This window comes from Monodon monoceros, unplaced genomic scaffold, assembly GCF_005190385.1.
Source record: "Monodon monoceros isolate NGI ecotype Baffin Bay Population unplaced genomic scaffold, NGI_Narwhal_1 Super_Scaffold_18, whole genome shotgun sequence".
NCBI classification, from domain to species: domain Eukaryota; kingdom Metazoa; phylum Chordata; class Mammalia; order Artiodactyla; family Monodontidae; genus Monodon; species Monodon monoceros.
In genome coordinates, this window is record NW_021703774.1 from 142,511,449 (window position 1) to 142,582,062 (window position 70,614).

Here is a 70,614-nt window from a genome sequence, read left to right on the forward strand (position 1 = left end):
ACAGGTTCTGATTCTCCCTCAGTTGAGTCAAATGGAGCTCAAGTCATTTCTTTTAAAGTTGAAATAAATCCTATTATGGTAAGTGGCCATGAGGGGAAATTTAATCATAAATATTCTTGAGTAATCATAAGAGTACATAGTATACATGACCCACTTATTAATATAACTGATAATAAAATGATTGCTGAAATTACTTCATATGAAATTGTGCAACTGTTCCTATGTACCAATTTTAGGCATATTTTGAATTTGAAGCCTATCCCGATCTTAGGATGGAGTACACAGCTAACTTGCTCTTGGTATAATAAATCATATCCCTAATTTCATATTAATTAATGGATATGGTATGGGTAAGGGCATTCAATTTGTTAACATTAAGGCAAGCAACAGAAGTGATATAATGATAAATATTAACATAGAGGAAGTTCATGTTTATAATGATTCTTTAATAATTTTACAGCTTTGCTGATTAGTTATAGTAGTCCATAGAAGACAATAATACTACGTCCTTTTTCAAGTTGTTTATACCCTAAAACTTTTTGTACAATTAACATTAGGAATGCTATGGCTAATTAAATAGGAATAGCTTGTAACAAGTGATTAATAATGAACGTATTGTTAAGAAGAAGAGTTGCAGGACTTCCCTGGTGGTACAGTGGTTAAGAATCTGCCTGCTGGGCAGAGTCAAAATGGCGGACTAGGAGGACGTGGAATTCGTGTCTCTGTACAACTAGGACACCTACCAGGCACCAGTAGGGGACCACGGACACCTAAGGGGACCACGGACACCCAAGGGGATGGGAGGAACCCCAGCGACTGGGTAGGACATGAGGTTTTGGGGGTAGTGAGGGGGGAGGAGAAGTGGAGGTGGGACGGGACCCGTGCCCCTTAGGGGTGGGTGGGGGAGGGGAAGGGATCCCACGCCTGGAGGGGGAAAGCAGGGCACCATTGGGAGGGCACAGGATAAAAAGGGAGTGTGGCCAGGGTTTCCCCTGCTCACTTGGCCCCTGGGAGTCTGCTGAGATGCCAGGCCTGATCCTCTGCCCACAGAGGCCCCCTCCAGCTGCATGGGTCCTGAGGGAGTGGGAGGGAGGGCAGGGGGAGGCCAGACCTATGGGACCGGCACCCCTGAGGGGCAGCTGAGGGAGAGGAGGAGTGCCTACACCCAGCAGGACCCTCCCATGGTTAGGGGTCCAGCAGCAATGGGGGAGACCCTCAGGGGAGGCAGAGGAATGGAAGGGAATGTGGCCAGTGCTTTCCCTGCCCACGTGGGCACTGGGGAGCCTGTTGGGCTCCCAGGCATAATCCTCTGCCCTCAGAACATCCCTCTTGCCACAAAGAGCCCAAGGTCCGCACCTACACCCCCACCCAGGGCCCTACCTCTACACTCGGAGACCCCCCTCTGAGACCCCCTCCAACTGCACTGGGCCTAAACCTCACACACATCCCCTCACTGAGGGCCTTACCTCCAAACTCCGGAACTCCACATACCGGAGGCCACCCTGAAGACTTGCTGCCTTTCCCCTTCCGCACAGGCCCTAAGACTAGGCCCCGCCCCATGCTTAAAAGTAACCACCCCCACCATGCCTAGGCCCTGCCTCACCCTAAACCCCACCCCTGCCTAAGTCCCACCCCTGCAGAAGCTCTACCCCTGATAGCCAGGGCCTTTTTTTTTCTTCTTCTTTCTTTTTTCTTCTTCTTTTAGGTTGGGGTTCTGTCTTACCTTGTTGTTGATTCATTTATATTTTTATTTTTCTAATAAATCTTTTATTTTTCTAATTTTATTCTTTGCTTTTTTTCTGCTCCTTTTGGCTTGTCCCCCCACAACCCACTTTTTTTTTCTTTATTCTGTTGTGGTTTTGTTTTACCTTGTTGCAGTTCTTTCAATAATATTTTTATTTTTATTAATGTATTTTTTATCTTTCTAATTTTATTTTATTTTTTATTCTTTGTTATTGTACAGCTCCTTTTGTTTCTTTTTTTGTTTTTTGCTGTACTGCATGCCTTGTGGGATCTTGGTTCCCAGGCTAGAGGTCAGGCCTGAGCTCCTGTGGTGGGAGCGCTGAGTCCAAACCACTGGACTAACAGAGAACCTCAGACCTCAGGGAATATTAATCAGAGTGAGGCCTCCTGGAGGTCCTCATCTCGGCACCAAGACCTGGCTCTAACCAACCACCTGCAAACTCCACTGCTAGACACCTCAAGCCAAACAACCAGTAAGACAGGAATACAACCCCACCCATCAAAAAAAAAAACAATGAAATGACAAAAAATTATGTTACAGATGAAGGAGCAAGGTAAAAACCTACAAGGCCAAATAAATGAAGATGAAATAGGCAACCTACCTGAAAAAGAGTTCAGAGTAATGATACCAAAGATGATCCAAAATTTCAGAAACAGAATGGAGAAAATACAAGAAATGTTTAACAAGGACCTAGAAGAACTGAAGAGCAAACAAACAGTGATGAACAACACAATAAGTGAAATTAAAAATACTCTAGAAGGAATCAATAGCAGAATAACTGAGGCAGAAGAACGGATAAGTGAGCTGGAAGATAAAATGGTGGAAATAACTGCTGCGGAGCAAAATAAAGAAAAAAGAATGAAAAGAATCGAGGACAGTCTCAGAATTCTCTGGGACAACATTAAACGCACCAACATTTGAATTATAGGGGTCCCAGAAGAATAATAGAAAGAGAAAGGGTCTTTCTATTTCTATAATAGAAAATATGTGAAGAGATTATAGCTGAAAACTTCCGTAACATGAGAAAGTCCAGGAAGCACAGAGAGTCCCATACAGGATAAACCCTAGGAGAAACACTCCAAGACACATATGAATCAAACTAACAAAAATTAAATTCAAAGAAAAATATATTAAAAGCAGCAAGGGAAAAGCAAAAAATAACATACAGGGGAATCCCCGTAAGGTTATCAGCTGATTTCTCAGCAGAAACTCTGCAGGCCAGAAGGGAGTGGCAGGACATATTTAAAGTGATGAAAGGGAAAAACCTACAACCAAAATTACTCTACCCAGCAAAGTTTTCATTCAGATTCAATGGAGAGATCAAAAGTTTACAGACAAGCAAAAGCTACGAGAATCCAGCACCACCAAACCAGCCTTACAACAAATGCTAAAGGAACTTCTCTAAGTGGGAAACTCAAGAGAAAAGGACCTACAAAAACAAACCCAAATCAATTAAGAAAATGGTAATAGAAACATACATATTGATAATTACCTTAAATGTAAATGGATTAAATGCTCCAACCAAAAGACACAGACTGGCTGAATGGATACAAAAATAAGACCCACATATATGCTGTCTACAAGAGACCCACTTCAGACCTAGGGACACATACAGACTGAAAATGAGAGGATGGAAAAAGATATTCCATGCAAATGGAAATCTGACGAAAGCTAGAGTAGCAATACTCATATTAGATAGAATAGACTTTAAGATAAAGTCTGTTACAAGAGATAAGGAAGGACACTACATAATGATCAAGGGACCAATCCAAGAAGAAAACATAACAATTGTAAATATTTATGCACCCAACATAGGAGCACCTCAATACATAAGGCAAATGCTAACAGCCATAAAAGGAGAAATCGACAGTAACACAATAATAGTGGGGGACCTTAACATCTCACTTACACCAATGGACAGATCATCCAGACAGAAAATTAATAAGGAAACACAAGCTTTAAATGACACAACAGACCAGATATATTTAATTGATATTTTTAGGACATTGCAGCTGAAAGCAGAAGAATACACTTTCTTCTCAAGTGCACATGGAACATTCACCAGAACAGATCACATCTTGGGTCACAAATCAAGCCTTGGAAAATTTAAGAAAATTAAGATTGTAGCAAGCATCTTTTCCGACCACAATGCTATGAGATTAGAAGGTAATTACAGGAAAAAAACTGTAAAAAACACAAATACATGGAGGCTAAACAGTGCACTGCTAAATAACCAGGAGATCACTGAAGAAATCAAAGAAGAAGGAAAAAAAACACCTAGAAACATGACAATGAAAACACGACAACCCAAAACATATGGGACACAGCAAAAGCAGTTCTAAGAGGAAAGTTTATAGCAATTCAAGCTCACTTCAAGAAACAAGAAAAATGTCAAATAAACAATCTAACCTTACACCTAAAGCAACTAGAAAAAGAAAGAACAAAGAAAACCCTAGTAGAAGGAAAGAAATCATAAAGATCAGAGCAAAAATAAATGAAATAGAAACAAAGAAAACAATAGCAAAGATCAATAAAACTAAAAGTTGGTTCTTTGAGAAGATAAACAAAATTGATAAACCTTTAGCCAGACTCATCAAGAAAAAAGGGAGAGGACTCAAATCAATAAAATTATAAATGAAAATGGAGAGATTACAACTGACACTGCAGAAACACAAAGCATCATAAGGGACTACTATAAGCAACTATATGCCAATAAAATGGACAACCTGGAAGAAATGGACAAATTCCTGGAAAGGTACAACTTTCCAAGATTGAACCAGGAATTAGAAAATATAAACAGACCAATCACAGGTAATGAAATTGAAACTGTACTTAAAAATCTTCCAACAAACAAAAGCCTAGGACCAGATGGCTTCACAGGCGAATTCTATCAAATATTTAGAGAAGAGTTAACAGCTATCCTTCTCAAACTTTTCCAAAAAACTGCAGAGGAGAAATACTCCCAAATTCGTTCTACAAGACCACCATCACCCTGATACCAAAACCAGACAAGCATATCACAAAACAAGAAAATTACAGACCAATATCTTCATAAACATAAACAGATGGAGAAATATACCATGCTCCTGGATTATAGACACAAAAATCCTCAACAAAATAGTAGCAAACAGAAACCAACAACACATTAAAAAGATCATACAACATGATAAAGTGGGCTTTATCCCAGGGATGCAAGGATCCTTCAGTATACGCAAATCAATTAATGTGATACACCATATTAGCAAATTAAAAAATAAAAACCATATGATCACCTCAATAGATGCAGGAAAAGCTTTTGACAGAATTCAACAACCATTTATGATAAAAACTCTCCAGATAGTGGGCATAGAGGGAACCTACCTCAACGTAATAAATATCCATTCTAACAAAGGATAAAAGGGAATTAGTAAAACTACTCCTGCTACGACTGTAGTACTTCAATAAAGTAGGACTGAAACTGGTGGACCCTCTATGGATGATGGAAGCAAGGGATGCAGTCCCAGTTGAGCACATTTTCTGGTTGCAGTTCAAATTAAACTTATTAGTAGGAAAATATCATAATTTAGATTAAAGATAAAACTTAATCTTGAAATTCTCATATATTTGAATGGAGAAATGATTTTGCTATTGATATTGCAAAACCGACCTCTCCAAAGTGATTATAAAAATGTTTTTGAAGGGCTTCTAATTAGCCACGGGCACAGCCAGGAGGTAGGAAGGGGTGGGACGGGGGGAGTGGGAGGGCAGGGAGGGCCAGGGCTCTCAGAGCATGGTCCTGGTCAGCAAGTCCACAGGACAAAGTCTTGTTGTGTAACAAGCACGTGGTTCCTGGGAAAAACCCAGCTTACCTCTCAGGTCTTGGCTCCTCATCCCAGTCCGGGGAGCTCACTCCCTCCCAGGACCCCGTGCTGGTGTCCTCAGGTCTGTCAGACACACCTTCCTTAGGTAGATCTGCAGGCTGTCCTGGCAGCCCTGCACTTTGAGGACAATGGGTCTTCTTACTAAGTCTCCCTGCTCTCCAGGCTGAGCAGCTTCAGCTATTCTCATAAAACAAGCTTCTAGATGCTTCCCTGCACCATCCCTCAATCCCATCCTCTCTGTCTTGCCCTGAGCTTGCCTGGGAGCACAGACATCAGTCTGATGGATGCTGCCCTGTGGGCTCACTGTCCATGGAGATGATAGACAGGAATCTAAGAAGGTGTCAGGTGACAGGAAAAGAGGCCCACCTGCTGGGTGGGGGGTTATGTCAGCCAGAGGGGGGCCAACTGGCCCGGTTTGGTGGAATGCAGGACTCTGACTGGTTAAAACTGTGATATTCCCAGGCAAACTGATCAATCAGGCCTCAAGGATGGCCTCTAGGCAAAGGGTATTGACATTTGACTGTGCCATTAAGTAGGGTCTGTTCATCTCTGGGCTCTCTTCCCTCATACCCCATACTGCGAGCTTCCTGGAGCTGAGATATCATCCCCTTCCTGCATGCCAGTACCCAGCACAGAGCCTGACTTGGAGAGATGCTCTGCCCAGTGTGTGGAGTGAGAGAGGATGGAGAGAAAGGAACAGCTTGCAGGCTGGGGAAGGGCAGTGCCTACCCACTGAGTGACCCAGCACTCAGCCCTGGGGGGATGCAGGGGGTGAGGGCACACAGTGAGAGCCAGTCTTTTCTCAAGAGAAGGAGGCCAAGTGATTATCAGCCGAGTGGAGCTAAGATGGCTCCTATTGGAATCAGCCACAGAGAGTCAGCCAAAGCCCAGTTTGTTCATGAAAATTGTTGTATTCGATTTCCAGATTATTTTGATTTTGAGAAATTCTGGTCTTCTTTTGATGCAGTTGTCACTTTTCTGAGTTAAGAGTTGACCGATGGAACCACTAAAACACCTCCAGTGATGTTTCCATTACACTGATGGCCATCAAAGAATATATAGACTCAATAAGTAGATAATTTCTCTTACGTAAATTATACTACTCATGGTGCTTAATCACCTCTCAATTTCTACTGGCCTAATATAGCAATCACAACCAAATATTTCTAGCTCTTATAATACTGAGATTTCTTTCAACCCCTCTAATATCGGCAAAGTCAGGAATTAGAATGCTATACATAATTGGGTAGAACAAAGGCAGTGCCAATGAAGAAGGATTTGCAGGCAGCTGGCTGGCTTGGGCACCAAGCAATCAGAAAGAAGGCATGCTCCTGTGCGGAAACACGGAACCCAAGTCCTCTGGGCCAACAAGAGGAGATCCAGGAAAACCGGGTAACACAGCTGGGGAGGTAAGAGGCTCCCAGCAGTCAGTCCCTGCACTGCATCAACAGAGCAGGGCAGTCCCAATGATGGACGTGACCTGGGAACACAGAGCAGCCCCCAGAATGAATTCAAGAAGGACACGCCTCAGTTCAGGGCAGGATTGTCAGCCCCGCCCACACCCCCACTAGAACAGGAGCTCCACAATAGCAGGGATCTTGTTGTTCACTGCTGGATCTCTAGCTCCTAGGATGGCAATTGACCCAAAGTAAGTACTCAACACAGAGTTACCAGGTAAACAAATGAGTCCTTCTACCCATTTACTCATTCATGTATTTGACATTCATTTGGATGTCTGCTCTGAGATCTCTTCCCTCGCAAAAGGTGGGCCTTTGAAAGCCCTATTCACCACCAACCACAGTTGATTATAGCAGATGGACGCCTTGGCCATGAGATTAGAATCAGATTCTTGGAATAGGATTCAGCAGTGCCACTCAGCCATGATGGTGGCAGAATGGTAAGGTGCCAACCCCAGAAGGGTAGACGTTCCCTCCTGCATCGCCTGGACCCAGCTGCACAAGGACAGCGACTGTATCTGTTTCTCTGTGACTGTATCTCCAGCTTCTAGTAAAGTGTCTGGTATGAGGTAGAGCCTCCAGAAACATTGCTGAGAGATGAAGGCATGATCGTACAGAGAGAAAGAATGGGAGATGCAGAAAAACACAGATTAAGTCAATAATTAATAAATAGGAAGGTGAAAACAATGACTCTGAAAGGAATCTTGCTTTAAGAATCTTTAAGCCTCAAAAGGTGACTAAAGCAGGAGATCTGAATTAAATTTATTTAAATATTAACTACATAATCCTAAACCTTTTTTAAAACTAAGACTATCATATTTCAGTAGTAGCCATCTTTTACTACATTTCAAATTTGTATTCTCTCATTTCTTAGGAAGGAAGGCACGGGTATTGACACAGACATATCACTGCAAACTTAAGAAAATATTAAGCATCCATACCCTCAGTGTTCATTAACTTACTGGTCAGTTAAAAAAAAAAGTGGGGGAGATGGAATTTTCAGTTGCATGAGATGAATGAAGATGATTCATGTGGTCATGCAGGGTAGTCCACAGCTAGATGATACTACAGACTTAAACTCTGGTTCTGTACAATATTACAGTGTTAAACAAGATATCACAGTGATATGTTATTCAAAGAAGTTTTAAAAAAACATTCATTTTTCTGTTTTATTTCCATTTGTATAAGTTTTTAAAAAAGTAAGCACGTGATAGTTTGCAGGATCCTGCTACAACCCAAACTCCCATTTCTATTTATAAATATTATCGTCTCTTTATATTACTTACATTTTGTAACAGATGTTGGTTTAAATTAAAAAAAAAAAAAAAAAAAGACAACTCGGGAGGCCCAGGTCTGAGCTCTGTCCTCACCTTCACCCTCCCCCAGGTGGGCGGGGCAAGCCTCCCTGACCAGGCTGGGTGCTCAGGGGAGGTCAGCCACTTTCAGGGACAGTCAGCAATCCAGAAGCCACTGCACCATGAGTGTCTCTGTGCTGAGCACCACCAGAACCCTGGGCGGTGTCTCGGGGCTCCTGCAGGTGGCCTCCCTGCTCGGCCTGGTTCTGCTTCTGCTCAAGGCAGCACAGCTCTACCTGCGCAGACAGTGGCTGCTCAAAGCCCTCCAGCAGTTCCCGTCTCCTCCTTCCCACTGGCTCTATGGGCACATGCAGGAGGTAGGATGGAGTGGGACAGGGAAGTGGGAGGGCAGGGAGGGCTGGGGCTCTCAGACCATGGTCCTGGTGAGCAAGCCCATGGGACGAAGCCTTGTTGTGGTACGAGCACGTGGCCTCACAAAAGGACCCAGCTTACCTCTCAGGTCTTGGCTCTTCATCCCAGTCCGGGGAGCTCCCCCCCTCCCAGGACCCCGTGCTGGTGTCCTCGGGTCTGTAAGACACTCCTTCCTTAGGGAGATCTGCAGGCTGTCCTAGCAGCCCTGCACTTTGAGGACAGTGGCTCTTCCTTCCTGAGTCTCCCCCGTCTACAGGCTGAGCAGCTTCAGCTGTTCTCATAGAACAGGCTTCTAGATGCTTCCCTGCCCCATCCCTCAATTGCATCCTCTCTGCCTGGCCCTGAGCTTGCCTGGGAGCACAGACATCAGTCTGATGGATGCTGCCCTGTGGGCTCACTGTCCATGGAGATGACAGACAGGAATCTAGGAAGATGTCAGGTCACAGGAAAAGAGACCCACCTGCTGGGTGGGGGGTTACATCAGCTGTAGGGACAAACTGGCTCAGTTTAAGACTGAGGAATTTTCCAGTCTCCTGATTTCAGTGCTTAAATCCTGACAAGTTGCTGGCACACATGAGCGAGGTTCCCAGGATGGTGCCAGGTAAGGAGAACTGACATTTGAGTTGCACCATCCGCAGGGTGAGGTCACCCGCCTGGTGTCCTCCCTCAGTGGACTATGTGCTCTAGGAACCGAGCGTGAAATCCCCCTCACCCCCAGCACCCTGCACAGAGCCTGCGCAGAGGGCTGCCAGTCCAATGTGTGGAGGGACAGGAAGGAGGGAAGGAGCGGCTTGCAGGCTGGGGAGGGGCAGCGCCTACCCACCCAGCACTGGCAGCACTAGCCTGGTTGGCGGGGGGCTCAGAGCAAAGTCAGGGGCCATGTGGAGAGGGGCTCATCAAGGGTTTGTGGACTGAACAAATGCTGGGAGAAAATCAGGGGTTGCAGAGAGCTGAGGCCTCCCTTTCTCTGCAGCGTGATTAGAGTAGAGTGGGGCTAAAGACGGGAACCGGAAACAGCCCGAGCCCCACGTGGGCTGGCCCAGTACCTCTCTCCCCTCTCCTTCCTAATCTCCTGCACCCCAGGTTACTCACCATCCTCCCCACCTGCCTGGGCATTTTGGCCTCTGGGATTCTGCTCCCATGTGCCCTCTACCTGGAATGATCTTGTCCCTCATATGTCTGTCTACAAAGGCCCAACCCCAAGCCACCTCCTCCAAGATGTCTTTCTGGGTCTCCCAGGAGCGGAGGGGACAACCCTTTTTCCCTTGCCTGTCCTTCTCATAAGGCAGTGCTAACCGGATTCAGCTAGTTTTGTCTGCAGTGTCATAGTTGTGAGCTCCTTCTGGGAGAGCCTGCCTGTGGTTCATCTTTGTAACCTGAGAGCATCTTGGTAAATGATGACTCAACGAATGAGTACATGCATGACAAAGAGCTTTCTAATGTCCAGATCTGAGTTAGGGCCCCTTCCCCAAAGCTTCCCCAGAGGCTTGGTCTTCCCTCCATCACACATTCATGAGCCCCTAGGGCTGTCATGTCCTCAATCTCGCTGTCTCCTCCTGGAGGCTCCAAACAGGCAAACATCTACAGCCGCATCCTAATTCAGTGCCTTAAACCAGTGCCTGGCACATAGTAGATGCTCAGTAAATACGTGCTCAGTGAAGGAACCCATCCCACAGTAGGCAAGTTGCCTCAGAGCTGGTGAGTCCTGATGGTAGAAGGATGCAGGCAGAGATTAGATACCAAAGTGGCAGATGGTTGCTTTGAGTTACACAGAAGCCATTGAATTAAAGACGAGGTGACTGCATGGAACATGCCTAGGACCAAATGTTGACGAGAAATCCAGAGCTGATAAAACGAAGCTGAATCTGCAAGGTTAAGGAGAGGCAGTTGCTCTGTGGCAAAGAGGAGGGGCACACCAGGTAGAGGAAAGAACCTGGGCAGAGGCTTAGAAGTGTGAGCAGGTGGGGCCAGTGCAAGGCGCACAGGCAGCAGCATCTTTGCGGGCAGAGCAATGCGTCCTGTGGACTCACCATCCCGGCAGGAGGCAAGAATAGAGAGGGTAAAGCCAGAAAGCAAGGGCCTTTGTGGTCCACACTGAGGAGTTTCAAGAGACTCCTCTAGGCGGTGGGAAGTGCATAAAAGTTTCTGGACACTGGTAAGTAAAAATTAGATAAAATAATCCACATATCAAAACCTTAGTTCAATACCATTTCCATATATACATCCAGAATCTGTGTACACACTCAGTATGTAAAATAATATGATACAAACACAATTTAGTATATAATTTTTCTCACTTATCCATATATATCCGACACTCTTTCAAATTAACAAACATTTATATGTATGCTGGGGTACTACTGAAAATATATAACAACCAGTATAGCAAAATGAAATTAAAAGATAAATTTAATTTTTATAATATATTTTATTCTCTAAATAAACAAAATTATATGACAAAACTACTTACCAAGTGACACGAATTATCATAAATTGCTCATGCAAATGTACGAATCACTTCCCAAAGTTTTCTACGCCTGGGAGTGAATCTCTGGTGTAAGTTTCTGTAGGCAGTTTGTAGTGGTGGCCCATAAATCTACCCGACAAGGGGACAGAATGTGGTCTTAGGACAAAGGTGGACAGCCAGCAGGTCTGGGGCAGAGCCCAGGTCAGAAGAAATAGTTCCAAACTCCTAATTCTGCTGATTGATCAAGAACGATCTCCCTGTACCCATCCTGCCCTTCACCCCCACTCCAGCACTGGAACTCAGAGAAGGGTTTTATTGATTTATCTTTCCCTTGGGGACAGTTCCAAGAGGAGACTGAGCTGCAACCCCTACTGAAGTGGGTAGAGAAATACCCAAGTGCCTGTGCTCGCTGGCTGTGGGGGACGAAAGCCCTGGTGTTGATCTATGACCCTGACTACATAAAGGTGGTCCTGGGGAGATCAGGTGAGAGGGAAACCCACATCCCAGCAGGAGAAAATCTTCCCTCTTGGGTACATGGCCCTGGATCTGTGAAATTCCAGAAGAAATTGGCACTTCAGCCATCAATACCTGGCTCCCTACCAGCCATCCTTGCAGCCCACAAGCCAGACTAAGGCCAACATTACTCACTTACAGTGAATGCTTAAACACCTGGGTGGGGCTGGCTTCTCTTTTCTGTCTTACTTTCTTTCTTGTTTTAACCCAACTGAGATGATCCCAGGTCTGGAAGACAATTCCCTGTCCACACTGATGATGTAGGTTTGGCACCTCTCACTGTTGCCTGTCCTGGGTCATGAAATGGCCAAACCACCACAAGCTGTAGGAAAACCACAGGCTCCTTTCTTACTCTGTGGCGCTGAGCAGAGCCTATCTTTCTTGCTGATTCACCGTCTTAGCCCTGTGGGTGTTCTGCTGCTGGGACACTGAGTCTGCCTTCCTGGGCCCACAGTGACCATCAGGACACAGAGAGTCAGGGATGGGAGGCAAGAGGGAGGTGGCTTGAGACAGACTGCCGGCTGACCAGCAGCAGGAATGGAAGGTGCCACAGCTGCTCTGGGGGCTGCCTGCCTTGTTCGGTGCCCTCCACTTCCCTTCCTTCCCTTTCAGACCCAAAGTCTCACGATTCCTACAGAATGCTGATCCCCTGGATTGGTAAGTACATTTAAATACAACTGCAGTCCACCCACCAGTTAGCTTTACCAAGAGCTACCTCTTTGGTTAATGGAGAACAACGGGTACCAGGCATCCTGTCACCACCTCATCTCTCAGTCAAGCCTCATTTCTCTCCTTCCAGTAAAACTCTCACCCTTTGTAATGATGCTGAGAGCCCTCCTGAAGCTCAGCCTCTTCTTCATCACTTCTCAGTCCTCTGCGATATTCTCAGCCTGACTATTAACTAATTCCTTCTATCACCTGCCCCCCTACTCTTCTTCAACCTCTGTCTCACAGCTGTCATAATCACATCCTATGGACCAGCCATTTTGGAAATTCACATTCCTGAACTGTACTGGCCTTTCCTACCTTTGCCCATGGTGTGTCTTTTCCTGACACCCTTGGTTCCTCCCAAGTTGTGCCCAGTCGTCCCTCTGATCCAGTCTCCCCGACCCACACACACACCCATCTGTGGCCCAGGGAATGGTTTGCTCGTGTTGGAGGGGCAGACGTGGTTCCAGCACCGGCGGATGCTGACCCCAGCCTTCCACTATGACATCCTGAAGCCCTACGTGGGTCTCATGGCCGACTCTGTCCGAGTGATGCTGGTGAGTCTATCCCTCGTCACCTGGACACACTCATATCCAGCACAGCTGACAAAGTCCACTCTCAAGGGCTTCCCTGGTGGCGCAGTGGTTGAGAGTCCTCCTGCCGATGCAGGGGATATGGGTTCGTGCTCCAGTCCGGAGGATCCCACATGCCGCGGAGCGGCTGGGCCAGTGAGCCATGGCCGCTGAGCCTGCGCGTCCGGAGCCTGTGCTCCGCAATGGAAGAGGCCACAACAGTGAGAGGCCCACGTACCGCAAAAAAAAAAAAAAAAAAAAAAAGTCCACTCTCAAACCGTTGTGTCCCTCAGGCATCCGTCAGACACAGCCCCCAGAATTATGCATTCAGAATGTACTCTGAGACCGTGCTCACCAAAACTGGATGGGACAGAGGGGTATCCCAGCACCAGATTGGATCCAAGGAAAGGGAAGGCAGGGCCATGGTGTATTGAGAGTCCACTCTCCTCTCACCTCCACATCTTCAACACAAAGGAAAGAGTAAGGGTCATTCCCCTGGACAGCAGTGCAAACTGCCCCTGGCTGCCCTGGACAATGGCAGCTTCAGTGGTAGAGTGGGCATCCCAGGATGTCACTCAGATAGACTCTGGCATGGAGTCCAGGGCCTCTGCATGGAATTGAGCCACTCATGGGAGGAAATGAGGCCAGGTTTACACTCAGAGAGCTGGGTCTTCATAAGCATCACCTCTCATCCAGACTGGGCACCACCTGGTCTCAGCTAACATTAAATGAATAAAAGGAATTGAAGTACCTCATGTCCCTTCCTAGGAGCCCAGTAGAGCCCCATAAGCTTCCTTGCCTTGAAATATTTGCATACCAGTGTTGGGCATCACCTGTCCAGTTCCAATCTCAGGACACAGAAGACTCCACATTTGTTCCCTGAGAAATTATGCTTTCTGGCCTCCCACAAGGTGGTTATGATCAACACTTGTTCCTAAACTTTGGAACTAATACAGAATATTATGAGAGACCATGATTAATTATATAATAAAAGATTCTGAGAAAATAGACGTCACATTACACATGTGTGATACAGCCTTAAATTGCTAAAACACATCTGCTTACAAAGTGAGGAAAACTCATCCAAAGATTTAGAGAGACGGAGAGAGAGCCTGGCCTTGTCAGCGCAGGCCTTCTGGGAGAGCAGAGCAGGGTCAATGTCCCCCTCCCACCACAGGACAAGTGGGAGGAGCTCGTCAGCCTGGACTCACATCTGGAGGTCCTTGGACACATCTCCTTGATGACCCTGGACACCATCATGAAGTGCGCCTTCAGCCACCAGGGCAGCATCCAGACAGACAGGTCAGTGACAACCCTTCAACGGCAGGGCAGGGTCCTTGTTCTCACCAGCTGGGGAGGACTTACCTGAGAGGCAGTTAGGGCAGTGTGGACGCTTATCAGCACAGAAAGCAACATTCTGCACAGAGCCATGGACCACAGTCAAATTCCACCCAGACCAACCTTGACTCAGTCACAGGTCCCTGATTCCTGCACAGGGAGAAGCCTGGCTGCTCAGGCCACTTGTAAAGGACTGAGGGTCTCCAGGGCTGTGAGGCAGAAATGACAAAGCCTCAGAGCTGCCTGTCCCCGCTGACTGAGGAATCCCCACCCGGAGCCCCACTCCGTCTCCAGGTCAGAGGCTCCCTGCACTCCAGTCTCCTCTGCATCCTTCCCTTCAGGAACATCCAGTCCTACATCCAGGCCATCAGGGACCTTGGCAATCTGACTTTTTCCCGATTAAGAAATGCTTTCCACCAGAACGACATCATCTACAGGCTGACTCCTGAAGGCCGCTGGAGCCACCGCGCCTGCCAGCTCACCCATCAACACACAGGTTCTGCTCCTCCTTCTGGGCGGCTCCTCCCCTGACCTTGACCCCGCAGGCAGGGCCCAGACTCCTGCTTCCTCTTCAGGGGCTGGCACACACCCACACTGGGTACTTCCCTGGTGCAGGGGTTGGGAACCGAGACGTCAGGGTGTCAGGTGAGGTGCAAGGAGATACATGTGTCACCACGTTGCTGACGGTGGAATGAGACCCCCTCCCAGCATCATTCAGGCAGAGCCTCCATGGGCTGTGCTATTGAGGGGATTCCCGACCTGGATCAGACGATGCTGGAGCTCTCTGCCCTGACATGTGCGCCCATTCCCACCCTCGTCCTCATCCACCTGGTACCCAGATTGGGCCTGAGGGGCAGATAGGGCTACGGTGGGTGCTGCATGTGGTTCCCCAGAGCCCTCAGCTCTGCCTGGGAACCACTGTTCTGGGACAGATGGAGTGATCAAGATGAGGAAGGCTCACCTGCAGAAGGAGGGAGAGCTGGAGAAGGTGAGGAGCAAGAGGCACCTGGATTTCCTGGACATCCTCCTCTTCGCCAGAGTGAGTGTGGGCAGGAGAGGCCTGAGGCTTTGCCCAGAAGCACAGAGGAAGGGCAGACCCTGCACTCTCCCTGCCTCCACAGATGGAGAACGGGAGCAGCTTGTCTGACAGGGAGCTCCGTGCCGAAGTGGATACGTTCATGTTCGAGGGTCACGACACCACAGCCAGTGGCATCTCCTGGACCCTCTACGCTCTGGCCTCCCACCCTGAGCATCAGCAGAGGTGCCGGGAAGAGATCCAGAGCCTCCTGGGGGATGGCGCCTCCATCACCTGGTGAGTGCCCAACAGGTGGGAGAACCTTGCCCCTCAGCAAGTGGAGAACTCCTGGTTGTCTGGCTCTGCCGCTCTCAAATGGGCTTCCTTTCAGGGACCACCTGGAACAGATGCCCTACATCACCATGTGCATCAAGGAGGCACTGCGACTCTATCCACCAGTGCCGTTTATTTTCAGAGATCTGAGCAAGCCCATCACCTTCCCTGATGGACGCTCCTTACCTGCAGGTATGAGCTTCACCCACACCCACTAAACTAAGCACTCTGCAAGACCACGTGGGAGATCAGAAATACACATGTGCTTTCCCAGTTCTGAGATGCTCTGACTCGTTTCCACCTTAAGATAATTAATGTTTACTCTGTAGTTTGGACAAGTTTTGTAAAATGCTTGACATAGAAGTTGAACACAGCAAAAGCTCAGTAAACAAATGCTAGACCCTGAAGGTGGCCTTGTAATAGAGCCTGAAAATTCTAATTCCTTGAGACATCAAGGCTTAAGAGAGAAGCAGGTGGAGATGTGGTTCTTTCCATATGGGGTCTAAGTAAATGAGGGAGCTCAGGGAGTGCACTGTCATGGGTCAGATGGTCCAATCTCTGGGGAGCCCTCAGGTGGATGGCCGAGAGCCGCTGATGACCAGGTCTGACAGCCCTGCTGTGGTTGGAGGCCACCCATTGGCTCACCTCCCAGTGGGTCTGAATCCCAGCCCTGCCACCTCCTCTCTGTGGGATCACAGACACATCCCTCAACCTCTTGGAGGCCCAGGTGCCTCATCTGCACGTGGGGATAGGAGTGCCTTCCCTGAGGGCTGCTGGGAGGATTAGATGAGTTAATGCACAGCCCCGAGGGCTCACGATGGCACCTGATAACTGTGAGCTTTCATGGGAGGCGATCCTCATACTAAGCCTCCAGTTCTTTTCCTTCTCAGTCCTGCCCATGGTGACCTGCTCCTAACCTGTGCTCATGTGCTTTGACACCTCCAGCCCACCTGTCTTGCAAGAGCACCACTTCATTCAGAGTGATGGAGGGTAGCTCTCATGGTGGCTCCTGGGCCTTTTGTGCACATTGCCCCTGTTACCATGGGTACCATCAATCTTCTCTCTCTCCTCCCTGCCCCACAGGAGTCCCGCTCTCCCTCTTCTTTTATGGGCTTCACCACAACCCGAAGGTGTGGCCGAACCCAGAGGTATGATGGAGGAGGGGATGGAATGCTCTCTCCAGACCAGCACCTCCCCTGCTCCACCTCAGGGATTCTTGTCTCCTGGTGGATTGGTGCAAGGAGTTTGACCCCGCCTGCCCTGGCCCCGGTGCTCTCTCTGCAGGTGTTTGACCCATCCCGGTTTGCACCGGGTTCTTCTCAACACAGCCATGCTTTCCTGCCCTTCTCAGGAGGATCCAGGTGAGGCCTTCTGTACCTGGGGCAGCTGGGTGTCACTGGTGCTACCTGATGTGTGTGACTGTCTACATTCATATGTGGTGTGTGCAGTTATGTCCCTGTATGTTGGCGTGTTGAGAAGGAGGCGTGTGTCCCCATGTACAAGAAGGCCTTCAGGGCACACCACGGAGTCCTTGACCTCCTGACTTCCGCAACGATCAGCCACATTGCCATGGCCGTGGCCGCTCCAAAGTATTCCAGGGTTTTCCTCACTTTAGGAGTATGACTTTTCAGCTTTAGAATTTTTCATGAAAGGTAAACTTCAGATGTTTGCTTTCCACAATTATCAGTCATCTTTAAAGATGGTTTTCTTTCTTTACACATTCCTTGTCCAGCCCACTGCCTTTTCTACTTAATTCAACAATCCACCTCTGACTGTATCATCAGTTGTGTTTGCATGGGTTTGGATTTCCAGCTGCCTTTCTTGTCCTGAGGCTTCAAACCATGTATGTGATCACTTACAGTTGCAGGTTGAAGAAAGTTACATAGCCACATGTGTCTTTTCTATTTCTATAGTCAAACCTAACAGTTGTGCCTGCATATTCATATAAACATGACACCATTTCTGGTTGCCAAAATTCTATATATGTAGTGGGGATTATATACCATAGTCCCAGAATCTACAGAGTCTAATTTTGGCAAAAAAGGATGAAATTGAAGGCAATCAAGTGCTTTTGAGAGAAAACTCACTATTTTGTCTTGGACATGTGCATTTGAGAAGTTCCTGCCGTGTAAAATATAAAGCACACATGAAATAGCTGTTAAGCTGGATGATACCCTCCACAATGACTCCTGTGAAAATCTTCAACGGCTACAGATCCCCCCCCGAAATAGTAACTTCCATAACTTTGGAACTACTTAGTAATCCAAGTTTTTTCTGAGCCTATAATTCTGTGAAATTTTCAGTTGGTGAATCAACCTTCACAGAACAGTCTTGACGCAACACGTTCCTGGAATTTGCTCTAGTATTTGGTCTGTGCCAGGGTCCTGTTCTTCCTTGTAGACATTGGCTGCAGGTCATGCGGCTGCCACCAGAGGACAGGGGGTACCTGGCAACTCAATTCCGAGGTCAGAATTAATGTTTAATTTTACTCCATTCCTTTTTTTTATCAATTCAATTAACTTTGTTCAAATAGAAAGCTATTTATTAAGCCTGCCTCTGTGTGCCAAACCATATATTACAAGATGGGAACACAGAGATGAAAGGAACTTTCCTTGCTCCAACAGTTCACAGTCAAGAAACCACTGCCGCTATTCAAGACAGACATGCGACGTTTCCATAGTGTAGCGGTCAGTACGTTTGCCTTACAAGACAGACATCATGCACTCGTCCACTCTTTCACTCGTTCATTCATTCACTGAGCAGATTGTGGACTGTTCCATGTTTCTGGCACTGTCCTGGTCACGGGACGGTGATGTGTCCTTGAGTGAACACTAAAGCTGCTTGGGGATGTGGGAGAAAGAGGCGCAGGCGGCAGAGGCGGGAGGCCAGGCGGTCACTAGACTGAGTCTTGAGCGTGTGGCCAGCAGAGGCGGGGGGAGGGGGCCTCAACAGCAGCGGAGCGAGGAAGAGGGTCCGGACAGGTGCGAGGTGAGTGAGGAGCAGCCCAGAGAGCGCTGTGACTCCAGCTGAGGCCCCGCGACGTGTCCTCCCTGTGATGGAGGGCGCAGCAGGCCCCGAGCCGCCGTGGCTGCAGTAGAGGGAGGGGAGGCAAGGAGGCTGGAAAGGCCAGTGAGGAGCCCACGGGATGGGAGGAGGGGCCTTGCTGGACTAGAATGGGAAGGCTCCAGGGACGGGTTGACTGAGGGGCTGCGGGGAGACAGGAGGCCGGAGCATTAACTGGGAGGCAAGTGGTCCAGCGGGTCGAGGGGCGCTAACCCGTGGCCCCTCCAAGAAGCCTCCCGGTTGCCATCCTGACTTCCTGACACAACTCTGTCCTGTCCTGTCTGGGGACTGGGGCCCCTGCTTATCTTCCATGGGTGGTGAGGGCCCGAGAGTTGCCCACACCCCCCTACAGTGCCCTGGCCTGGCCTGAAACCAGAAGCTGCCTGTGGACGAGTGAACAAAGTACTAATTCACGTTTACTGATTCACGTGACCTGACCCTGTGGCTTAGAGCGCCGACGCTCCCCAGCAGGACTTGCTACTGCTGAGAGCAGAAGTAGGAGTTAGGAGCTAGTCCTGGAGAGAGGTGGCCTTTGTGAAGGTCAGGGCGAGAGGGTGGACCGAGGCTTGGGCGGCACGTTCAGTGTGACCCGAAAGGAAGGGATCGGGGCTGGGCCACGTGGAGGAGAGCCCTGAATGCCCTGTGCCCGACAGGGGTTAGAAGCCTCTGCTCACTTCCTTTTCCCTCCCTGACCCAGGAACTGCATCGGGAAGCAGTTTGCCATGAATGAGATGAAGGTAGCCGTGGCCCTGACCTTACTTCGCTTTGAGCTGGCACCGGATCCCTCCAGGGTCCCTGTTCCCATTCCAAGAGTTGTGCTGAAGCCCCAGAATGGGATCCACTTGCAGCTCAGGAAGCTCCTGTAATGCTTGTTGGAGACAAGGACGAGTTCTGAGGGCCCCTGCCTGCCATCCTGTCTCGCTGTCACTCTCTCCCGTCCTTGCCTCTGTGCCCACTTCCTGCTTCTATCTGCCCACCTGCCGGCCTACCTCATCTCCTGCCTCCTGCCCATCAGACGTTCTGCCCTCCTCCTCTCACCTTTCTCCAGGCTCCCTATCTGCTTATCTCTCCAACTGTCTCTGACCCACCTGTGCCTCTGACTGTCCACCTAAACCCTGATCGCCTGCCCTCCTCCAGTCTGTCTACTCTCTCCTTGTCTTTCTCCCCTTCTGCCTGCCTGTCTGTCCCTGAATTCACTTCCTTTTGCTGCTAAAACAATTGACCACAGCCTTAGGGACTTCGAACAACACAGAGTTATTCTCTGACAGCTCTGGAGTCAGAAGCTGGAAGTGGGTTTCCCTGGACACAGCCAAGGTGTTGGCAGGGCCCCCGGTGCAGGGATGTAGGAGAGGATCCCTCCCTTTGCCTTTTCCCACATCTAGAGCTGCAATCCTTGCGTTCCTTGGCTCCTGGGCCCTCCTCCATATTCAAATCCATCAGCTTCTTCAAATGTCCCCCTGCTTCAGTCTTCACATCGCCTTCTCTTTCTTAAGGCCCTCTGTGATTACACAGGCCCACTCAGATAAAACAGGCTTGCTCTGAGTTCCGGGGATTAGGACACGGACACCTTGGGCAGCCGTTACTGTAGCTGCTAAGTCCTGCGTGACTACCATCGCCTTGGGCCCCCGATCACTCCCGTGTGTTATGGGTCTGCTCATTTGTCACTCACCTGGCTTCCCCTCTTTCCCACTCCCTGGATAAATTCACAATGTCATATGGAGCGTGTGTGTCTTCCCTTGCAAGAAGCTGGATGGAATGGAAGAGAGAGAGAAGGGGAGGGAAGGCAGAGGAGACGAGGAGGGGACATGACCCCCGGTCTGTGGGCCCAGAACCCCAGCAGAACAAGCATGTCCCAGCGCCCCTGCAGCCTCACACTCTGGGGTCCCTCACGCCCCACAACCTGCCTGTCACCTGAGGCTCCCAGGGCAGCTGAGTCAGGAGAAAGGGCTTGTCTCCAAAGGCTCAGAGAGAAGAAGCTCACTCCGGGCACCCGTCGGGGAAGGAGCCTCCCAGCTATTGTGTGGTAGCTTCCTCGCTACATCCTTAGAGGGGCCCAGCCAGAGCCCATCCTGCCCTGAGCAAAGAAGCCTTACAGACTTGGCTCAGCGCGAGGGCCTCAGGAACCAATCCTTCACCCCAAATGAGTTTTGAGAAGAGCCCAGCCCATATTTGAGAAGCGCTGGCCATGTCACCAGCCCCCGGCAGCCCTTCATCACACGCAGGGCCAGCAGGCTCCTCAGAGGCCCAAGCGGGCGTCTGTACAGGATGCTCTGGGAGGAGCGGCTGGGCACGAGGCTTGGCTGCTGGGAGAGGATGTCAGACCCGACGCAGAGGACCAGCCGGTGCACCTCCCCCACAGGACAGCCCCTTGCAGTCCCTGGCATGAGCAAGGACGGGCTTCTTCAACCCTGGCTTTCCTGGAGACCTCGGGGGGACTGGTCCTCCTGAACCTGACCAGCGCCAGGCCCCTCGCACTCCTCCACCAGCCTCTCTGCACCAGCCCTGCTCTCTTGCTGCTTCTGCACACAGGTCCTCCTCCCGTTGCACACAGGTCCTCCTCCCGTCCCACCCCTGCCCTTCCTAACCCAGGGCCCCGGATGCCAGAGGAGACCCCCCTGCAGCCCTGTGCTCTGCTGTGATGCCGCCATGTGCCTCCTGAAGGGGACGTCTCCCCCCAGCCGCTGCCTGCAGCTGGAGCCTTCGGCCCAGTCCCCTCCCCGTTCCTAGGTCACAGGGCTAGTTCACTCTGCTCCAACATGGGGCCAGGAGGACTCTCTGTGCCTGACCGGGGGTGGGGCAGGAGAGTTAGCCGGGAACGTCCTGGACAGGAAGCTTGGCAGGTCCCCCGGCGTTAGGTGGTGCAGAAGGGCTCCGGCTGGTCACTCTCAGCGCATGGGACGATGGGAACTTCGTCTTCTGGGTGCCAGCCATGGACGTGAGCTCTAATCCCAGGATTTTACAGGAGCTAAAGAGAGTGACTAAGAAGAGACCCTGCTCGCTCCACACAGTGGGAAAACCCCAGCTGTGTCCACACTCCTATGCACACCCCCCAGGACACGTACATAGACAGTCACCCCTGTGCAGCCTCACCTGTATGTGCCCCTCGTACACTCCACGCTCGGCTCACACACATGCACACAGTCTCTGGATCCCAGGAGGCAGCAGGGTTTGTTTTGCGAGCGGGTAGGATTACGTGGGATTCATCTTTGGTGCCCCATGCTCCCAGCTCCCCTCTCACATGGAGCCTCCTCCTTCCCTCTGGCTCCAGAGCTCCCACAGACACGTGTCCTCAGAGAGAAAGGCAATTCTACCCATGGAGTCTTAGTCAAAAGAGGCCAGAGTCAGAAGGCCTCCGCTCAAGCTCCTCCCTGATGAGCATCTTGGCAGGTTCCTTCCTTTAGTATTTAAGTGGGATAACAGCCTCCTCGGTCCTGCCTCACTGGCCTCCTGAGGACCCAGAGATCAGGGAAGGAGACACATCTTAGACTCGAGAGCCACCCGTGGGCCAGACATGGTTGGGACACTGGGCTCTGCTCCCTGATGATACCTGTTGAAACCATTTCTTCACTTGTGCAACTAAGCCCATGCACCACAACTACTGAGACTGTGCTCTACAGCCCACGAGCCACAGCTACTGAGCCTGCGTGCCACAACTACTGAAGCCCGAGTGTCTAGAGCCCATGCTCTGCAACAAGAAAAGCCACTGCAATGAGAAGCCCACGCACAGTGATGAAGAGTAGCTCCCACAACAAGAGAAAGCCCGTGCGCAGCAACAGACCCAACACAGCCAAAAATAAATAAATAAATAATTTTTAAAAAAAATTCATTGTCTTGTGTATTTCTGCTTTAAGCAATTTTTCCTTATGTCTGTTATATTCCAAAAAAATACACACAAAGTTAAAAAAGAAACAGATCTCAGTGAAGGGGCAGGCCCAAAAGCCATCCATCTATCACGTGAAGTGAGTGAGTGCCTGCCCATAACCGCCAGTCCCAAGGCACAGCTTCTGCAGCAAACGCTGAGTAAATTTTAGAAAGATGGACAATTACGGGAGATGAATGGAGAGTCTAAAAGCAAGTAGGTGTTCACCATATGTTTGTTGAATGAATGAGTGAGCTCTGGAACACACGAATAGTAAGCATTTATAGACACACATGTTTACATGGCGCTGCCCTCGAGGTGACAGTCCACGCAGGTGCCTATTCCCCTCTAATCCACAAGCCTGCGGAAGACAAGGGAACACAGCTACTCTACAACCCAGCTTGGAGATGGCAGCACCCAGGGAGAGGCCACAACCTGGGCTGGCTGGGGCCCTATTCTTCCCAGAGCCGGGCCCCAGCGGCTTCAGGTGGAGGTGGATGCCATTCTTGGAGAGCAGGGTATCTGGATGGGTGGCCTTGAGGGGTCCAGGGAAAACTCAAAACAGAGCAAGCAGAGGGCTGTGACCACATTCATCTTGTTCATGGCAAACTGCTGTGCAAGGCAGTTCCTGCGATGAGCAGCACAAAATGACATCAGGCTACAGGGTGTCCAGAGTGATGAAAACCAGTACTCTAAGTGACCAACAGAAATCAGTAGCTCTTTTTGGATGAATAATTGTCTGATTGATTGATTGACCTGGGCTTAAGAAACAGATCCTGGGAGTATGGTGAGGGTTCCAGACCAGGTAGGGTCACACTGTGGGCTGTGGCTTAGGGGGTCTCTCTTGGAACGACTCACCCACCCACCTGCCAAGGACAAGACTATGCTAATGGTAGGAGGAAGGTCCCTGGAACTTCCCCTGCATCAGGGTCACCGCACACCCAGCATGGTCCCCCTCATCCCAGAGTCCCCCCAAAGGATGCCTCCCCAACGACATCCTCCATCCTCACCTCCCTGGTCCAGAGGACCAGGGATGTTAGGCTCTCCTTACCTGGGCCCAGCAGAGAACAGAATGAAGGCAAAAATCCAACCACATTCTCTGGGGAAAAGGGCAGGGGGTCGAAGACCTGAGGGGACAGGCCTTGCTTAAATACCTGCCAGGTCCTAGGGCAGGCTGACCCCATAGCCACCCACCCATCTGACCTCTGGGCCCTGGGATGGCATACCTCGGGGTCGAGCCACACTGCACTATTCCTACGGTGGGCATAGATGTGCAGAGAAATCAGGCTACCTGTGGGCAGAGCAGAGGCCTGGTGACCAGGTGGTCATGAGGCAGCCAGGCCCACCTCCTCACAGGGCCAGAATCCCCTAGCGTCCCCCTAACAGGGTACCAGCCCCTCCCTGAGCACTGCCAGTGACAGAGAGTCCATGACCCCCCTCAACGCATCAAAGTGCCTCTGATCATCATCACACGTATTTCCTGCAGCCCCTCACTGAGCACAACACCGGCCACAGACATCTGTAGAAAGGAAAAGGAGAAAAGGACTGATGCAGCCCACCACGCGGTAGGACACGCAAGGACTATCACACTTCCTGCTTTCCATTAACTGACTCTCAAGGGAAGTACTTGTTCACGGTATTATGCTATCAGCAGTAACAGCTACCAGTCATTGGTGCTTACTAGGTGTCAGACCCAGCATTAAACACTCCTTACACACTCCACCACACACGGTTATAGGGGTTGTACATTGCACAGCATCGTACCCGAAGTGAATGATGCCTCCTGAAGTTGTTCAGGGCCCAACCTGCATGGTGGTACATGACAGCCCTGACGAATATTGTCTCTTTCCTCCTGAGAACAACCCAGTAAGGCAGGGACCCTTCTCATCCCCAGTTACAGAAGAGAGCAGAGGCTTAGAGGTAGAGGGATTTACCCCTACCTTATGGAGCTAGGACTTGGACGCAGGCCAAGCACAAAGCCTGGGCTCTTCCCCACTGGTGCGAGGGTACAGAGAGCACCCGCAAGGACTCCGGTTCCACCCAGAATCCACCCCATCCCACCTGCAGGTAGAGAGCGACCATCCACAAAGCGACGGGCTTGCTGAGCTGGCGGTACACCTGGGGCACACGGGGGTAGAGGTGGAAGCTCTCCTTGAGGCACATGGTCAGGTAGGTCATCTTCCTCAGATCACCGCTGCCAGCAACACAGCCAGGTCTTTCCGGGCTGCGAGCAACACGGTCCTGCGGGAAGGCGGTACGTGTACTTTATCTCTTTTGATCCTTTTCTAACCCAGCAAGGTAAAAATGCTTTTCTCCACACTATTGACAAAGAAAGGGAAACACAGAGAGGAAGCACAGTGAAGGCCCATGATCAATGTCTGCTGAGTGAAAATAAGCCACACCCCCAGACCAGTGCCCTTCACTACCTAGCACAAGGTCAAGGGAACTGTCCCAGCAATGAGCAAGGCCAGGGAAGAGGGCTTTACAGTCTCAGGGGATCACCTTTCCTGGGCTTGAAGTTGGCATTCTCCCTTACCCCTTCCCCACACAGGCCAGAGTCACGGGCTCCTCCCAGGGGCCCCATCTTCTGGCCAATAGTATGGCTAAGCCCCTACTATGTGCAAAGTCCTCCCTGAGCCCCAGAGTGGAATGATGCGGGCCCTGGAAGACTAGGACATGACCCTGCCTCAAGGTCACACATTCTAAGAATTGAGGAGACTGACAGGTAGAAGACAGACTGTAACTGGAGGCCAAGTAGGGAGAAGTTAATCCTGACAGACAGTTCTTCCTGGCCCCTGGGGCCCTTCCTTTCCTATTTCCATCACCACTAGGTCTGAGAATCAAACTTGCAGTTACGCTGTACGGACTGATCACATCCTGAATGAAATGGCACAAGTCCATACAGCTGAGAACAGAGGTACAATCCCCGGAGGAACGCAGGGGTGTTGGGCCCGCCATGGTTCCCCAGGAGACCTTTGTAGTGTCTGAGAGAAACCACCCCCTCAGGACTTGCCCACCCTTCCTGGTGCCAAGGCCCTCTAACTTGTGTCAGAGCCAAGAAGCCAGAACTAAGCTGGGTTCCAGGTCCTCCACGCGCTCTCAGGGTGGGGACAGGAGCATCGGGGGGAAGAGGGCAGCTGGCTCTGATATGAGGGTGGGGGAGCAAGGTCTCTGCCCCAGGGAAGCCCACAGGCTGATGGCAAATCCCACTTTGATGGAGGCAAGGAGAAGTGGAGGGGACATGAGAGGAAAGGGATTGAAGTTCTCCTAAATGTCTCTCATACCCACATTAGGGTCAGACCTCAACCTTCCCAGGAAGGGAACTTCTCTGTACTTAGCACAGTCCCCCCAAACACCTCCTGGCCCCTCCACTTGTCTTCTCCATCACTGTCTCCTCTATCGGTACCCCACCCTACTCTCTAACGTTCACTGTCTGTTCATTCAGTGATGCCTACTCTGGGCAGGCTCTGTGCTGGACCCTGAGGAGACAGGGAAGAATCAGACTGGATCTCCATCCTCCAGGGGTCATGGTCAAGTGGGGAAGATGAACAAGTAAACAGAAGATGACAACCCTGTGGGACAAGTGCTGAGATACCAAGCCTGGGGCTGATGCAAAATGCTGGTGAGGCACCCCAGCAGCCTGTGGGCAAGGAAGGCTCTGGTGTCTGTTTTCCCCCCTAGACAGTAAGCTCCTTGAGAGCAGAGCCTGGGTCTGATTCATCTCCCAGACCCATCCTGTCCTTTTCTGGGTGGCTCCAGGATGCAGGTCGATTACCAGGCCATCCTGAGAAGGTAGTTATTTGTACGGGCAAGAATAAGCCTGGGCAGTCCTCACCCAGCGGTTAAGCTCACCACTAGTGTCAATCATGGAGGAAAGGCAAAACTCTCTAGACTGCTTGTGGGAAAAGTGTACTCAGGAGCTAGTAGAAGTCATTATTCCTCTCTCTGAGCCTTAATCTCTGGCAGCTACACCTGAGTTCCCAACGCTGGCTACCGATCAAAACACTCGAGGGTGTTTTTTAATTCAGACTCCTACTTCCAATATGTTAATTAGGGTCTTCAGAGCTTGGGGGCCAAGGAATCTGCTTCTCACAGTTGATTCCAATGCAGCTGTCCCTTGCCCTGTGTTCAGAAAGCTCTGGTCTACATCCCCATGAAGGCAGGAAACTTAAGAGCTGTTGCTGACAATGTGTGCTAAAGTGGTCCCCGCTGCCCTGAGATAAGTGGGAAGGATGAGTCAGAATCTGATCCCAGGAAGATGTCTGGCTCCCGACCCAGTCCATAGGCGTGGCAGGGAGGACCCCACCTCTGGGGTCACCGACTGTTTAAACGGTCCGGAGGTCTCTCCGGTGAGACCACGCGTCCCTGCCTTCACTGCCATTTTCTGCCCTAAAAAAAGGAATCTTTATACTGCACAGAACAAAGAGAACACTGGTTAAGCTCTAAACAAGATTGCCTAGCTGTATCAGACTATCCAGGGGTATTTTTCCCATGTTATCCCCGAGTCCTTAGCAGAGCTCTGTCTGAACCTTGGGCCTCAGAATGATGGGACAGAATGATGGCCCGCTTGGGTCCCAGCTTTTAAGTGCCCCCATCACCCACCCCCACCTGATGCCAGCTTGGAATACAAGAGTGAGGGGGAGACCCAGTGGGAAAGATGAATGGGAACCACGGCTCCAAGGACCCCATTCTTCTGCCCAAGCATAGGGCCTCCCTCCATGGCCCCTAGGGGTTTAGGCCAGATTCTCTGAAGGTAAGGAGGCCGTTTTCTTCCACCATCCTCCTCCTGGTCACTTACGTCGAGGGCATGCCCGAAGAGCCAGTGGGTGGGGGGTCCTGGGAATCTGTCCATAGCCCTGGCCAGCATCTCCCTCCCCAGCAGCAGACGAATGAGCTCGAGGAAGCCTAAGACCAAGATCAGTCCAAAAGCCCACAGGCTCAGCTGGGAGAGGCTCGGGGAGAGCAAAACAGGCACCATGGCTTGAGTCGCAGCCACCCAGGTTCCCACCTGCCTCCTGATGCCCTCAAGTTCCCTTATACTATGAACCCAGGCACCCTGCCAGCTCCCACCCCAACCACGCCCTGCTGTTGGCAGCAGCCCAGGCTAGTCTGAGCTCCACAGGGCAGAGGCAACAGCCCTCTAATTCACAGACAACAGAGGAGACAGCCTGGCTGATTTCTACCAAAACTCAACTGAAGAAAAACTAGATGGTGGGCTTCAAAGAAATGAGGCAACGGGTTTCCCTATTTGGCTCCTTAGAGGAGCACCCAGAAGGCGATTCTTGATGTAGTTATCAGCGTAATAATGACCACCTTTTCATATAAGCTGCCGTGGATGTCTCAGGCACTCTCTACACACTATCTCATTTAACCCCAACAAGGAGGTCATAGGTACTCACTCTTTAAACTCATTCTCCAGATCATGAAACTGAGGCTCAACTTGCCTGTGCTTTCTTGCAAGAGAGCTTCCGCTGTCCCCTTCAACATGGACCACTGGGAGAGCTCGCATTTATGCCAGACTCATGATGCTTAAGTCTTTTTTTTGTGAGGCACCTTCAGGGGCAAGACTCTAGCCCCAGAAGGGAGAGCTTGGGTCAGAAAAACGCCAACTCCACTCCCAAGATCATAGTACAACTTGAACTTGGGAACATTATTTTCAGGGTGATGAGGAGAGATCATCAAGCTCAATGACCCCTGGACTGATGGAGTGAGGCACTTGGTCCCAGAGAGGGGCTGGGAATTGTCCAAAGGCTCATAGCAAGGCAGCAACAGCTCTTACTTCCCCAAGCCAGGTCTCATGAAGGAATTACAAGTGAGGTTAGCTTGGGCAGAGCTCCATAAGAGGGAACAAGAAACAATCTGATTATGGTGAAGGGCATGGCTTGGAGGAGAAGAAAACATTAGGGGTATTGTGAAGCCGAAACCACAAGGAGGAGCATGTTGGGAAACTGGCATGTCAAGTGTTAACATGGAGCCTTGGACAGAGGAGAAAGTGGACTGAACTTTGTGCTCTGTGCTCCAAGCCACAGAGTGGGTGAGGAGAAAGGGTGGTTGGAGGTGTGTTCCAGGAAGATCTCCCCCTCCGTGTGTGTGCAGTGGCTCTGAGCCGGCCTGGCTTGGAAGGGGCCTGGAGCCCGGGTGGGCAATCAGGAGGAGGAAATCAGAGGGAGGACCAGCAGGGTGGATGTTGATGATGGCCTTAGAGGTGCTGCATACCTCCTCCTGCTAGAAGCACGACCCAGCACTCATGGTCTATTTGCCACACACCCTGCTGTCCACTCCCTGGCTGAAATCTGGCAGCCATCCACACTTCTAGAGCCAAAGAGAGGTCACCATGTTGCCAGAATCAGAGACCGGACAGCAGTCAGTTCCCAAGTCCTACTCCTACCCGCTACCCCTCGGGTTACCTTGGCAGTGTGATTCTTGGAAGACAAAATGTGCCTCCATGGAGCTCCCACTGGCTCTGTCCTCAGGAGCCCAGTAGAAAATGTCAACTGTAAAGAAAAGCTTGGAGATAACCCTCTATCCAATAGTATGTGTGTTAAGGGGATGGAGACATTGAGCCTCTGCCTTTATCCAAATGTTTTCCAATAGCTCTTCTCCTCCAGAAAGCCTTCCTCCACTTCAGAAACACAAATGAGAGCCAGTCTTCTAACTGAGTCTGCAGCTTTTCTTGGATTTGTTCCCTTTTTCCCTTGCAGCAGTTGTCTTGTTTTATCAAGAATGCTTGCCTTAGCCTCAGATCTACCCATTCTGCTGCAAGCCAGAGACTGAGCTAGTCTTTTCCCTCGTTTGCATGGCTGAGCAGAGGCAGACAAGACACAAGCACTCAGTGAACCCACGCTCAGGTGGATGAGTGAAAGGATGGATACCCTGGAGGGTTCTGCAGGCACCGAGTTTTGCTGGAGTTAGGAGAATGTTGGCAACGTGCACCCACCTCACTGCCCCACTCTTACCCATAGCTCTGTAAATCTTCAAGGGAGGCTCTGTATCAGGGTTCTCTCCTCTTCCCCAGCACCCAGCATACAGTAGGCACGTAATAAATAATTGTTTGTTGAATGGACTTTGAAGGGATTGGCTATTATTGTAGGGGATGTGGGGAAGAGAAAGGGGGAAAAGGTTGATTGACCAAAGGCAAAATATATTGGAAATGCCATACAGGTGCCCCTCTAGACAGTGAATTTGGCCCCTCTTGTGGCTGGGTCCCAGTGGCCGCTGCCTAGTGGGGAGCCCAGAGCTCACCCCATCCTCAGCCTGACACTTAGCTCAGTTTCCCGGGGATGTCAGGCAAATAGAGTGAGTGGTAAGTGTGAATTCGTGATAGGGGAGAGGAGGGATCAGATTACGTTCATGGGAAGAAAGGTTGTCTCTAGAACCATAGTTCTCCATCTTGGCTGCACACTGGAATCACCGAGAAAGTTTCAGAAACATCTGATGTCCTCGACGCATCCCCTCCTCTGAGCTTGCCCACCTCTGTCTCCTGTTCACATGACCTTCTTCATGGGGTGGTGGTAGGGTTCCTGAGAGCATGGCAATGCTCCGTGCACGTTGCCGGTTTTCACGGCTACTCACTTTGGGCTACAGTCAGTGCCCAAAGTGAGTTGGGGGAGGCAGGGGAGATGGCTCCTCAACCTGGCATCCAGGGCTTCCTGATCTTTGTCAGCCCCACTCCTTCCACCTGGGCTGTATTTGCTCACGGGCCATCCCAACCTGCTTTGGCTGAGTACCTTGGTCCTGGAAGTGTGAGAAGTAGGGGAGGGAAGTATGGAGTGTGTAGGTGGTGAGGGCAGGAGGAATGTGAAGGGGCTAGGCTGGACTGAAGTTGGTTATTCTGCAGGCTCTGACCAGAGGGAGGAGGGGTCTTCTTCCAAGGTGCTCTGGTCCACCCTAAGGATGGCTTTGCCACAGGGACACCTAAGGATGCAGCCTAATGGAGGAGGACTTGTCTTGGAATCCCTGATCCTCCAAGGACGCCAGACCCCAGCCCTTCCACCTGGGATGGTGTGGTACTTTAGGTTCTGGGTAAAACAGCGAGCTGTGTAACACTCTGAAAGAAATGAGTAAGAGACGCATCCCTGGGAAATATGGGGATAGTCTTGGCAAATGGGAGGAGAAAAAGAGGTGAGGGAGCAGAACGGATAAAACCCAGCAGACCTAAGTTACATACAACAAGTGAACAAAGATCTGTCAGTGCCTGAGAAGATAAACATCAAAGAGGAGATCTGTGTACAAGGGAAGAGGAGCCAGCAGTGGTGCCAATTTTCTCCTATCAGTCATCAAACTGATTCATTCATTCACCAACATGTATGTATTGGGCACCTACTATGTGCCAGATGTTTCACTGCGTACTTGAAATAAAATGATAAACAAGACAGACAAGGAGCTCACATTCTAACATTGTTCTGCCCCCCCCCAAAAAAAGACTTCTCCCAGTATTCCCAGGAGCCTGGGTCCAGAGCTCAGGCACTCCCCTGCCTGCCAGGTGACCCTGTTCCTGGGAAGATCACTTTTGTGTAAGCCCAGTAGACTGAAGACCCCTGGGTGAGAGCCAGGAAATGTGGGTTCTGGTTTCAATTCTGTGGTTCACTGTGTGACCTCAGATGAAACCCTGCTGCCCTTGGTGCCTCCGTTTGTCCCCTCTCAGTGAATCAGATGGTGTCACGGGGCTTTGGTGAGGATCCTGAGATCATAGCAATGCTCTGTGCTCTCCAGGGGGCAAATGATGGTACCTCTGCTCCAGCAGCATTTATGCCCCATCTCACTGCCTCTCTGCCCGCCTTTGTGCTCTGACCGTTTCTACAGCACCCAGTTGCACACAGGGGTAGCCTGTTGGCACCTCAGCTCTCTCATATCTCTCAGTTTTCTGCCCTAGGACGTCCCTGCAGCTGCCATGTGGGACACCCGGAGGGGTCTGCACAGCCATGCCAGCACAGGTGCACACACCTGGTTGGACCAGACAGTTGACACCTCTGAGGCAACATTTGACTGTCAGCGAAGGGGAATTTCCCCCCCTACCCATCTTGAGTTCTTGTGGCTAGACTAATAATAAAATTGATGCAAGACAGTTTAACAAGAGAAAAAGAAACAAATATGATCAGTGGGTGCATACAGAGGTCTCATAGAAATAGGGCCTGAGAAGTGGCCAAAGCAAGCCAAAGATTTTATGCTTTTTAGACAAAGAGACAGTGAATTTGAGAGGAATTGACAGGACAAAGAAACTTAGGTTTGGGTGCTCTATTAGCAAAGGATTTAAGCCAGGTTTGGGCTTGGGTAGCAAATCAGTAAAGAGGTGAACTCTCAGCCCTGAATTCCCTATCTCTGGGGAAAAGGGCATCCTTCTACCTCCTCGTACAGGGAGGGCAAGTTTCACATGGGAGATTTATTTCCCGCTCTCAGGGAGACAGAGAGGAGAGACAAAGTGTCCCCCTTACATACGGACTCTTTCTTAAATAACTTCAATTCAAAATAATCAGTATGCCACTGAGGCATGTTCTGGGGTGGGCTGCCCTGGACCCCAACATGATCAGTGAAGAAAAGGAGCTAGTGGATAAACAAACACCCTCCCCTCCCATGCCCCAGGCAAGCATACTGCGGTGTAAACAGTCCCTCAGCGGTCCAGTCCCGCAGGGCTGAGCCCTCTGCCCCCAGGGGTAACCAGCTCCGATTGGCTTTGCCTCCTCCCCTGGTCACTCTTCCCAGCCACCCACCACTCCTATTTTCTGGGGTGAGTCATCTGCTCTGCATTCTGGGGAGACCCAAGCTAAGACCTAGGGCTCTGTGCCTCCTGGTTATGTAACTGAGTGCGTGGGCAGGGCTGAGATGACACGGGTCAGAAGGCAGGGGGTAGGGCCTACATGTTAATTCTACATCCCTGGTGGCGCAGTGGTTAAGAATCCGCCCGCCGGAGAGTGGTGGGGGCGTTCGTAGCCCTCCCTCCTCCACCTCCGCCAACCCCCGCCCCACAGAGAGAGTCGAGCTCACGCCATCTTGTCCCCCCGGACGCGCCCAGCCACCCTTTCCCTTTAGACACGCTCAGCGCCTCCCCCCGCCCCCCGCGCCCCTTTCCAAGCGTGTCCCCGGCCGCCGCCACCGCCGCCAAAACCGAACCATCTCTAACCCCACATTCTCCACGCGCGACGTGCAGCCGGGTCTACAAGCGTTCCTAGAACAGAGATGAGCTATCTGGAATAAGGCCAGCAAGTGACCTGTCCATTTAAGCCACAGACGAATAATACTGCAGCCAGCCCAATGTCTACTGCCACTTCAAGTAGTGGAAGAACAGGGAAGTCTATAAGCTTTGCAGCAGAATTGCAGAGTATGATGTGAGACAGAGGCTGTCCATTGCCACTGCATTTGGATGCATCTAGCGGTGGTTGGAGAAAGTGCATCTTGCCAAAATATATGGGTTTTCTTTAGGTGATTCTAGGAGGCCTCTCCGTGAAACAGCAGTTTTGGTAGAAGATGTAGTACACACTCAGTTAATTAACCTGTTACAGCAAGCTGCTGGTTTATCAACTTCAGGGAGCAAGGGTAATCTCTGCTGAAGATCTTCTGTTTTTGATGCACAAAGATAAGAAAAAACTTAGAAGACTGCTAAAGTACGTGTTTTTCCGAGACTACAAATCAAAGATTGTCAAAGGCATCGACAAGGATGACCTTCTGGAAGACAAATTTAGTGGCAGTAATAATGTGAACAAAAGACAAAAATCGCTCAAGACTTTCTCAACTCTATTGACCAAACAGGAGAATTCTTGGCAATGTTTGAAGATGATGAAATTGATGAAGTTAAACAAGAAAGAATGGAGAGAGCAGAAAGACAAACTCGAAGTATGGATTCAGCTCAATATGCAGAATTCTGCGAAAGTAGACAATTAAGTTTCTCCAGAAAATCCTCCAAATTTCGAGACTGGTTGGACTGCAGCAGGATGGAGATAAAGCCCAATGTTGTCGCTATGGAAATTTTAGCATATTTAGGTACGAAGCTGTGGCACAGTTAGTGGACCTGGCTCTTCTCATGAGGCAGGACGTGGTAACCAAGGCAGGAGACCCCTTCAGCCATGCCATTTCTGCCACCTTCATTCAGTATCACAGCTCTGCTGAGGGATCTTGCCTGAGGTCCTACCCAGACTCTCCTGAGAACACACCTCCTCCTACACCAAGCGCTCCATCATCTGGATCACAGCTCTCAGGGAGAGCCACATCTGGATCCCTAGGGAATGGGAGTGCTAGACAAGACTCAGCTAAAACCAAATGAAGGAAAAGAAAAAAGAGCACCGCGGCCTGTGGTGTTGAGGCTCACAGCAATGCCATCCAGCCCTGTCACATCAGAGAGGCCGTTCGACACTACGGCCACAAGACTGGCCCCCTTTCCGCACTCACAAGTGCCTACCGCAGGAATGGGATGGCTTTTCTGGCCTGCTGATGTGACTGTGACTGCGACAACAGGAAAGGCAATGTTATATTAAGGTGATTTCTGTTCCCCTCCTTGGGCAAAATAAAATACAAGTTTACCTTCTCCGCAAAACAAACAAACAAAAGTAGAATCTGCCTGCCAATGCAGGAGACACGGGTTCAAGCCCTGGTCAGGGAAGATCCCACATGCCGTGGAGCAACTAAGCCCGTGCACCACAAGTACTGAGCCTGTGCTCTAGGGCCTGCGAGCCACAACTACTGAAGCCCGTGTGCCATAGCTACTGAGGCCCACGTGCCTAGAGCCCATGCTCCACAGCAAGAGAAGCCACTGCAAGGAGAAGCCCATGCACAGCAAGGAAGAGTAGCCCCTGCTCGCTGCAACTAGAGAAAGCCCACGCACAGCAACGGAGACCCAACACAGCCAATAAATAAATAAATAAATAATAAATGTATGTGCTACTCCCGTTTTATTGCCCTGATTAGATCAGTGGACCCTGAGTCAATGGTCAGCTCTACCAGCCTGGTCCTGGGGAGTCAGAAAAATTGGGAACCCTGTGTAAATACCTAGTTTCCCAGGTACCAAGAAAAGAGATATGAGTATTTCTCAATTGCTTTAGAACACATAGTGGGGAGGGGTGTGTTTGGCACATCAGAGAAAACTCCATCTGACATTCCAAAAAGACCAATTTACTTGTCTCTCACCCTCTCTCCTTCCTCTCTTCTTTCCTACTTTTCCCTTCCCTCTCCTACTAGGGATAAATGACTCAGCGCTTTCCCTCAGCTAGACCCAATGGCAGTGTGACCTCAGGTAAACAGGGCTTCTGTTCCCCTCTGGAGGAACCCAGGTAGGAGGGCATGTTTCCGCATGAGGGTGGACTCTTATAGCCCTCCCCTCAGACCCTGTCCAGCTCCACCCCTCTTGGCATTTTCCAGATGTAAGTTCCCAATACTTTCTGCCCTCAGGGGTCTGGCTGAGAAGGGCAAGCCCTCACCTGGTGTTCAAGCCACACACCGACCAAGCCTTGCCTGGCCCCCACTACCTCCTCATCAGACATACTAGCTGCCTGGGGCAGCCAAAAACTCCAATTAAGAGCATCATCTTGGGGCTTCCCTGGTGGCGCAGTGGTTGAGAGTCCGCCTGCCGATGCAGGGGACACGGGTTCGTGCCCCGGTCTGGGAAGATCCCACATGCCGCGGAGCGGCTAGGCCCGTGAGCCATGGCCAATGAGCCTGCGCGTCCGGAGCCTGTGCTCCGCAACAGGAGAGGCCACAACAGTGAGAGGCCCGCGTACCGCAAAAAAAAATCAGCATAGATGGATTGAAAAGTGAATCCCTCCACAAATAGTAAAGCAAATCAGAACTCATGTAATGCAAACATGTCTGTGAGTGGGAGAGGACAAGACAAGGGCAGAAAATGTGAATCAGGTTCTGCTAAAAAGCAGGCACCTGCTGGCTCCAGGTGCCTCTGAGGACCTGCCCTCAGGGAAGATGTCGGGGTTCCTGATATTAAATCATTCATCCCCTTCCCTGCAAAAAGTGCCAAAGAGGAGGAGTTACTTCTCCTTGCCCCTTCACCGAGAAGATGGAAGCCCTAGAACATCAAGGTATGACTCACCCTCTCCACCTCCACTCTCTCCTATCTCCAACCCCACCTGCTCCCTCACCCTCTCTCCTGACCATTGACAACAGAAGGTGAGTAAAGCCAGGAGGCAACAGGGGATGCCAGGAGCTGCACATTTTATAGACTCTTGGCAGACTTTCGGAGAGGGAAGTGGTTGGGAGAGAAGGAAGGAGGGAATGTGCCTCAAGGCTTATGCCAAGGCAGAACTCCAAGGCAGGATCTCCCTGTGGCCATGGTGGGATAAGGTGGGGGATGCTTACTCAACGTGGAAGGGTGTCCAGAGGAAGGGGGAGCCTGACCAGCAGGGACGTTGAAGCTCTTTCTTCATACAACTTTGCCCAGTTTCCCCATAACTTCAGAGGAGATCGCAGCAGCTGGAGCCTGAAGCCGCAGGCCTGAGCAGTAAAGCCATCATGCTTTCAACAGACACCCACTAAGCTACTACTATGTGCTGGGCCCCGTACTGAGTGCTGGGGACACAGAACTATCTCAGACATGGAGGAACTCACAGAGGAGTGGGAGAGAAAAACACAGAACGAATTAGGGCAGGGAAGTGCTTCCCATTACTGGAACCACAGGGAAGGGAGTGGAGGAGGAATTTGTTCCAGCTGGGGTGGAAAGAGAGGTCATGGAAGCATGCCCAGAAGAGAGTCACTAGAATTGAGTCTGGAACAATAAGCAAGCCTTCCCTAGCAGAGAAAATAATGTGGATGGCCAAGGCCACAGAGGTAGGGGACAGCCAGCCAGTTGTTGAGTAATGCCGGGGCACTGGGCATGAGGATGGGGCAGACTGAAGGAAGAGGCTGGAGAGGCAGGCCAGACCCAGATCACACCAAGCCTTGCAGGCCAGGCTGAGGAGCTGGGGCTTTACCCTAGAGGCCATGGGGAGGGCTGAAAGATTTGAAGGGAACTGAGGCATTAGCCACTCTGGCTAATGTGGGGATTAATGTGGAGAGGTGGAAAGGCCTAGAGGGTAGGAGAGCAGTGAGGAGGGCTGACAAGAAAGGGTGGAGGCTTATACTAGGGCAGTGGCCACTGAGGATCACCTGGGTGTAAGACTAGCAGCAGCAAGACCAGAGGTCAGAGGTCAGCAGTCCAGTCCAGTCCAGTGTCCCAGACTCTAGCCCCAAGCTCCTGTTTCCTGTCCCAGCTTTGGATGGAAAAGAAGCATTGGAGGCAGCTTCAGAAAGAAAGAAGAAAAAGACGTTATGGGAGACTTTGGGCAGTGACAGAATCAGGAGGTAGAAGGCAGGGAGCAGGGTGATTTCCTCCTCAAGCTGGAGATCTGCACTCAGCTCTGTGTGGTGTCAACCCCAAGAAGTAGGATGGCTTGGAGGAGTAGCGTGTCTGGGAGGGAGGAGGACCCTGCCTTGACTCCATTCAACAAGTTTGTTCAACAGACATTTGTCCTGAACTTGCTAAGGGAGACACACCAATCCTTTGGAACCAGCAGACCTGGTTCACATCCCAGGTATACCATTTACCAGTTCCACGGCCACAGGAAAGTGACTTAATTTCTGAGCCAGTTTCCCCATCCGGAAAATGAAGACTGTCCTCCCTTCCACGTGCAGTTGTTTTAAAGATTAAAAATAATATATATGATAATAATTGTGGCACATAGTAGGCGTTCAGTAAACGGCAGTCATTATTACTTGCCTAGAACTCTGCCGAGGCTCTGACTGTGGAAAGGGAGGAAAGGGAGGGTGAACCCAAAGCAGTCCTGGACTTTAGAAAGTTCTGTGTTTCAGTGCTTCCCTCTGCTGGCCAAAAGGAACAGACACCACCGGGGAAAGAATCACAGGAGGCTGAAACCAGACAGAGCTCCCTATCTCCCCAACCACAGTAGGAGTCTCCCTACATTGAGCATTCCCCAGTGGGAGGACACCAGCCTCCCTCCAGATGTGGATCCCTCCAGAGGCAGCAGATGTGAAGCAGCATATAGACGGCCAGCCACTTACCAGCAGTGTGAAACTGGATGTATCGCTCACCTCTCTGCACCTCTGTTGCCTTGGCTATAAAATGGGTGATGATCCCTACCATGTTTCAAAGAATTGTCGTGACTTTTGGAAAAAGAGATTATGCCTGGATAATGTCTGTGGACAGACATGATCTGAGCTACCCCACAAATGTTAGTGATCAAGCATTTTCTGATGTCCCTTCCCCAACGTGCTGGGTGCTAGGGACCACAGGAAGATATAAGAAGTTGGCCCTGCCCTTGAGGAGCGCCACTCTGGTGGGAGAGGCAGCCATGCTTCAGGCAGGTATTGATGGGGTGGGATGAGGACTGTGCATGACTGGAGGAGTCAAGGAAAGACCTGCTGTTGTGCCAGCCTGTCCCAAGGACCCAGTTGTTCAGCCCTAAAACAACAGAGGATAGAGCCAAGCCCAGGATGACCTACAGGTCTCCAATCACAGCATCTCCTGGCATAATCCTTTCTGCTCCTCAATCCCCTCTCCCCCAAAGCAGTGAACAGGGAAAAGTGGTAGGAGGTCAACAGAGTCAACCAGCCAAAGCCACAGCTGTCTCTGAACATAAGCCCACCCTGTATTCAGGTAAGACTCTCAAGACCTTGCCACACATTGTGAAATACCTTCTCACTGGAATTCCTGGACCAACTCCTGAAGGAGTTGCCCTCACCTTCAAAGCTTTGTTTTAACTTCACCCCACTAATCTTGTTAGACTCCACAGGTGGGTTTCCACCAGAGAAATTTATCCTGGTTCCCACAACCTATAGAAATTTCTTAGGACATGGATATTGACAAAGACTCACAGGGACAGAAAGAAGTTAAGACAACAGACAGGGACCAACTGGCAGGGAAACACACATATTTGGTCCTTCCTTAGAATTTAGGTTCAGAAGAGAAAATTTTTTGCATGACAGGGAAGCACTGGGGCTGAGAGAGCACAAAGGAGAAACTTCAACCCTAATAAATGAAAAAGGCATTCAGGCATAAATGACTGGAAAGGGAGAAATAAAGCTGTCATTAAACACAGATAATATGATTGTCCACATAAAATGAAACAAAACAAAAAAATCCACAAATTATTAGAATTATTAGGAGAGCAAGGCAATTGGACATAAAGGCAATATACAAAGGTCATTGCATTTCTATACACCAGCAACCAACAATTGCCATAGAAAACAATATTTAAAAGATTCTAACTATAATAGCAACAAAATTATAAAGTACTTAGGCATAATAGTAACTAAAAGTTGTGTAAGATCTACATGCAAATAATTATAATAAATTACTGAGAGATACTTCCTCAGCCAAATGATCAAATCTAACTTCACCAATAATTACACAGATGACACTGTACCCTCAAATGTGATACACTGAGATGGACATCTCAGTGTTATAGTATTCCTGCCACAAATGTTTAACCTGAATCTAACCTTGAGGAATTCCTGATCATACAACACTTCCTGGTGGGAGTGTATATTTGACAACCATTTGGAATCGAAATTGAAGGACATTTTTGCAAAACAACTGGCCTGTACTTTCAAAAATATCACAAAAGACAAAAATTCACACAGGTTAATGACAGGTGGGGAACTGCTCTCGATTAAAGGAGAAAAAAGACAAAGCAATTAAATATGGTGTGAAATCTTTGATTTGATCCTGATGCTTTTTAAATCAGCTATGAAGGACATTAAAGGACCAATTGAAGACTTTTTATTAAGAACTTTATATTAGAAAATAATAATGCATCAGTGTCAAATTTCCTGAATATGATCATTATACTGTGCTCATGCAGAAGAACATCTATGTACTTGGGAGTTATATGCAGAAATATTTGGGAGTGTAATTTCATAACTTGAGAGCAAGTTACCCTCAAATTGTTCAGAACAAAAGAATACATTAATACTTATATAAATATAGAGAGCTAAAGCAAACATTTCAAGGGTGTGCAGGTATTGATTTACTACTCTTGTGGATATATAGAGTCCTGATTATTGTTCCCAAATCAAAAGCTGGGGGGGAAAACCTTACTGAAAGATATGAAAGATTTAAATAAATAGAGACATATCTATCCCATGTCTCCAAATAGAAATATTTAATACGGTTAATTTTAGATTCAATTCAACCTCAATCAAAATCTCCATAGAGCTTTTTTAAAATTCAACCTAACAAACTGATTGTAAACTAATATGGAAGAGGAAAGGGCCAAGAATATCCTAGATATTTCTGAAGAAGAAAAGGGAGGAAAGACTTGCCCTACCAGTTATCAGAATATATTATGAAATCACGGTAATTAAGACAGTGTGATGATAGAAACTGGCCAATATGAATTAGAATAGACAATCCCCAAGCAGACCTATCATGTAATATGACAGAAATGAAAAATGTGAAACTGGATCCATATTTTGCCCTATACACAAAAAATCCGTTCAAGATGAACTAAGGACCAAAATGGAAAATATAAGACTTTGAAGCATTTAGTACAAAATACAGGTTAATATCTTTATAACTTTGACGTGGGAAGTAATTTCTTAAACAATTTACAATAAAAGAGCTAATCATAAAACAAAAAGAATAATGAGCTATATTAAAATAATTACTTCTGTCCATTAAAAGACATTTTAAAGAAAGATAAGCAATAATGTACAAACTGGAAAAAATACAATTGTAACAGAAAACCAACAAAGGACATATAAAGAATGTATAAAATACCTCAAGTCATTCATAGAAGGAAAAACAATAGAAAAATGAACTAAAGTCACAATTAGGCATTTCACAGAAAAGGTAACCAAATCTTTAATAAACATTTGCTGAACCTCATTAGTAATCAGGTAAAGGAAAACAAAGGCTACAATGAAATCCCAATGATCCCATTTAATTTACAAAGATTAAGAAGTCTGAGAGCATAGCACAGGGAACTATATTCAATATCTTGTAATAACCTATAATGGAAAAGAATCTGAAAAAGAATATATTTATGTATATATGGAGAGAAATATAGATATATATAGATATAACTGAATCACTTTGCTGTACACCTGAAACTAACACAACATTGTAAATTAACTATACTTCAATTAAAATGGTTAAAAATAAAAAATAAATAAAGAAGTCTGACAATAGCAAATGTTAGAAAGAATGTTGGTCAACTATTCTACTATACACTGTGCGTGGGAGTGTAAATTTACACAACCATTTTGATTAAAAATTTAGTATTATCTTATAAGTTTAAATTTTCAGATACTCTACAACCCAGAAATTCCACTTCAAGATATGTATGTGTGTGTATGTAAGTGTGGGTGTGTATGAGGAGAGATGCACCAGGATACATGTACAATAATATTTTTAGCAGTGCTGTTTGTAATAGCAAAATAATAGAGACAACTCCATTACTATCCATTGACAGGAAATCGGTAAATTGTTATATATTTTCAGAAAAGGATATTTTATATGCAGCAGCAAAATTGAATGAACTATAGCCCATATTACAATTTGGTTGGATATTGGTAATATTTATATTAAAAGAAAAAAGCAAGTCTCAGAAGATTGTATACAGCATGATATTCTTTTGTAAATTTCAAAAAAAGCTAGAACTACAAAAAGTGTGTATGTGTGTTTGTTTTGAAAATCAAAGAAATGACAAATAGAAATTTCAGGATGGTGTTTACATGGGACGGGGAAAGGGGATGGACACTTAAGTGTAATTATTGTTTTCGTTTTTGTTTTTTGCTATTCTTTTGTGAATTTTATTTTATTATTTTTTATACAGCATGTTCTTATCAGTTATCCATTTTATACATATTAGTGTATACATGTCAATCCCAATCACCCAATTCATCCCACCACCACCACCACCACCCCCGCTTTCCCCACTTGGTGTCCATACGTTTGTTATCTACGTCTGTGTCTCTATTTCTGCCTTGCAAACCGGTTCATCTGTACCATTTTCTAGATTCCACATATATGTGTTAAAATACGATATTTATTTTTCTCTTTCTGACTTACTTCATTCTGTATGACAGTCTCTAGGTCCATCCACATCTCTACAAATGACCCAATTTCATTCTTTTTTTATGGCTGAGTAATATCCCATTTTATATATGTACCACATCTTCTTTATCCATTGGTCTATCAGTGGGCATTTAGGTTGATTCCATGACCTGGCTATTGTAAACAGTGTTGCAATGAACATTGGGGTGCATGTGTCTTTTTGAATTATGTTTTTCTCTGAGTATACACCCAGTAGTGGGATTGCTGGGTCATATGGTAATTCCATTCTTAGTTTTTTAAGGAATCCCCATACTGTTCTCCATAGTGGCTGTATCAATTTACATTCCCACCAACAGTGCAAGAGGGTTCCCTTTTCTCCACGCCCTCTCCAGCATTTGTTGTTTATCGATTTTCTGATGATGCCCATTCGAACCAGTGTGAGTTGTAGTTTTGATTTGCATTTCTCTAATAATTAGTGATATTGAGCAGCTTTTCATGTGCTTCTTGTACATCTGTATATCTTCTTTGGAGAAATGTCTATTTAGGTCTTCTGCCCATTTTTGGATTGGGTTGTTTGTTTTTTTAATATTGAGCTACATGAGCTGTTTATATATTTTGGAGATTAACCCGTTGATTCGTTTGCAAATATTTTCTCCCATTCTGAGGGTTCTCTTTTATCTTTTTTATAGTTTGCTTGGCTGTGCAGAAGCTTTTAAGTTTCATTAGGTCCCATTTCTTTATTTTTGTTTTTATTTCTATTACTCTAGGAGGTGAGTCAAAAAATCTTGCTGTGATTTATGTCAAAGAGTGTTCTTCCTATGTTTTCCTCTAAGAGTTTTAGAGTGTCCAGTCTTACATTTAAGTCCTTAATCCATTTTGAGTTTATGTTCGTGTATGGTGTTAGGGAGTGTTCTAATTTCATTCTTTTACATGGAGCTGTCCAGTTTTCCCAGCACAACTTATTGAAGAGGTTGTCTTTTCTCCATTTTATATCCTTGCCTCCTTTGTCATAGATTAGGTGACCATAGGTACATGGGTTTGTCTCTGGGCTTTTTATCCTGTTCCATTGATCTGTATTTCTGTTTTTGCATCAGTACCATATTATCTTGATTACTGTAGCTTTGTAGTATAGCCTGAAGTCAGGGAGTCTGATTCCTCCAGCTCTGTTTTTTTCCCTCAAGATTGCTTTTGTTATTCAGGGTCTTTTGTGTCTCCATACAGATTTTAAATTTTGTTCTAGTTCTGTAAAAAATGCCATTGGTAATTTGATAGGGATTGCATTGAATCTGTAGATTGCTTTGGGTAGTATAGTCATTTTCACAATATTGATTCTTCCAATCCAAGAACATGGTATATCTCTCCATCTGTTTGTGTCATCTTTGATTTCTTTCTTCAGTGTCTTATGGTTTTCTTAGTACAGGTCTTTTGCCTCCTTAGGTAGGTTTATTCCTAGGTATTTTATTCTTTTTGTTGCAATGGTGAATGAGATTATTTCCTTAATTTCTCCTTCTGATCTTTCACTGTTAGTGTATAGGAATGCAAGAGATTTCTGTTCATTAATTTTGTATCCTGCTACTTTACCAAATTCATTGATTAGCTCTAGTAGTTTTCTGCTGGCATCTTTAGGATTATCTATGTATAGTATCATGTCATCTGCAAACAGTGACAATTTTACTTCTTCTTTTCCAATTTGTATTCATTTTATTTCTTTTTCTTCTCTGATTGCTGTGGTTGAGACTTCCAGAATTATGTTGAAAAATAGTGACAAAAGTGGACATCCTTGTCTTGTTTCTGATCTTAGAGGAAATGCTTTCAGTTTTTCACCACTGAGAATGATGTTTGCTGTGGGTTTGTCATATATGGCCTTTATTATGTTGAGGTAGGCTTCCTCTATGCCCACTTTCTGGAGAATTTTTATCATAAATGGGTGTTGCATTTTGTCAAAGCTTTTTCTGCATCTATTAAGAGGCTCATATGGTTTTTACTCTTCAATTTGTTAATATGGTGTATCACATTGATTGATTTCTGTATACTGAAGAATCCTTGCATCCCTGATAAATCCCACTTGATCATGGTGTATGATCCTTTTAATGTGTTGTTGGCTTCTGTTTGCTAGTATTTTGTTGAGGATTTTTGCATCTATATTCATCAGTGATATTGATCTGTAATTTTCTTTTTTTGTAGTTTCTTTATCTGGTTTTGGTATCAGGGTGATGGTGGCCTCGTAGAATGAATTTGGGAGTGTTCCTTCCTCTGCAATTTTTTGGGAGAGTTTGAGGAGGATGGGTGTTAGCTCTTTTCTAAATGTTTGATAGAATTCATCTGTGAAGCCATCTGGTCCTGGACTTTGGTTTGTTGGAAGATTTTTAATCACAGTTTCAATTTCATTACTTGTGATTGGTCTGTTCATATTTTTTATTTCTTCCTGGTTCAATCTTGGAAGGTTATACCTTTCTAAGAATTTGTCCATTTCTTCCAGGTTGTCCATTTTATTGGCATAGAGTTGCTTGTAGTAGTCTCTTATGATGCTTTGTATTTCTACAGTGTCCATTGTAACTTCTCCTTTTTCATTTCTAATTTTATTGATTTGAGTCCTCACCCTCTTTTTCTTGATGAGTCTGGCTAAAGGTTTATCAATTTTGTTTATCTTCTCAAAGAATCAGGTTTTAGTTTTATTGATCTTTGCTATTGTTTTCTTTGTTTCTATTTCATTTATTTCTGCTCTGATCTTTATGATTTTTTTCCTTCTACTAACTTTGGGTTTGTTTGTTCTTCTTTCTCTAGTTCCTTTAGGTGTAAGGTTAGATTGTTTATTTGAGATTTTTCTTGTTTCTTGAGGTAGGATTGTGCTGCTATAAACTTCCTTCTTAGAACTGCTTTTGCTGCATCCCACAGGTTTTGGATCATCGTGTTTTCATTGTCAGTTGTCTCTAGGTATTTTTTTGATTTCTTCTTTGATTTCTTCAGTGATATCTTGGTTATTTAGTAATGTATTGTTTAGCCTCCATGTTTTTGTGTTTTTTATGTTTTTTTCCCTGTAATTTATTTCTAATCTCATAGCGTTGTGGTCAGAAAAGATACTTGATATGATTTCAATCTTCTGAAATTTACCGAGGCTCGATTTGTGATCCAAGATGTGATCTACCCTGGAGAATGTTCCGTGTGCACTTGCAAGAAAGTGTAATCTGCTGTTTACAGATGGAATGTCCTATAAATATCAATTAAGTCTGTCTGGTCTATTGTGTCATTTAAAGCTTGTGTTTCCTTATTAATTTTCTGTCTGGATGATCTGTCCATTGGTGTCAGTGAGGTGTTAAAGTCCCACATTATTATTGTGTTACTGTCGATTTCCTCTTTTAGAGCTGTTAACATTTGCCTTACTTATTGAGGTGCTCCTATGTTGGGTGTATATACATTTATAATTGTTATATCTTCTTCTTGGATTGATCCCTTGATCATTATGTAGTGTCCTTCCTTGTTTCTTGTAACATTCCTTATTTCCTTATTTTCAAGTCTATTTTATCTGATATGAGTATTGCTACTCCAACTTTCTTTTGATTTCCATTTGCATGGAATATCTTTTTCCATACCTGCAGTTTCAGTCTGTATGTGTCCCTAGGTCTGAAGTGGGTCTCTTGTAGACAACATATATGTGGGTCTTGTTTTTCCATTCAGCGAGCCTGTGTCTTTTGGTTGGAGCATTTAATCCATTCACATTTAAGGTAATTGTCGATATGTATGTTCCTATTACCATTTTCATAATTGTTTTGGGTTTGTTTTTGTAGGTCCTTTTCTCTTGTGTTTCCCACTTAGAGAAGTTTCTTTAGCATTTGTTGTAGAGCTGGTTTGGTGGTGCTGAATTCTCTTAGCTTTTGATTGTCTGTAACACTTTTGATTTCTCTGCTGAATCTAAATGAGATCCTTGCTGGCTAGGGTAATCTTGGTTCTAGGTTCTTCCCTTTCATCACTTTAAATATATCGTGCCACTCCCTTCTGGCTTGTAGAGTTTCTGCTGAGAAATCGCCTGTTAACCTTATGGACGTTCACTTGTATGTTATTGGTCGTTTTTCCCTCGTTGCTTTTCATAATTTTTCTTTGTCTTAAATTTTTGTCAGTTTGATTACTCTGTGTCTCGGTGTGTTTCTTCTTGGGTTTATCTTGCCTGGGACTCGCTGCACTTCCTTGACTTGGGTGACTATTTCCTTTCCCATGTTAGGGAAGTTTTCGACTATTATCTCTTCAAATATTTTCTCAGGTCCTTTCTCTCTCTCTACTCCTTCTGGGACCCCTATAATGTGAATGTTGGTGTGTTTAATGTTGCCCCAGAGGTCTCTTAGGCTGTCTTCATTTCTTTTCATTCTTTTTTCTTTTTTCTGTTCCACAGCCGTGAATTCCACCATTCTGTCTTCCAGGTCACTTATCCGTTCTTCTGCCTCAGTTATTCTGCTATTGATTCCTTCTAGTGTATTTTTCATTTCAGTTATTGTATTGTTCATCTCTGTTTGTTTGCTCTTTAATTCTTCTAGGTGTTTGTTATTTAATTCTTCTAGGTCTTTGTTAAACATTTCTTGCATCTTCTTGATCTTTGCCTCCATTCTTTTTCTGAGGTCCTGGAACTTCTTCACTATCATCATTCTGAATTCTTTTTCTGGAAAGTTGCCCATCTCCACTTCATTTAGTTGTTTCTCTGGGGTTTTATCTTGTTCCTTCATCTGGTACATAGTCCTCTGCCTTTTCATTTTGCCTGTTTTTCTGTGAATGTATTTTTCGTTCCACAAGCTGCAAGACTGTAGTTCTTCTCACTTCTGCTGTCTGCCCTCTGGTGGATGAGGCTATCTAAGAGACTTGTGCAAGCTTCCTGTTGGGAGGGACTGGTGGTAGATAGAGCTGGGTGTTACTCTGGTGGGCAGGGCTCAGTAAAACTTTAATCCGCTTGTCTGCTGATGGGTGGGGCTGAATTCCCTCCCTGTTGGTTGTTTGGCTTGAGGTGACCCAACACTGGAGCCTAGGGGCTCTTTGGTGGAGCTAATGATGGACTCCAGGAGGGCTCTGACTAAGGAGTACTTCCCAGAACTCCTGCTGCCAGTGTCTTTGTCCCCTTGGTGAGCCATAGCCACTCTTCCGCTTCTGCAGGAGACCTTCCAACACTAGCAGTTAGGTCTGGTTCAGTCTCCTGTGGGGTCACTGCTCCTTCCCCCTGTGTCCTAAGGCACACACTACTTTGTATGTGCCCTCCAAGTGTGGAGTCTCTGTTTCCCCCAGTCCTGTCAAAGTCCTGCAATCAAATCCCGCTAGCCTTAAAAGTTTGATTCTCTGGGAATTCCTCCTCCCATTGCCAGACCCCCAGGTCGGGAAGCCTGACGTTGGGCTCAGAACCTTCACTCCAATGGGTGGACTTCTGTGGTATAATTGTTCTCCAGTTTGTGTCACCCACCCTTCTACTCTGCCATCTTGAACCAATCTCTGTAATTATTGCTGATGTTACTTGCTGTGTTGGGTTGTGAGCTTCTGTATCTCTGTGTGTGTGTGTGTGTGTGTGTGTTTGTGTGTGTGTGTGAGAGAGAGAGAGAGAGAGAGAGAGAGAGGGAGGAATGGAGGGAGGAGGGAGATGGAGAAAGAAAGGAAAGAGGGAGAAAGGGAGAAAGGAAGGAAGGAGGGAAGAGGAGGGAAGGAGGGAGGAAAATAGGTCTATGCAAAGACTAATAATGGCAGTGTCATGAGCCAAGATTATAGATAAGCCAATTTTGTGCAACTGGTGTCACTTAAGAAGAAGAGGAGGAGTAGGAGAAGAAAGAGACACCTAAGCAACCTGGATATCAGAGAAGGCTTTCTGGAATAAGGTACCCCTAATCTGAGCATTGAAGAGCACCTAGGATTGATTCCGATGAAGAAGGCATAAAAAGGCTTTTCAGGAAAAGTCAACATGCAAATATAAAAGGCCAGAAAATTTGGGCTTGGATTGTTAAGGATAATTGCTGAGCAGAATGGGAAATAGGATAAGGAACTGTCCCTATAAGAAAAAAGTCTAAGGAACTATGCAGGTCCAACAACCTCAAACACAGGAGTGGGGTGGGGTCTAGAAAAGTGATTGGGTCAGTGCCCTCCATTCCCTAGGTATGACGCCTTTCTCAATCTGCCTGGCCAGCAAGACTCTATCAAAGCAACAGTGCCCTGGGAGATCTGAAAAGAGGTGGAGCCAGGCACACAACGCAGAAACATCTTTTATCACATCCCAAGGCTCTGAGCCTCTGGCTATATGCAGAGTGATGCTGGACTGGTTGATTCTGTGCCAGTCCTGAAAGCTGAGGTAGGAACACAGAAGTGCCTTCAAGAGGTGGCGAGAGGACCTTTCAAATCAGCACCACGGACAGAGGCCTCAATTATTCATTTCTTCTCAGGGTTCAGGTCAAGCCAGGAACACCCAGCTGGAATCTTTGGCAGACAAATCCCTGGGCTCCAGGAGCTCAAGGACAGGGAAATCCCAGATCAGGAGATCATCAGTCCTGATTTGGCCTGATTGGATGACCTCATGATTGCTTTTGCCTCTTCCCTGGTCTTCCTGCCTACAGCCTCACACCTTCCTAACCTCCATTCCAGCCCCACAGTGCTACCAGAACAATCTTTCTATGTCTTGAATCTGATCATGACTCTGTCTTTTTAGAAACCCTTCAATGATATCCCTATCCTGGCATTCAAGGCCCTTCATGACTTCCACAGCCCATATGTCTATTATCAGTCTCTTCTCTTCCTAACACCTTTGCTCCTAGCAAAGCTTTCCCTCCTACTTCTCTGATGAACTCCTCTAACCCCCCAAGTGCTAAATATTGGACGATCCACAAGGCTCAGTCTTTGGAACTTTTCTTGTATTTCCACTCATCCCATTTGTCATCTTATCCAATCCCATGGCTTTAAATACATCTCTAACCTAGACTTCTACCCTAGACTTCAGATTCATATATCTATCTACTTGATAGCCCCACTTGGGTAACCAATAAATATCTCAGATTTACGTCTCTAACAAAATTGTTGGGAGGAGGGATATGGAATAATATCCTCTGAATTGAGAAGGAACTTTAAGATTGAAAAACACAGCAGGCAACTCCATAAAGTGCAATAATGAAGTTTACTGTGGGTAACTTACATACAGGCAGGACTGGGCAGACTATGATCCAGAGGCATTTGTAGCAGTGCTGCACACTGGACTGTGGAAGGGGTACAGGAGGATTTAAAGGGGCCAAAGCTAAATGTAGAACCCGACTACCAAGTGAGAAGCACATCAGCACCATATGGAACTGGGCGTTTTTCCTCTCCCCCAGGGGTCTCATGACCATTAACCATCTGCGTCAGCAAAAAGCATTCTTCCAGTTTTCATATGAAGTGAGTCAAGGTTAAAAGTTGATAGAGAACTTATCTGGCTTGGGCGCATTCCTTGTGAGTAGATTAAAGCTCAGTCATGCAGAAAGGGGAGGGGGTAGGACTTCAGGTGTAAGATGAAGCTGACAAGATGGAGTCAGTGTGGTTCAGCCACACAAAACCCTTGGTCTCATCCTCCTACCAGCTTCCCCATCTCAGTAATCAGCAGTTCTGTTGTCCAGTTGCCCAGGCCTTAACTTCTCTTTTTCTTTCTTTCATATCCTATATCCATTTCATCAGGAAATTCAGTCAGCTCTGCCTTCAAAAATGTGTCCATAAACCAACCACTTCTTACCACTTGGTCTAAATCACCATCACCTCTGTATTATTGCCGTAGCCTCTAAACTGATTTTCTGCTTCTGCTCTTTTGCCTTTCATTCTGTTCTGAACATGGCAGCCAAAGTGATCCTATGAAAACTTTAAGTGGGATCATATAATCCCTCTTATCAAAATCCTCTAATAGCTCCCTAACTCACTTAGAATGAAATCCATTATCTCTTTGCATCAACCATTCTGCTACAGCCATACCGGTATCCTCACTGTTCCTCAAACGTGCAAACATGCTCCCACCTTGGGGCTAGTCTTAGAATCAAATATTGTAAATCTTACAACTTTGTTCTTCTTTCTCAAATTTTTTTTACTATTATAGGTTTTGGGCATTTTTATAGATATTTTAGTATCAGCGTGTCAATTTTTATCCAAAAAAAAAGTGCTGGTTTTTGCTTAAGGCTGCATTGAATCTATAGATCAATTTAGGAATAACTGACATCATAACAATATTGTCTTCCAATCCATGAACATTGTACATGTCTTCATTTATTTAGGTCTTACTTTAGTCTCTCAGCAATATTTTGTAGTTTTAGTGTACTGATTTTACACATAATTTGCTAAACGTATCCATAAACATTTCATGTTTTTAAGTCATTGTAAATGGTACTTTAAAATTTTTATTTTCCAGTTGTTCATTTCTAGTATATAAAAACACAATTAACTTTTGTACATTGACCTTTTATCTTGTGACTTTGCTAAACTAATATATTAGTTCTAATAGCTCTTTTGTAGATTCCTTAGGATTTTTTATTTACAGTATATGATCATATCATCTGTTCTGTAAATAAAGACAGTTTACTTCTTCATATCTAACTAGTTGTTTTTTGATTTTTGGGGGTTTTTTGGCTATGGCAATGAATAGGACCTCAGTACAATGTTGAACAGAAATAGTGAGAGCAGACATCCTTGTTTTGTTCCTAATCTAAGAGTAAAAGTATTCTCTTTCAGCATTACATATGATATTAGCTGTAGGATTTTCATAGATGCTTTTTATCACATTCTACTCTTAATTTTCTTAGAGCTTTTCTTATAAATAGTTGGTGAATGTTATCAATGCTCTTTTTTTGCATGTATTGTGATAAATTTTGTTCTTCTCCTTTATTTTATAACATGGTGATTTTCAAATGTTAAACTAATCCTGCATTTCTATGATGAACCCAACTTAGTCATGATATATGCTCTTTATTTGTAGTTGGTTACAGTTTGGTAACAATTGTTAAATGTTTTTGTACCTATTTTCATAAAAGAAAATTAGTAATTTTCTTTGTAATATCTTTGTTTGGTTTTAATATCAGGATAACATTCATCTCAAAAAATAAATTGGAGAAATTTCCCTCTTCCCATGTTTTTTAATGAGTTTGTGTTGAATTAGTATTATTTCTTCCTCAACTGTTTAATAAAACTTACCAGAGAAGCTATTTAATCCTGGATTTTCTTCTCCTTTATTATTTTTGGGGGGAAGTGGGGAGAGATTTTAATTACAAATTTAATTTCTTTAATAGATATAGGGCTATTCAATACAGAATTTTTTTTTCTCTAGTAAGTTTTGGCAGTTTGTACTTTTCAAGGGATTTGTCCATTTCATCTAAGTTGTCAGATTTATTGGCATAAAGTTTTTCAAAATATTACCTTATCATCCTTTTCACATCTAAAGGATATGTAGTTATGTTCTCTTTTCTATTTCTGTTATTGATAATTCACAGCTTCTCTCTTTTCTCTTAAACAGTCTGACTAGAGATATACCAGTTTTATTGATATTTTCAAAGAACCCAGCTTTGGTTTAATTTTTTTCTATTGTTTGTTTTCTACTTAATTGATTTCCACTCATATCTTCATTATTTCCTTCCTTCTGCAGTTGGCCCTTGAACAACGTTAGTTTGAAATGCATGGACCCACTTACAAGCGGATATTTTTTAATAGTAAATATCACAGATCTACATGGTTGGTTGAATCTGTGGATGCAGAGAAACCATGGGTCCAGAGGGCCACTCTAAGTTATACACAGATTAACCCTCACATTGTTCAAGGGTCAACCATATTTGTTTTTAACTAAATTTGCTCATTTTTTTTCCTATTACGTTTTTAAAAATTATTTCTTATGCTTTTTTTTTTTTTTAAGGAAAGCCTTTTTTATTTATTTATTTTTGGCTGCGTTGGGTCTTCATTGCTATGCTCAAGCTTTCTCTAGTTGCAGAGAGCGGGGACTGCTCTTTGTTGTGGTGCGCGGGCTTCTCATTGTGGTGGCTTCTCTTGTTGCGGAGCACAGACTCTAGGCACAGGGACTTCAGTAGTTGTGGCATGCGGGCTCAGTAGTTGTGGCTAGCAGGCTCCAGAGCGCAGGCTCAGTAGTTGTGGTGCAGGGGCTTAGTTGCTCCACAGTATGTGAGATCTTCCTGGACCAGGGCTCGAACCCATGTCCCCTGCATTGGCAGGCAGATTCTTAGTCACTGCGCCATCAGGGAAGTCCCTCTTACTATGTTAAGGTAAACTTTTATATAATTACTTTTCAACCTTTGTTTCTTTCTAATGCAAGAATTTAAAATTACAGATTTCATTTTAAGTAATTTTAGTCACTACCCTCAAATTTTGATGTCCTTTTTTATTTTCCTGCCTTCTTTTAGATAGAGGGGTTTTTGTTTGTTTATTTGTTTGTTTTACTATTTTGTTTACACCATTGGCTTATCAGTCATGCATCTTTTATTTTCTCTAAGGTTTAAAATATGCATCTGTAACTTATCACACTCTACCTTCAAACAATATTATACCACTTCACACATATTGAAGGAAAGAATAATATGCTTCCATTTCTCCTTCCTATCCTTTTTTGTCATACATTTTACTTCTACACATGTGATAAACACCACAGTACCTTGTTATTATTTTGCATTAAATAGTTAACTTAAATTTTTTTAAACTGAGATGAAAGGACTCTGTATTTAACATTCCCTGTGCTTGTCATTTCTTTGTATAGATCCAAATTTTCATCTGGTATCACCTTACTTCAGCTTGTAGAATTTCCTTTAGCATTTCTTTCAGTGCAAAGTAGTTTCTGTAAATTCTCTCAGCTTTTGTTTGTCTAAAAATGTCTTTATTTTCATTTGATTTTGAAGAGCATTTTAACTGGTGTATAATTCTAGTTTGATCTCTCTCTCTTCTCTCTCCCTCTCTCTCTCTCCCCCTCTCTCTCTCTCATCTCTTTAAAGAGGTTATTCCATTGTGTTTTGCCTTGCATTGTTCCTAGTGAGAAATCAGTGATGATTCTTTTTTTATTTCCCTGTATATAATACATATCTTCTTTTCAGTCTGCCTCTAATATTTCCTATTTATCACTAGTTTTTTAGTAAATTGGTTATGATGTGCTTTGTTTTTTTTGTTTTTTTTTTTTGGTACGCGGGCCTCTCACTGTGTGGCCTCTCCCGTTGCGGAGCACAGGCTCCAGATGTGCAGGCTCAGCGGCCATGGCTCACGGGCCTAGCCGCTCCGTGGCATGTGGGATCTTCCCAGACCAGGGCACGAACCCGTGTCCCCTGCATCGGCAGGAGGGCTCTCAACTACTGCGCCACCAGGGAAGCCCAGTATGTTTTTTTTTATGTGTTTATCCTTTTAGGGTTTGTTGAGTTTCTTGGGTCTGTTGTTTATAGTCTTCATGTTTGGGAAAATGGGGCTATTATTTCTTCAAATGTTTTTCACCCCTACCCTTCCTGGGACCCCAGTTACAAATATGTTAGATTACTTGTAGTGCTCATAGGTACTGAGGCTCTCTTCATTTTTTTAAGTCTTTTTTCTTTCTGTGCTACAGTTTGGATATTTTCTATTGCTGTGTTTTCAAATTCACTGATATTTTCTTCTTTAGTATCTAATCTGCTATAAAGACATACAATGTATTCTTTAGTTCAGATACCATACTTTTAAACTCTTGAGGTTCCATTTGGTAACTTCAACTTCTTTCCTCATTATGTTCATGTTTCCATTCAAATCTCTTAATGTATATTTAGAATTGTTGCTTCAAAGTCTATGTCTGCTAATTCCATCATCTGTCATTTCTGGATCTATTTCTATGAATTAAGATTTCTTCTGGTTATGGATCATATTTTCCTGTTTCTGTTCATGTCTAATCATTTTATTGGATGTTGGACATTGTAAATATTTCATTGTTGAGAGTCTGAATTTTGTTTCCTTTCTTTAAAGAATGTTGAAGTGTGTTTTGTTTGGACAGGCAATTAAGGTACTTGTGGATCAGTTCCATCCTTTTTCAAGCTTTATTAAGGTATCTCTAGAGTGGTCTTTAAGGCTACTTTAGCCCTACTATTATGATTCTTTTGAGGTCTCTACTGAATGTCCCTGGTTCAACAAGTTCTCTCCACTCTATACAGATGGAACGTGAATGTCTCCCAGCCCAGTCTGGATTCTGGAAAGTGTGCCCAGTCTCAATTCTGGAAAGTATAACTCCCCAGTAGTTTTTTACCCACACTCATGGAGTCTCATCCTGTGCATGCACAACTTAGCATTTAGACAAAAACTCAAGTGAGACCCCCTGTATATATTCCTTGAGCTCATTTCTGAGTAGCTGCTTCCTCTCTGGTACTCTTACCCTGCAAATTCTAATGTGTCAGCCTTTCCAAACTCCAATATCCCTCTCATCAACACAAAAATACCCCTGCGGTCTACTTGGGTTTTCTCTCCTTGCTCTGCCAGAAAGTGCCTCAGGCATAAAGCTAGGGTGATCATCAGAATCATCTTACTTGTTTTCCTTCTCTCAAGGATCATAGTTCTGTGCTAACAGGTGTCCAGTGACTGAAAAGTTGTTTCAAATATTTGTCCAGTTTTCTAGTTATTTACGCAGGACAGAAAGTCCAGTACAACTTAATCATGTTCAGAAGGTAAAATCCCTCTCCCTTGGGTCTTTTTATTCAAATTTCACTTCAAAAGTTGTAATCACTTCAACGATACTCTCTGTCCTCCTTTCTTGCTTCATTTTTCTCCTTAGTACACATCATACAACACTGTATATATTTACCATCTTATTTATGAATTCTTTCCCTTCATTAGAATGTAGGTTCCATGCAGGCAAGGATATCTGTATATTTTGTTCTCTGTTATAGCTCTAGCACAAAGATTAGGGCTTAGAATACATTAAGTGCTCAATAAATATATGATGGATAGATGGATGGATGGATGAAAGCTTACCTCCTTTCAAAATCTTTCCCTAATGCCATCTCTACCCATTCTGCATCTTGTATCATGGTGCTGATCACATCTTTATTGTTCATGTGTCTGTTTCTCTGTTTCGGTCTCTGTCCCTGTCTCTCTCTCTCTCTCACACACACACACACACCCCAGAAGTTCTTACACAACAGGAGTGTGATCATGTCTATCTGTGTGTCCCCATCTCCCTACACAGGGCTGGACACAGGAGAGTTATCATTTGTGTTAAATGGAAATTGTCCCCATCCAAGAGGTGCAGTGGTGCAGGAAACCAGCAGAGGGCAGCACGAGGTCATGCATGTCTATTGTCTTCTAGTGCCAGTCATCTCAGGTAAGTAGGGACTGGTCTCAGATGGAGCTGGACTGTAGTCTCAGGCTGACTTAGACACACACAGCCAGTGCTATTCCCTCAGTAAAGGACTCAGGAGGGCCCAGGTAGCCTCTCCTGGTTACCCCCACCCCTTGGCTGATTCAGCATCTCCTGCCATTTACTCCTTCATCCACACCCAGCATTGATGGAGGGAGCGCGCGCACACACACACACACACACACACACACACACACACAGCCCTTCCTCAATTAGAAGAGCCTTCCCTTCACAATCCCACCATCTTCTCTCCCAGCCTGTGCTGTTTAAGTTCCCTGCTCCGAATAGGATTTCTCAGAGGTCTGTTTCCTGGCCTCCCTGTCCACTCAATGCACTTAGCAATTCCCTTGAAGTCCTTTAATGCCCACCATTTAAATCTAATCCTACCACAGGCACTGCCAGGAGGTGCACATTGTTAGTTCCAATTTGCAGATGAGAAAACAGACTCAGAGAGGAAAAGGAACTCACCTAAGATCACACAGTTTAGTGGGTGAAGAGGCTGAGACTCAACACCAGACTGTACTGGTCCAGGGCTCCTTCTGGTCCAGAGGCAACCCCCTCTCCAGCCCAAGCCCCCAGGGAAGAGGGCAGGAGCAGGTGGTCTGGAGGCCATAGTGTATGTACTTTCCTCCCAGGATTATTGTTCTCATCCTAAAATAAACCCAGTCACTCCAGACTTTCTTTTTTTTCCTCCCAGTATAAACCCTGGGGACCACTGCCTGCTTCCTGGGAACTCTTACAGAACAGAGCCTGGATATTACTGGTGTATTCCAGGGCCAAACACAGGGCTTTGCACATGGTAGGGGCTTCCTTAAGGCAGGATTGTCAGTTAGATGGATGGATGGAGTCACCAAGATGAAGGACAATGCCTGGAAACTCTTTAGAGTCTCCTCTGCTCTTCCAATAATTTAATTCAGCAAACAGTCCCTGAGGTCCCTCCAGCACTGGACCCTGTTCTGGGTGCTAAGACACAGTCAGTATATGGGGAAACTGAGGTTTGCAGCAACAAAAGCTTGCAGCAACTCGAAGGAGACTGTGCCTGGAATAGAAGAAGAAACCCGGCGGGGGCAACCCTCACCCCTGGCCACAATAATACTGGGAACCAGTGCTGCTTCCTGCTGCCTGGGACCCACCGGGAGAAAAACCATTGTTTAGCTTGGAGCTTGGCCCCTTTCCTACCACCCAATCCTTCCCCTTCCCATTGTCTTTAGCCCTCTCATCAGGGTACAGGAAGCAGCTGCCGACACAGCAGCAAAAAGAATGGGGAAGGGGCTGGGGGGAGCAGATGAGGCCATCCCAGGAGAGGTAGGACGCTTCAGCTGGTTGTCCCTTCCTAGATGAGCTGCAGACAAAGGCCCAGGCAGCGGACTCCGCCAGTATGGAGCTGGGCACCAGGTGCAGGACTCAGGCTTCAGAGGCTCAGATCCAGATTCAAGCCCCAGTATCTGCCACTGATGTGCTGTGTGTCCCTGGGCAAGCCTCTTACAATCTCTGAGCATCTACTTTCTTCTCAGTTAGAGCAAGGATAAGATGCTTGTCTAGTGAGGATTAGCTTATTGCAGTCACAATTAACACGAAAATGCCTAATGCCTGAGTATTTTTAAATCTTCATTTCTTTTCCTTCCCCCCACTTTAACCATAGAAAAACACCAAGAAAGATGATGGCAAAGAGGGTTCTTGTAGCAGATGGAAGCAGCGTTTTCTATTAGGTAAATGAAGATGTATTACCACAGCTGGGTCATCATCAAAATCACACTTAATAAATCTGTAGTAAATCACATTTAATAATTAATAATCACATTAATGGAAGAGGTACATTTATTGAGCATTTACTATGAGTCAGGCACATTACTTCTGCACAGCTATTCTGTGAGTTAGGTATTGTCAGGGCCAGCTTCACGGGTATGTGACCAGTGCAGTTGCACAGAACCCGTAACTCAGAAGTTTGCCCCACAATTGGGGTTTAATGCTCTGTGGTCGCCATCTTGAAATTCTTAATCATTTTATTTTTGAATTTGTTTTGAAAGTGAAGCCTGATGGAACATGAAGCATACACCGGGGACTTGGAAGCTTCACTCATACATAGTCCTGCCTCTCCTAACCTCCCTCTCCCCCTCCCCAGGATGGGTTCTAAGCTGCCTGTCCCCCTGCCCCGCCTCATCCTAGACAGGGGCCTGGGTGCAGGCACAAAGAGGGCTGGGTTGGCGGTGCATGCCAAGTCATAAGGAAGGGCCCCCACCCCGCCCCGTGAGGGTCCCCATACCCAAGGGAACATGACGTTAACTAGTGAGCAATAAACAGCATGATGTGCTGAGCAAGAAATCATGAGAGAACGGAAAAAAGCTTTTTTCCTGATTTTTGAACAAGGGGCCTTGCATTTTCCTTTGCACTGGGCCCCACAAATTATATGGCTGGTCCTGGCTACTCTTATTACCACCATTTCTCAAAAGTGGAGGCTCAGAGAGGCTCAGCCATTTGCCCAAGGTCACACAGCTGCCAAGTGGCAGAGTTCAGATGTGGACTTCAACCCCAGAGAAGAGAGGATTCTGAGATCTTAAAGAGCTTCAGCCCAGGAATCAGAAGTCCTGGATCCCATTTCTGATCATGGCCCTAGGCAAGTTTGCCCCCACTCTCTGCCTCAGTTTTCCCAAGTGAAAGTGCTCTGTGGAGTCTTCTAAGATAGCACAGCATCTCAAGAGGCTTTGACACTCACACAGGATAGAATTTTGAGCACAGGGAAGTCATCCTTGCTCACTCTCCCCACAGAGCTGTTAGGAGGATTCAGCAGGCATCACCCACCCTACATGACACTTCACAGCATATAAACACTTTCATGCTGCTCCCTCCCCCAGAAAGCACAGAGCAGAAGGCTGGGCAGGGAATATTCTTATTCTCATTTTACAGACAGGAAAATTGGAGTACCAGAGCTGCAAAGCGACTTACCCAAGATCACATTGTGTTTCAGGCAAGTTTTGAATGGGTAACAAGCCTCCCTAGACACAAGATCATAACATGAACCTCCCCAAATGAAAAGATGGGTTACAAGCTTGAGGAGTCCTGGTGTAGGAGGGCAGTGCTGGAGCCCTCGCTCTGAGACGGTTGGATTAATCTAATCGTTGGCCTTGAAGGTCCCAGGTGTGAGGGAGGAGGCTAGGGAAGTACCAAGAGCTCCTGAGATAAAAAAAAACATCTGGCCATCAGTTTTCAAAGGATAACTCAGTATCTCATGGGATGTTTACCAAACACAGAAGGGTGTGTTATCTATAGACCAATAGACAAACAGTCAGACAGAGGGACTGAATGGTAGATCCAGCAGAAGCATCCCATTAGCTCTCAACTACCCTCCTCCAGCCTCCCCACCCATGACCAGTCCATCGCGTGAAACGGCAGGGCCTGGCTGACCAGATGTCACTGTAACTAGGTGACACATCCCTGGGCCTTACTCCCTTGGGTTCCTCAGCCCCTGGTTCCCTTGGTGAACATGCAAGATCTACAGCACAGGAAGGCCATGGGAAGGGCCATCCTGGGCCAGTCACCCCTTTTGCCTGTGTCTTCTTATGAACATAGGGTTTGTTTGTGAAATGGTTCTTGAAGTCAAGACCTTTTCTTGTCCATCCCCAGACCTTCAGGGAAGTGCTACTGCAGAGTTGTCCAATAAAACTTTCTATAATGATGGAAATGTGCTGCCCTGTGCTGCCCAATAGCCACTAGCCACATATGGTTGTGGAGCACAGCGGCCAGTGAGGCTGGGGAACTAATTTAAACATTTAATTTTAATTAAGCTAAATGTAAACTTAAATTACCATATGTGGCTAATGACTACTTCCTGTATTGGGCAGTGCAGCTCTAGAAACAAAAGGAGACCAAAAAAAAACCCAAAGTAACTGCCCATGTTTGGGGGCTTCAAAAGCACTTTCAGAAGCATCTTCTCATTTGTCTGTCCTGTGAAATAGATATTAATCCTCACTTTGCAGAGAGGAAAACTGAAGCTCAGAATTTATATGGCTTCCATGCTGACAGAGTTAGCAAATATTCAAAGCATGATTTCACTGCAGATCTCTTGATTCCAAAACTCCGCTCATACCTCTGTATAACTCTGCCCACTCATGTAGGCATCACATATATATTGGATCATCTACCTCTGGTCTAGACGCATAAAAATAAATAAGAGACAGACCCAGACTTTGGGTGGGTATCCCTAGACAAAGACAGTGTGATTGCCACAATAAGAGTGTGGGTATAAAAATTACTTTAAGTGACTTTTTTCCAAGTAGTTCAAAGCACTTTGCTTTAAATACCATCTACATTTGATGACTTTCAGATTTACATTTCAGGCCCCAACCTCTACCCAGAGCTCCAAATAGATATACCAAACAGTCCATCTGAATACTGAATTGACTTCTCAAGTTTGCCCCAAATCTGTTCTTTCCCATCTCAGTAAACAGCAATTCCTTTCTTCCAGCTGTTCCACCCTAAGACCCTGGAGTCATCTATTACTCCTCTTTTTTTGCTCACCTTCTCTGTAAACCATCAGCAAATATTGTTAGCTCTGTGGTCAAGAAGCATCTAGAATGCTCACCATCTCCACAACTGCCATCATCTTTATTTGTCCCTCACTGGTCCCTGATTCTCTTTTCCACACAGTGGCTTAGATCTTTTAAAAATCTAAGCCAGAGCTTAAAGCACCAAGGGTTTTCCAAAGTCCTCACAGTGGTCCATAAGGCCCTACAAGATCTGCCCCTGGGGCTTCCCTGGTGGCGCAGTGGTTGAGAATCTGCCTACCAATGCAGGGGACACAGGTTCGAACCCTGGCCTGGGAAAATCCCACATGCCGTGGAGCAACTGGGCCCGTGAGCCACAGTTACTGAGCCTGCGCATCTGGAGCCTGTGCTCCGCAACAAGAGAGGCCGCAATAGTGAGAGGCCTGCGCACAGCGATGAAGAGTGGCCCCCACTTGCCACAACTAGAGAAAGCCCTCGCACAGAAACGAAGACCCAACACAACCATAAATAAATAAAATTTAAAAAAAAAAAAAAGATCTGCCCCTGATGCTTGTCTGACCTCATTTTCTACCACTCTCCTCTTGCTCTTCAGGTCCAGCCACAGCAGGTCTTCCAGGTCACTCCTTCCGCTTGGCCACTTGCACAGCTCACTCCCTCACTGCCTCCCAATCTCTAACCAAAGGTCCCCTTATCACAGAGGCACTCCCTGTCCCCTTATCATGTTTCAGTTTTCCTCATAATATTTATCATCTCCTGACATTTTATATGTTATTGCTGTCCTCCCGCTCGAGTATAAGCTGCAGGAAAACAGTTGGCAGATAAAACACAGGACACCCAGTTAAAAGTAATTTCAGGTAAAATAGAATTAACTTTTAAAAGTATGAAGATGTCCCAGACGTTGCATGGGATATACTTATACCAAAAAAATATTCGTTGTTTACCTGAAATTCAAACGTTACTGAGTGTCCTGTATTTTTATTTGCTAAATTGGGCAACCCTATGCAGGAAGGCAGGGATAGTGGTTATCTTGTTTATTGCTCAATCCTCAGTAGTAGAACTGCTCCTGACATATGGTAATTTCTCAGTAAATATTTACGGAATGAATGATTCGAACGTGTTCAACCGGGTCATTAATCTGTAACAGGCCTAAACCTTTAATAAACAGCATGAGAGTCAGAGGGTTGGAGCCTCTAGGCTGGGTTAGTCACAACTGGGGGGGCCCGGGCGGCTGATGAACTTCCCAAGCAGGTCGAGCAGCTGGATGCTTTGCCTGGCCCATCCCTGCTCCTCAAGGAACGAAACTCGCGCTTGTCAGGTGAGCTACAGGTCCCAGACCCTCCTGGGGGAGGGGCCTCCTCGACTGGCGGGCGGGACCTGCCCTCGCTTGAGCCTGCATCCTTTAACACCCCGCCTCCCCATCGCCCCCTCGCATGACGTCACCAGATGGAAGGCCAATGGGAGCGCGCCTTACTGGCAGGCGGTGTCGGCGGTCGCTGCCAAAGGGAAGTGAGTTGGGGCTGGAGCGATGGCCCGGGTCTGGAGCCCGCGGCCGCCGCCGCCGCCGCCGCCGCCGCCGCCAGCGAGTCGGGAGCAGGGGCGGCCGCAGCCGGAGCGGGGGCCGGAGTCGCGGCTGGAGTGGAGGCGGCGCGTGTGAGTTGCCGAGGGTCGCCCGTGCCGGAACACCTCGAACTCTGGGTGGGAGCTCTTCAGGTGGGCTGAGCCGCCGTCGCTCCTCCTCACCGCGCCCCCAGGCCCAGACAGCGGGGCTGGGGTCTCCCCAGGCGCGGGACTGGCTCCTCTCAGGCCAAGCCCTCCAGGCCGAGCTCTGGGTCTTCCTCGGCCTCTGGCTTCCTTCAAACTCAGGCCGGAGGCCGGAGGACGGTGATCATCTCAGACTCGGGCATTTTCTCTGTCGGGGTTGTAGCGGCTGGGAGCCCCCTCCAGCTGCCAGCTAGGGAGGGAACAGCGCCTTCCCATCGTCTCGCTCTGCATCTCCCCCTCTCCTTCCATTGAAGAACAAGTTTCTTTTTTTCTCTGCATTGGAAATTCTACCCCAGAAGTCCAAAACACCCATCTGTGTCCTTCCCCAGCTCCTGGAGCACCTTTAGAAATACTATATACTGACCAGGTCTGAGAGTCTCTTGACTTGACTTTTTATTCTCTTTGGGAGACAAAGGTTCCCCCCTCCTCCACGTCCAACACCCCCTTCGGTAACTGACAGTGCTTGCCTAGGGCTTTATCCATTTGGATCACCAGCTCCCTGGCCTTTATGTGACTTCCCCTACCCATCTGAGTTACAGTTTCCTCTGGGCTCCAATCTCCAGCCCCCAGCGGATCTGGTCAGTCCCACTCCTGGGTGGGACTGACCAGAGGGGCTCTGGCCCAGGATTCCTCACCCTGGAAGGCGGCTCCAAGGCCTCGAGAGAACTGGGCGTCGGGTACGAACCTGGCAGCTCAGGAGTGGGTGCTCCACTTACCCCACACAAGAAGATGAAAAAGCGCAAAGAGCTCAATGCACTGATCGGCTTGGCTGGGGACAGCCGGAGAAAGAAGCCCAAGAAAGGCTCAGGCCACCGCCTGCTTCGCACCGAGCCTCCTGACTCAGACTCTGAGTCCAGCTCAGAGGAGGAAGAGGAATTTGGTGTAGCTGGAAATCGCTCTCGCTTTGTCAAGTGAGTAATGCAGTACTCAGGGGTGGGATGGGGAAAAGGCATCTCCTTGCACTACCAAGGAGGCAAATTAAAGGGAAGGAGAAGGGAGTTCTTAGGAAGAAAAAAGTGTGTAGACCTTGGAAGGCACAGAGGGAGGAAGAATGTTAGGGAGAAGATGAGTTCAGTTTCTGAATGAAGGATAAATTAGAGATCTATCTCTGAGTATACAAAGAAGAGCTCTGAATCTAGGGTGGAAGGGTGGACTTGGGGAATGTGCTAAGAGCCCAGAGAGACCAAGGCGGGAGTAGCAAAGAAGCTAAGAATAGGGAACTAAGAACAGAGAAATTTGGGGGACTAGACCTTTTGTTAAGTATAGGAGAGACGGGGACCTTAGGACTGCAGGGTTTTTTGTTAGGTTGGTTGGATTTTTTTGGTTGTTGTTTTTGGAGGGGGTGTTGTTGTTGAGGGTTTTTTTGTTTCTGTTTTTTTTTTTTTGCACTCATGATGGGTCTGAATCTTGGTGATGGGGGAATATGGTGAGGGACATTCTGTAAAACGCAAGAGCCTTGAGAGAAATGACAGGTGGGAAACAAAAAGAAGAAGCAGGTTTTCTCAAACCACTTTTAGATGGTGCAGCCACTAGACAAATCCAGTAGTGAGCACAAAGACATTGCGAATTGGGGGTTACGGTAGGAAAGGGCTGAAGGGAACCTTGAAGGTGCCCTTGGACTCTCTTAAGGAGCACGTTAAAAGAAGAGTATGCTGCTGAGGTTGTGGAAGCAAGAGCTAGGCAAAAGGTTGGGATGCTAAAAGAAAAGAGATTGAATCCTTTGAGGTTTGTTTAGAATGTCTGTGTCCTTTTATGTTAAAGGAAGAGATCGGTTTCTTTGCCAGGTGAGGTAGTTCAGGGTAATCCTAGGTTTGGGCTGTGAAGATCTGATGAAGTGGAATAGTTAACTGGAATAGTTATCCTGTTGGGTTAGTTTAGACCTTGAGTGCTGGTTGAAGTTTGGTGTGAAATCTGACCCCTTTCTATGTTTCCCTTCTTTCTGAGCCAATAAGCTGGAGTGTACCAGGTGTCCACTTAAACCTACTGTCTACTTTTTTTCATTCCATTTGGAGTAAAACGCACTCAAAAGTTTATAAAGCTTCAGTAAACTGAAACGAGGTCCTCTGGAGTGAGTATGTATTTAAGAGAGAGAAGTAGATAAGTGAATTACAGGACAGTGACGGAATGGCAGAGAAGCTCTGGTCTTTACACTTCCCTAACCTGAGGCAGTTGCCAAAGAAACTGATGATGAACTGATGGCAGTGAACCGCAGTGCCCACAGGTGCTTCCTGTAGCTCACAGGAACTCCCTCTGTTTCATGTGAAGTTTGAAACCTTTGTCCCCTATAGATGAACTCTTTATAGGTCATATTATTTAGACATATTCAACCTGCTGTTCAGATTTAAGTGTGTTACCCCCGTGTTCCCTGGTGAATTAACTGGTATTCATTAGAGTTGATAATTGCCTGGCGAAAGGTGCTATTTTGAATAAAGCTGTATTCCAATCTCTTCTGTACTCCTGGTTGAATTTGTTCTTACGATCAGGGGAGACTATTTGCGATGCTGCAGGATCTGTTACCCCCTCTGTGCTTTCGTCATCCTTGCCGCCTGCGTCGTGGCCTGCGTTGGCTTGGTGTGGATGCAAGTTGCTCTGAAGGAGGATCTGGATGCCCTCAAGGAAAAATTTAGAACAAGTAAGTGGTCACCCTTTTCAGAGTATAATTTTGGACTCTTTTTCCAGGTTCTAGGACAAAGTGAACCACACTGAATTAAGATTTTTGCTCGCTCTGATGAAGCAATTATATGTTCCCGTCAGCATTTTTTTTTTTTTTTTTTTTTTTTTTTTGGTCCGCGGGCCTCTCCCTTTTTTGGCCTCCCCCGTTGCAGAGCACAGGCCCCGGATGCGCAGGCTCAGCGGCCATGGCGCACGGGCCCAGCTGCTCCGCGGCATGTGGGATCCTCCCGGACCGGGGCACGAACCCGTGTCTCCTGCATCGGCAGGCGGACTCTCAACCACTGCGCCACCAGGGAAGACCCTGTCAGCATTTTTAAACTCTGTCTTAGCTGTCAGCTTGAAGGCAATAACAGTTACTCATTTTTAAATCCACAAACAATAAACAGTGCTTATGCACCACTAGGACAAATAGCATCTGAAATAATGGTATTGAAGTCAACACTTACAGTGCAGAAGGCAAGGGCTAAGATCCAGAAGTCTAGAATCTTGGTTAATCTCCCTGTTGCCACTTCATATTCCCCAACTATAAAGTGGCAATAGCAACACTAGGCTGTTTCCTTCCTCCTCACAGGGACATTTGAGAAAGCATGTGGGAGTGTCTGTCAGACAGTTTCCTCCTTAATAAAAACCTATAGAAACATAGGACTGAGCAGTAATAATGATAGCCAGCATGTATGGAGTGCTTACTGTGTGCCAACTCAGAAATAAATATTTGTCTCATGAGTGTTTTAAAGTTTAAGAAACTTGAAGTTGAAGAGTTTTATGTATTCAAAATTGTCAAGTTGTATTTTGCACATCCAAAGTACTTTTTCTGAAAGGTGTGTTTGCATGGTAGCTTCAACCTGTTTTAACCTAAAGATCTTCCTTTAGCAACACTGAGATGTTTAGTTCTAGGTTTCAAGGGTTAATTTTCTAAAGCTAGTAAAAATTTTTAAAAAACAATGTACAAAAAAAAAGAAAGTAAAGTTATACCCAAAAGATGCTTTACTCAGTCTTTGTTTTAACTAACAATTAGTGCATAGCTACAATTACAATCTGAATTTTATTATAAATAATAAAATTAATTTTTAAAAAAAGTTTCTAAGCTAAGGAAGAAGCAGTTTCAGGTTAATCAAAAATACCCTAACTTTAGCAGCTTTAACACACCAGGAAACTGACCACCAGGCTTTCTCAAAGCCATAAAGAAATCTGGCCCCAGAACTAGAATTAGAGTTGTTTCCTTACTTCCTCTCTTAAGCCATAGGAGATCACAACATCCTAGCTTTCCTTCACCCCAGCTTCTCTTTGCTGCCTGCAGTTAGTTAAGTTCCAAACCTGACCTAGGGACAGCTAATCCTTAGTGAGTATGTTAATGACGTTCCTAGTGATGTTGCTTGAAAAAAATATATTGAAATACTAACTTTGGTTTATCTTCTGAGCTTCTGATTCAGGGAATGGGATTGGGTAGGCCACAGTTCTCTACCAGGATCATCCTGACCTATATGTTTTATCAATTGGTGGGATCAGAGTACAGTGTAAGAATGAGGCTTGTATTTGTATTCTCCTGAATGTTGTCCTTAGCAGTATTTACAAGGTGTTTTTAAGGCCAGTGTTTTCTTGGTAAGTAGTAATCATAACTTGGAAATGAGGTTCTGAGAAGCAGTGTTTTAACTATAAATAACCACTGACGACACCTGTCTGTGCCATCATCTCTCCGTAACTAGTTGGGCCTCCTCCGTTTGTACTACAGCTTGTTTTGGTTACATATAGCAATTGTTTATTTATACATTTCAAAACATTGCTCAGTTCTGCCTTCCAGGGATTCATTTCTCTGATTGCTCTGTGCCTGTGTTTTTAGAACACCAGTGTAATTTGTACCTTAGCTGAGCTTTTCATTTTCAGGAAATTTCTTTGTTTAGAAATGCATATTTGGGCTTCCCTGGTGGCGCAGTGGTTGAGAGTACGCCTGCCGATGCAGGGGACACGGGGTTTGTGCCCCGGCCCGGGAGGATCCCACGTGCCGCGGAGCAGCTGGGCCCGTGGGCCATGGCCGCTGGGCCTGCGCGTCTGGAGCCTGTGCTCCACAACGGGAGAGGCCGCGGCGGTGAGAGACCCGCGTACCGAAAAAAAAAAAAAAAAAAGCATATTTGAAGTGTATACATGTAATAGACCTGACAATCGATCAGGCAACAGATATTTATTGAGCACATGTTAATACCTGGAAATACTCTATTCAGGAGATGCCAGGAGTTGTACCCTGGACTGTGAGACCTACTTTCTATCACTGAGCAGCCTTCCCCTGGGACCCTGACTGCATTTGTCAGCCAGTTGAATGAAGCAGATTTGGAATTGTCAGTCCAGCTGCTCTGTGGGCTATGGTTTGCTGCAATAGATACACCAGCACCTATACAGTCTAAAGCAGGACTTCCTGAAGGAGGATGGGGTAGGGCCTGGGGCATAAATCAATCCGCAGGCTGAACCATTGTGGACTACTTGGCAAGAGTTTTTTTTGTGAAAACCATTTTCTTGGCTAAATGAGGTTAATCTTGTTAAACTTAAATAGTCTTCCTTTGAATTATGCTTCTACTTTCAATATATTTCAATAAGTTTATTTTTATTTCTTGTTTTTCAAGAGGACAGTGGAAATAAGACCACCTGCTGACCTGGTTTAAATACCTTTTTGAAAAATTCAGAGCCCCTTGTCCTTTATCTCATTATCTTCCAAGACTCTTGTGAGGAAAGGAGGCAGGATTGCTGAAATATCTGGAACAGAAAGCAAAGCAGATAGGCTTGGTATTTTTCCCTTGAGGCCAAGGAGTAACTTGATCCTTAAGCTTGAAGTGCTGGCTGGCCTGAAACTCTCAGCTCAGTATTCTTCTTCTAGAAGCAGGTACTCCAGAAGACCTCCACAGTTATTATAAAGATGATTCTATTCCCAAGCAATCTTCCCTATCGCTCAAGGCTAAAGTGAGGGGAAAGAATTTGGAAGAAAAGGACAGTATTGATAAATCAGACATCTTCATTGCTGGTCATACAGGGAGAGTAGCAGTTTGGTCATTCAGTGCAGAACTTAAAAATGGTCTTGTTAGGCTATAAGCACCTGTGACAGCTGAAGTATACTAGGAAGAGTATTGGTCTTAGAAGCACAAGGTTTGACTGTCGAATCCTGACTTGCTCATTACTAGCTATGAAACATAGGCAAGTCACTTATTCTTTCTGAGCCTCATTTTCCCATCCATAATATGTAAAGATGTATTTGTGCTACGAAAGCACTTTGGGCATTCCTCTGTCATAACATCTGTCACACTGTATAGTAATTCTGGGGCGACGCCTTGCTCCGCACTAGACTGAGAGCTTCAGGGTCTTTTGTATGCACTAGTGCCAAGTACAGGGCCGGGCACATAGTAGGGGCTTGATCACAAGATGAGTAATTACATAAAAGTTTATTGCAAATTATAAAGATGTATAATTATAAAGTATTGTCGTTGGCATTATATGTTGTATCTAAAGGGTGTAGGCAAAAATCTCCATTTCCTGATCAGGAAAAGAGCTAAGTCAGTTCTTTTGAGTATTACTATACTAAATTTTAAATAAGTTGCTTTCCATGTTGAAAGAACATGAATTAGTAATCATAAGTTGTTTGTTTACTATACCTCATTCCATTTACGTAATCAGAGTGCCTTTACTTGTCTTATCTCTCCTAAAAAACCCCAAATCAGATCATGAATATAATCCCCTCTTAGCTCATACACTCCTCAGGATCCAGAGTGTTTTCAGGGCTTGTCAGACTCACATGTGTATTAGTTAATAATTTTAATCCAAGTTATTTATGTGTTTGTCCTACTTCCTCCTCTACTTAATTCATATAGACTGCAGGAAAAAAAGAGACTCTCCCCCAGCCTTAGGATGTTTTACCACCAGAGAATGGCAGACGTGTGTGGGATAAGTTTTTCTTTATAACCTAACTGGATATGTATACGAAATTCAGTTGGGTGCTATAAGTGCTACATTAATTTCGACTGGTAAAATATTCCTACCATATGAGATGAATGTATTCCTGCAAACTGTGTGTAAATCAAATGTTACATTAAAAGCACTTAGCCAAGTCTACTACTTTTAAAGAAATCCTTCACATATTTTTGAAAAGTGAATAAAAATATCTAATTTCTTTTAATAGTTCTGAATTTTCAGGTAGTGGGTTTGCTTACGGTGAGGATACCACCGCCACCCCCTGATTTTGGGGGGGATTTTTTTGTTGTCGAATTTATTTATTGAGTTTTCTTTGTTTAACTTAATAGGATAACATTAACTCCATTTCATACCATACAGTCATTTCACTGGATAGGCATTTGCATGCTTCTGTGTACCTGGGACTGTGCTGGGCCCTGGGAATACAGGACCTAATAAGACCTGTCCTCAGGCAGCTCTCTGTCAGTCTGATGGAGGGGACAGACAAGTAAATAAGTATAGCACAGTGTGTTCAGTGCTCAGTAGAGTTTGGAGTGGTAAAGAGGTAACGGTGGTCCAAGGTGGGGGCCAGCTCTTTGTGCTGAATCTTGAAAGGAATTAACTAGGCTAAGGTGGCAGAAATGAAGAAGGGGCAAGCCAAGGGCATCTAGGCAGAGAGAGTAGTGTGTGCAGTCACTGAGGCTTAAAGAGGTTGGTGTGTCAGGAAAATCAGCTTGGCTAGAAAGTAGATTGAAGTGGTAGCTAAAGTGATGAGAAATATGGTTGGGAGGTAAGCAAAGGCCAGATTTATTTAGTCTCTAATACTTACTGAGTGCCTGAAGTGTGCCAAGTATATTCTAAATGCCAACTATACAGAAATGAACAAAAGAAGCCTGGGAACTTACATTTTAGTAAATTATTCTCTATCTGTCCATTATGCCAATTTTTGGTTTTAAAGAAAGCATATGACAACTACTCAGGCAGTCTGTGGCTTTAAAAGAAGGACATAGGTTTTATTCTAGAGGACCAACCACTATCAATCAGTATTTTATTTTCCATGAAAAGGAAAGGATACTCTAAAGAAAGAAGAGAAAGCAGTCTTTCAGGCCACTACCTGCAGGCTGGCAAATCTCTAAACCATCCATGAGATGTTGTTTCCCAAAAGAAGGGCCAGATGATACCCTATACTTCACCTAACATTTTCCTTTATCTTCTGTTTCACTTTGAGCTTTTGGGTTGATTTAAGAAAACACTATTTGCTGTTTATGAAAAAGACTTAAAATCTTCGCTCTCATAACAGTACTTGAAAGGTGGTAAGAATCTATCTTGCGTTTGACCAATTTGAGATAGAAAAGAAATAGATTTAAACATTTAGAGATATAACTTAGGATGTCACCTTGAGCATTAATGGAGTAAGGTTTATAAATCTTCATTGACCAGTCAGAAAGCTTCTTAATTGAGAAGGTCAGTACTTAACATTTATTTATCACGTATTGTATGCCTGGCCAGCTGTGTGTAGTGCTTTACAGCCATTCTTTCACTTAAAATATACTTCACAGGATGGTTAGAATTATCACTGTATTACAGATGAAGAAACTAAGCTCAAAAAATTTGAGTAGTTTGCTCAAAATCCCAGTAAGTTACAGAGTTGAAATTCAAATCTAACTCTTTCTGCTGATGTTGTTTGTTACCATTTTTAGCCACCTGACTTTAAAAAGTTGTATTGCCAGTAGTGAAATAGCCCCAGTTAAATGGAGCTTTAGTGTTAAAGATATACATTTACGTAAATAAAGGAATAGTGGAGTTGATAGATATGAATTGTCATTATCCTCCCAGAATTAACTTTCATTAATCTATCTTCTTTCCTGCTGTAGGATCATTTTTTCATCTTGGAGCCATGAGGGAACTTTATGGCTATTTATTATTGTTCTTATTTTTGCTTTCAGTGGAATCTAATCAGAAAAGCTCATTCCAGGAAATTCCCAAACTTAACGAAGAACTACTCAGCAAACAAAAACAACTTGAGAAGATTGAATCTGGAGAGCTGGGATTGAACAAAGTCTGGATAAACATCACAGAAATGAATAAGCAGGTAGCAAAAGTGTGATTCTATTTCTGTGTAAGCTATGAATATTTCATTTTGTCTGTTTAGTATGTATCTGTAAGTATAGGGAACCCACTTCAGATTGTTTTACTTTTTGAAATGGTGCTTTGCATACTGTGATCCCAACACATTAAAGTCAGGTAAGATAGGTAATAGTTATGCATTTACCCAATATTTAAAACGTTAACCCTTTCTGCAAAGGAACAGAGTTTTACCAAGTAGAACAGTTTAGAGGAAGTTAGAAATTCTTGAATCAACTTTTCCTAAGGAACAGTGCAGGTATTAAATTTAAGAACAGTGTCGTCGGGCTTCCCTGGTGGCGCAGTGGTTGAGAGTCCGCCTGCCGATGCAGGGGACACGGGTTCGTGCCCCGGTCCGGGAGGATCCCACATGCTGCGGAGCGGCTGGGCCCGTGAGCCATGGCTGCTGAGCCTGCATGTCCGGAGCCTGTGCTCCGCAACGGGAGAGGCCACAGCAGTGAGAGGCCCGCGTACCGCAAAAAAAAAAAAACAGTGTTGTCTAACGCCCAAGAAAATTGTTTTTATTAGATAATGAGAGCTTATTTTGTTTAATATAGTTTACAAACTTACAGCCTTGGGGTGTAGTGCTATATGCTGTACTAAAAGCTTATCAGCAGCTAATGGTAAGTATTATTCTAGAATAGCATTGGAGGAAATGGCAGAGTTGG

General features: G+C 46.1%; 4 protein-coding genes across 9 annotated transcripts in view; 3 read left to right on the plus strand and 1 right to left on the minus strand.

Moving 5' to 3' along the window:
* Positions 1-8,518: 8,518 nt before the first annotated feature.
* Positions 8,519-20,828, plus strand: LOC114898385 (cytochrome P450 4A11-like). 3 transcript variants are annotated; one of them, XM_029227792.1, is made up of 12 exons: positions 8,519-8,733; positions 11,597-11,738; positions 12,381-12,425; positions 12,906-13,033; positions 14,226-14,350; positions 14,728-14,882; positions 15,319-15,425; positions 15,508-15,698; positions 15,793-15,926; positions 16,818-16,882; positions 17,019-17,095; positions 19,495-20,828. In XM_029227792.1, exons 1-12 carry the CDS (start codon positions 8,539-8,541, stop codon positions 19,661-19,663), a joined length of 1,533 nt encoding a protein of 510 aa, XP_029083625.1. In that variant the 5' UTR covers positions 8,519-8,538; the 3' UTR covers positions 19,664-20,828. The 3 variants fall into 3 exon arrangements, with proteins under 3 accessions (XP_029083625.1, XP_029083626.1, XP_029083627.1); XM_029227793.1 differs by lacking the exon at positions 11,597-11,738 and having other exon boundaries at positions 8,533-8,733; positions 19,495-20,825; XM_029227794.1 differs by lacking the exon at positions 8,519-8,733 and having other exon boundaries at positions 12,406-12,425; positions 19,495-20,825.
* Positions 20,829-21,602: 774 nt separating this feature from the next.
* Positions 21,603-27,634, minus strand: LOC114897985 (cytochrome P450 4B1-like). The gene is given in 9 exon segments (XM_029227011.1): positions 21,603-21,739; positions 23,092-23,172; positions 23,175-23,284; positions 23,708-23,741; positions 23,744-23,783; positions 23,883-23,947; positions 24,718-24,747; positions 24,750-24,897; positions 27,455-27,634. Coding segments are annotated over 9 exon segments (825 nt in total).
* Positions 27,635-33,357: 5,723 nt separating this feature from the next.
* On the plus strand, positions 33,358-34,078 carry LOC114899791 (transcription initiation protein SPT3 homolog). Its single transcript, XM_029230854.1, is given in 3 exon segments — positions 33,358-33,627; positions 33,630-33,771; positions 33,928-34,078. Coding segments are annotated over 3 exon segments (507 nt in total). The 5' UTR covers positions 33,358-33,413.
* Positions 34,079-60,955: 26,877 nt separating this feature from the next.
* EFCAB14 (EF-hand calcium binding domain 14) overlaps positions 60,956-70,614 on the plus strand; it is a 37,468-nt gene continuing 27,809 nt past the window's right edge. For 3 of the 4 annotated variants that reach the window (XM_029228013.1, XM_029228015.1, XM_029228014.1), the window contains exons 1-3: positions 60,997-62,133; positions 63,706-63,854; positions 69,769-69,914. In XM_029228013.1, the coding sequence (XP_029083846.1) occupies positions 61,952-62,133; positions 63,706-63,854; positions 69,769-69,914 (477 nt within the window). In that variant the 5' untranslated portion in view covers positions 60,997-61,951. Of the gene's footprint in view, positions 62,134-63,705; positions 63,855-69,768; positions 69,915-70,614 lie in introns of all 4 variants that reach the window. The other variant, XM_029228016.1, reaches the window with a different exon arrangement.

Coding starts and splice junctions, on each gene's coding strand:
- LOC114898385 (XM_029227792.1), top strand. CDS start 8,539: ATGAGTGTCTCTGTGCTGAGCACCACCAGAACCCTGGGCGGTGTCTCG. Junction 15,699..15,792: donor GATGGCGCCTCCATCACCTG/GTGAGTGCCCAA, acceptor GCTTCCTTTCAG/GGACCACCTGGAACAGATGC. Junction 15,927..16,817: donor TGGACGCTCCTTACCTGCAG/GTATGAGCTTCA, acceptor CCTGCCCCACAG/GAGTCCCGCTCTCCCTCTTC.